Source organism: Scardinius erythrophthalmus (genome assembly GCF_964197995.2).
Source record: "Scardinius erythrophthalmus genome assembly, chromosome: 23".
Taxonomy (NCBI): Eukaryota; Metazoa; Chordata; class Actinopteri; order Cypriniformes; family Leuciscidae; genus Scardinius; species Scardinius erythrophthalmus.
The window spans coordinates 25,440,637-25,493,719 of record NC_138243.1 but is presented as its reverse complement, the minus strand read 5'-3'; the positions used below and the strand labels follow the sequence as shown (position 1 = coordinate 25,493,719).

The 53,083-nt window shown below is 38.4% G+C and overlaps 4 protein-coding genes and 1 pseudogene across 5 annotated transcripts; all 5 read left to right on the top strand.

The window, feature by feature from the left end:
• Positions 1 to 10,513: 10,513 nt before the first annotated feature.
• LOC308683478 (trace amine-associated receptor 13c-like) lies at positions 10,514 to 11,557 on the top strand (the record flags this gene model as incomplete). The annotated part of the gene is made up of 1 exon (XM_081353939.1): positions 10,514 to 11,557. One exon carries the CDS (start codon positions 10,514 to 10,516, stop codon positions 11,555 to 11,557), a length of 1,044 nt encoding a protein of 347 aa, XP_081210065.1.
• Positions 11,558 to 18,274: 6,717 nt separating this feature from the next.
• LOC308683327 (trace amine-associated receptor 13c-like) lies at positions 18,275 to 19,249 on the top strand (the record flags this gene model as incomplete). The annotated part of the gene is made up of 1 exon (XM_081353750.1): positions 18,275 to 19,249. One exon carries the CDS (start codon positions 18,275 to 18,277, stop codon positions 19,247 to 19,249), a length of 975 nt encoding a protein of 324 aa, XP_081209876.1.
• A 6,112-nt stretch (positions 19,250 to 25,361) lies between these two features.
• LOC308683477 (trace amine-associated receptor 13c-like) lies at positions 25,362 to 28,786 on the top strand (the record flags this gene model as incomplete). Its single annotated transcript, XM_081353938.1, has 2 exons — positions 25,362 to 25,426; positions 27,820 to 28,786. The coding sequence occupies 2 exons, from the start codon at positions 25,362 to 25,364 to the stop codon at positions 28,784 to 28,786; spliced, it is 1,032 nt and encodes a 343-aa protein (XP_081210064.1).
• A 5,253-nt stretch (positions 28,787 to 34,039) lies between these two features.
• On the top strand, positions 34,040 to 35,048 carry LOC308683476 (trace amine-associated receptor 13c-like; annotated as a pseudogene). Its single transcript has one exon. The product of its transcript is annotated as a trace amine-associated receptor 13c-like (transcript).
• Positions 35,049 to 46,105: 11,057 nt separating this feature from the next.
• Positions 46,106 to 47,098, top strand: LOC308684059 (trace amine-associated receptor 13c-like; the record flags this gene model as incomplete). Its single annotated transcript, XM_081355088.1, has 1 exon — positions 46,106 to 47,098. One exon carries the CDS (start codon positions 46,106 to 46,108, stop codon positions 47,096 to 47,098), a length of 993 nt encoding a protein of 330 aa, XP_081211214.1.
• Between the last annotated feature and the right edge of the window lie 5,985 nt (positions 47,099 to 53,083).

Here is a 53,083-nt window from a genome sequence, read left to right as displayed (position 1 = left end):
TTCGGAAGTGCGGATGAAGAAGCCTGAGCAGGCTTGATAATTCGTCTGACCTTTGCTGTTCCAAACGTCCAAAATCTGAGATCGGACATGCACCCTTCGTCTAGCTGTATCGGGTCACTTAATAGGGCACTGAGTGAGCCGGCATTAACAGACGAGAGGTAAATGCCCTGCCTTGAAGAAAGATGCTCACATTGAAATTAAGGTGATCGAGCAGAGAAGCATATGCCGTTTTAAATACATAAAAAAATTATAATAAATAATTATTAATATTATTATACATAACCACTAAATATTGATCTTATAAATTCTTAGCACAATACTTACCTGAAGTAAGTTGACGGCAAGTGATTCATGCTTTCACATACTGTAGATCACTTGGCTTTATTTACAATTACAATTAGTTCGATTAACTTTCTGAAACGCTCATTTGGTTCCTCTGCTGGCTGGAATTTAGAACAGAGCCGGAACAAAATGTAAAAAATGTAGCTAAACATGCAATAAAAATGTTTTACTACAATTTTGTCTTATGTATTCTTGACTTAAAGCAACATCAAATATTATTTTGTACCTTAAAATAATGTTTCCAAAATCGTTTCAGGGTGACCGGCACTTCTGCATTCGCTTTGCGACCCACTATCGGCTATGACCGCACTATGCAAATTTGCTAGATCGGGTAGCGGATCTGTAGTTCGAATGAGACATAAGAAACTACAAATTTGACTTGCTTTACGGCAAACGCAATAGTAAAAAAATAGCAAGCAATGTTTGATATATATACGACCCTGTCTTTCTATTCTCTACCTGGCAGTATATCATTCAACTGACATCACTGTTATTTGGATCATTTATGGGTGGATAGTATAAATGTTTGGACTGATCTACCCAACATTATTTCCTCTGGTCGAATGTAGTTCGCCAGAGAAGTCGTTTGCTCCAATTTGATCTCTTTTAACCCTTTCACACATAGTGGTCACTGCAGTGGACAGCTATTAAAAAATTTTTCCCCCTCCAAACTAAGATGGCCAAGGGTCAGTCAGACATGCCAATTTGCTCCAGAATATCCACCCATTCCTTCTAATCTAGGAGACTCTTGTAGGTAAAAAAAAATATTGCAGCATCAAGCAATATCTAATGAGTCATATCACAGTAAAATTTTCCAAGTTTTGATTTTAGATTGAGAGAAAACTCTGATTAATCACATGTCCACTGTAGTGGACGTCATGCATCAACTGCTATATTTCAGCTACAATTCATAATTATAATGTGAATATTGTTTTTGAAATTTAAAACTTAAAAACTTAATCTGCAGTGACTTTTTTTACTGTAAATAAATGTACTTGTATTATTAGAAAGTAATTTTCATTGACATTGAAAAAAGTCATGTGATTACATATGTATGACACTTGTAATGCATGTTACTTTATTTGTTAGATCAAAAAGTAATCTGATTTCATAATGCACGTTATTGTAATGTGTTTTTTTACTCATAACATCAAAAAGTAATCTGATTACGTAATGCATGTTACTTGTAATGTGTTTCTTTACTCATAACATCAAAAAGTAATCTGATTACATAATGCATGTTACTTGTAATGCGTTTCCTTACTCATAACATCAAAAAGTAATCTGATTATGTAATACGCATTATTGTAATGCGTTTCTTTACTCATAACATCACAAAGTAATCTGATTACGTAATGCATGTTACTTGTAATGCGTTTCTTTACTTGTTACATAAAAAAGTAATTGATTAGGTAATGCACATTACTTGTAGTTAATTACCTGTTAGATCAAAAAGTAATCTGATTAGGTAATGCATGTTACTTGTAACGCATTACTTTACTTGTAACATCAAAAAAGTTATCTGAATGCGTTATGCATGTTAGTTGTAGTGCGTTACCCTCAACACTGATCATTTCAAAAGAGATTGAAAAAACGTATCGCTAGGTTTTCTCAGAGGAGGGATATGATAGAAATGTGCATGTCCATCTTGAACATAATCAGAATTATCAGCTAATAAGGGTAAATCTCCATACTCTGGTGCATTGGAGGGAGCATCTGAGTGGTTTCCACAGTTGTACCTTGACAGACTGTAGAAAAATCTGATGGAATCACGTCCTCATGTTCTGATATCAAAGATACGCGAAGTGCAACTTGTATGAAGCTGTATGAAGCCTTTGCAATATTTTGCATTTAGATTTTTTGTATATATTTTATAGTTTTCACATGATTTGATATAATTGTATTGATTAGTTCGTTAAATTCACATACTTTATGTGTTTGATTATTGTCTTATATTAAATCTAGTATATCTTAAGTTTAAACCAAACGCATGCTGTCCACTCAAGTGGACATCTGAAGATCTCTTTGAAAAATTTGTAAAAAAATAAAATAAAAATCAATTCTTGTTTTTCATGCCCTAAGAGCAATAAAAACACATAGGAAAAAAATCCTGACTGAGTATATCATAATTCATGCATGAAAGGGTTAATTTGTCTTTTATTTACCAACATTCATTGCCCTATTGGACTATTATTTTCTTTAGTTTATTTAAATCCCTAGACATTGCGTCATATTTCTGTAACAGATAATTTTTCCCTTAATAAATAAGCTTGCAATGCAAACCGTTCGTTTGTATGTGTAATCCTCTTTATGTTACAGTCGGGAACGAGCTAGCCGTGACATACACACACATATATATATATATATATATATATATATATATATATATATATATATATATATATATACACACACACACACACACACACACACACACACACACACACACACAGATATTTGAGAGTGTCTGAGTCAGCTTTCTATTATGGGTCTTAGCGTCAAATCCTTTAATGATGGTTTAAAGTTTACAGGATGCATTGATACACATCAGTTCATCAACACTAATGCTGCGTTTCAAACTTTCTATTTTATTTTTTATTAACATTACAATTAAGAAAACAATGTTTAATTTATTTTCTTTTCATTCCACAGGTGCACAGTTAAAAATTCTCACTCCCATGAAGAAATAATAAATGCTAAAATTAATGTATGAAGACATTCAGTTTGTGGTATAGCTCAGAGATTTCGTTTTGTTAGGATGTTTAACTTCATTTGACATCCATTTGGATAGATACATTATGGTATTAAAATCAGTTAATCAGAAGAAAACAGTAGGTCACTGACCCATGACTCATCAAAAAAGCAGAAGCTGTTGCATCAGTCTGTTATGTGTTGTGTTTTTCACACCTTTAATTAATGGTTCAGTTAAGGATCATCTCAGTATTCAGCAAATATTTTAACAGCACCCTCCAGGGCACATTTCATAAATAACAAGCCACAACCATAACTGGTCTTCAGAGTGTACTATTATTGATTTACTCAGATGCTCATATCATCTAATCATGAGGGGTCACTGCCTAATGGTCAAGGCTTTGATCTGCTAACTGAAAGGCTCTTTAATTAATGAAGAGCAACTGGAATCATATAGCATCTCTGGCCTTATATATCCAGTGGTTCACAATCAATTAATGCCAAGCCCAACATGAGGGCACTTACAAACATTCTTACACATCTCATATCAGGAAAATAATACAACATGTCCACAGTGCTTTGCTTAATGTGATGAATCTTACACAACCAGAATCAACAAAATTACACATTTATCAATGACATCTACTACAACACTTCACAGATTGATTCACCAGAGTTCACAATAAAAAAAAAATATGCAACAAACTTGTTAGTGACCAGTGAGCTTTGGCTGTTGAATTTGTGTCATTTAAGGAAGGTATAGTTTGATTAAAATCTCCTAAATCTCAAATATCCACTTGAGTGTAACGCCTTCACACATTTTATAAGCTCTTCACAAGTTCTCAGCTGATAGAAATGCTATCATATGTACGCACATACATGAGCGCATTAAGCCTAGCACACACAGCATTGTTTTGGATGTCCGGTAAATTCAGTTGCAAAATATACGTCACAAAAGCCATTATATATATAGTGTCACGGTTCATGAATTCACTGTCTCTCTCTCGTCTAACGTGCTGTTGTGTGTGTGTGTGTGTCTGTGGGCGTGGTCACTGATCATCAGTGATCAGTAGCGCCAGCTGGTTTCAATTGTATGTCTCTATATAAGCTCAGCAACTGGTGTCTCATGTTGTCAGATCGTTGTGGTTTCCCGGTGTGTTTCCCGTGCCTGTTCCTGTGTTCCCTGTGCCGTTTTGGATCTTCCTGTCTTCGTCGTGTCTTCCTGGATTACCTGCACTCTTCTCAAGATCATCGAGCACTTCACTAGGGATCACCACAGGATTACTGCACCAGCACCAGTTGTCCACCGAGGTCCCTGCGTCACTATTCCACCAGCGTTTGTGTCCGTCCACCTGTCCCGCTGTGTTGGCGTTCATCTGTGTGCTGTGTTTCTGACCATCTGTGTGTTTTCAATAAAGAGCGTTGTTGCATATACATCTTGTCTGTCATCCGTTACAGAACGATCTGACCATCTATGGATGTAGCAGGCGCCACGAGTTGGGACGAGTTTGCGACTCGAAGCATTGCGAGAATGGACACCCAGGAAGAGAGCATCGCCAACACAGGTCGGGCGGTGCAAGCGCTTGTGACGCAGGTGTCCGAGCTTACCCAACAACTCCAACAGCTAAGAGTTCCCACTGCGCCGCCCACACTGCCCGTTCAGCCCAATCCACCAGAGCCGCCCCAGCAGCGCGAACCGAGACTACCGACACCAGAGGGATATTCAGGTGAACCGGAGTTTTGCAGAGCATTTTTGACCCGATGTTCTATGCACTTTTCATTACAGCCGCTGACGTTCAGTCAAGAACAGTCGAAGGTGGCATTCGTGCTGACGCTGTTGTCTGGCAAGGCGGCTCTCTGGGGAACGGCAGTGTGGGAGAATCAAGATCCGTGCTGCGCCTCGTTCCAGGCACTCTCCGAGGAGATGAAGAGGGTTTTCGATCGTGCGGTGGCAGGTAGGGAGGCGGCCAGACTACTCGCCGATCTCCGCCAAGGTAACGGCTCGGTGTCGGAATATTCCATCCGGTTCCGCACCCTGGCTGCAGAGTGCCGATGGAACGAGGAGGCGCAGTGGGATCGATTCCTGCATGGGTAGGCTGACCGTGTCCAGAGGGAGATTTACATGCTGGACCTTCCACGCAGTCTGAATGGACTTATTGAGTTGGCGCTGCGAGTGGATGCTCGGCTGAGCAGAATGGGTCGCTTCCAACAGAACCTTCCGTTTCACGGGATGGAGAACCCGCGCTCTGAGAACCTGGACACGGTCAGTCCCGTTTGTGATCCCGAGCCCATGCAGGTGGGTAGAGCTCGGCTTTCCCGGGAGGAGAGAGAACGGCGGAGGTCCCAAGGACTGTGTCTATACTGCGGGAGGGAGGGTCACTTCATCCACTCGTGCCCGTTAAAAGATCAAGCCCGGTAGTAACAATGAGGCTACTATCGGGTGGGATCTCCGCCGAGAAGACCTCATCATCACCATCATCAGCTACTCTCCTTCCGGTAAGACTAAGGTGGGCAACCCACACGCACAACACCAAGGGTTTACTGGATTCGGGGGCAGAAGGTAATTTTATGGACTCAGAACTGGCTCATCATCTTCACATCCCGGTTTCCCCTCTCCCGTACAAGATCTCTGTCAAGGCTCTCAATGGACAACTACTTCCTGACATTTCACACTCCACTGAACCTATCACTCTCATCACTTCTGGCAACCACACAGAGACTATATCATTCCTCCTCATGAACTCACCTCTTGCACCCATCGTACTCGGACATCCCTGGCTCACTTTACATAATCCCAGAGTCGATTGGGGTCACAATTCTGTTTCTATGTGGAGTAATACGTGTCATGAGTCATGTCTTGTGTCTGTGTGTTCGTCTGTACCTGTGTCTGTATTCCAGGAGGAGGCGGTGAATTTGTCTAACGTGCCCGGGGAGTACCAGGACCTGAGAGAAGTGTTCAGTAAGTCTCGTGCTGCTTCTCTCCCTCCACATCGTCCCTATGACTGTGCCATAGACTTAGTGCCAGGTGAGTCTCCGCCTAAAGGCAAGTTATATTCACTTTCTGTTCCAGAAAGGGAGGCTATGGAGAAATATATTTCTGATTCTCTAGCATCCAAATTCATTAGACCTTCCTCATCTCCAGCGGGGGCGGGGTTCTTTTTTGTGGGGAAAAAGGATGGATCTCTGCGACCGTGCATTGATTACCGAGGGTTGAACAACATCACGGTAAAGAATACTTATCCTTTGCCGCTGATGTCTTCAGCCTTCGAGCGGTTACAGGGAGCATCCATCTTCACAAAATTGGATTTACGTAACGCTTATCATTTGGTTCGCATAAGGAAGGGCAATGAATGGAAGACCGCGTTCAATACCCCCAGGGGGCACTTTGAATACTTGGTCATGCCCTTCGGGCTGTCCAACTCCCCAGCGGTCTTCCAGGCACTCGTCAATGACGTGCTGAGAGATATGGTTGACCAGTTCATATATGTCTACCTGGATGCCATATTGATTTTTTCGTCTTCTCTCCAGGAACACGTTCAGCACGTCAGACGAGTGCTTCAGAGGTTGCTAGAGAATGGGCTTTTTGTCAAGGCGGAGAAATGCGTTTTTCATGCACAGTCTGTTCCTTTTCTAGGGTACATCGTCTCGTCTGAGGGAGTGCGTATGGATCCTGACAAGGTTAAGGCTGTGATAGATTGGCCAAGTCCAGATTCCCGTAAGGCCCTACAGAGGTTTCTGGGGTTTGCCAATTTTTATCGGCGTTTTATTCGTAATTTCAGCCAACTAGCCGCGCCTCTGACTGCCTTGACCTCCCCCAGAACGACGTTCAGGTGGTCCGATACAGCGGAAGCTGTATTCGCCAAACTGAAAAGCTGCTTCGTTTCGGCTCCCATCCTCGTTGCCCCTGATCCATCACGTCAGTTCGTGGTGGAGGTCGACGCGTCAGAGGTGGGGGTAGGAGCAGTTCTTTCCCAATGTTCTTCCACAGACGACAAGATGCATCCTTGCGCGTTTTTGTCTCATCGTTTATCACCTGCCGAACGTAACTATGACATTGGTAATAGAGAATTGTTGGCAGTCAAGTTAGCGCTGGAAGAGTGGCGTCACTGGTTAGAAGGGTCAGGGGTACCTTTTATCGTATGGACCGATCATAAGAACCTAGAATATATCAGAACCGCCAAAAGACTCAACTCTAGGCAGGCTCGGTGGGCACTTTTTTTCGGACGTTTTGATTTTTCTCTTTCGTACCGCCCGGGTTCCAAAAACATCAAACCCGATTCCTTATCTCGTATTTTTGACCAATCCGAACGCCCGTCTACTCCCGAGTGTATTTCACCCGAGACATTAGTGGTCTCCACTCTCAGATGGGAGGTCGAATCGAAGGTCATGAAGGCCTTAGAAGGGGTAACGCCTCCGCCCGATTGCCCACCGAATCGTTTGTTTGTGCCAGAGGGGTGTCGGTCCGACGTCATTCAGTGGGGTCATTGTTCCAGCATAGCATGTCATCCAGGGGTAAATCGCACCAGTTTTTTGGTTAGGCAACGATTCTGGTGGCCATTAATGGCTCGCGACATCCGCAGTTTTGTTTTGGCTTGCTCAGTTTGTGCCACTGGTAAGACTTCCAATCGACCCCCGGATGGGTTACTCCAACCGCTGTCTGTCCCTTCGAGACCCTGGTCCCACATTGCGCTAGATTTTATCACCGCCCTCCCAGGGCAAGACGGTCGTTTTGACTGTCGTGGACCGGTTCTCGAAGGCGGCTCATTTTATTCCCTTGCCCAAATTACCCTCAGCCAAGGAAACAGCGGTAACTGTCATAGATCACGTCTTTCGCTTACATGGCCTCCCGATGGACGTGGTTTCCGACAGGGGTCCCCAATTTGTGTCCAAATTTTGGCAAGAATTTTGTAAGTTACTGGGGGCGACTGTCAGTCTCTCTTCTGGGTTTCATCCTCAGAGCAATGGTCAAACGGAGAGAGCCAACCAAGATCTGGAGAGAGTGTTGCGATGTTTGGTTTCCAAGAATCCTTCCTCCTGGAGCCAACAACTCTCTATGGTGGAGTACGCCCACAATTCATTACCAGTGTCATCCACGGGCCTTACTCCGTTTGAATGTAGTTTAGGTTCGCAGCCACCAGTTTTTGCTAGTACGGAATCCGAAGTCGCGGTCCCCTCCGCTCACGCCTTCGTCCAGAGGTGTCGCCACACTTGGACTAGAGCCCGTGAGACTCTTCTCCAAGTGGGGGCGCGCACCAAGGCTAAGGCCGATCGCCACCGGTCGAAGCCTCCCGTATACGTCGTTGGTCAAAAAGTGTGGCTTTCAACCAAGAACATTCCTCTCCGCTCCGTTTCTAATAAACTTGCTCCCAAATTCATCGGCCCGTTTCCTGTCACCAAGATCATTAGTCCGGTGGCAGTCCGTCTCAAACTTCCTCCTGCGTACAGGAGAATTCATCCCGCCTTTCATGTGTCAAAGATTAAACCTGTGTTTTGGGCACGCATTAATCCGCCAGTCCCGGTTCCCCCCCCGCCGCGTCTCGTAGATGGGGAACCAACTTATTCGGTTAACCGTATTCTGGACTCGAGAAGGAGGGGACGCGGATTTCAGTACCTGGTGGACTGGGAAGGTTACGGTCCGGAGGAGAGAAGTTGGGTTCCTGCTAGAGACATTCTGGATCACTCCCTTATCGATGATTACAATCGACAGGTAAGTCCGTCGGGGAACGCCAGGAGGCGTTCCTAGGGGAGGGGGTACTGTCACGGTTCATGAATTCACTGTCTCTCTCTCGTCTAACGTGCTGTTGTGTGTGTGTGTGTGTCTGTGGGCGTGGTCACTGATCATCAGTGATCAGTAGCGCCAGCTGGTTTCAATTGTATGTCTCTATATAAGCTCAGTAACTGGTGTCTCATGTTGTCAGATCGTTGTGGTTTCCCGGTGTTTCCCGTGCCTGTTCCTGTGTTCCCTGTGCCGTTTTGGATCTTCCTGTCTTCGTCGTGTCTTCCTGGATTACCTGCACTCTTCTCAAGATCATCGAGCACTTCACTAGGGATCACCACAGGATTACTGCACCAGCACCAGTTGCCCACCGAGGTCCCTGCGTCACTATTCCACCAGCGTTTGTGTCCGTCCACCTGTCCCGCTGTGTTGGCGTTCATCTGTGTGCTGTGTTTCTGACCATCTGTGTGTTTTCAATAAAGAGCGTTGTTGCATATACATCCTGTCTGTCATCCGTTACATATAGTGTATGTTTTTAGGTTTGGTCTATCTAGTGTCATTAAAAATGACAGTGTGCATGCTATGTGAACCAGGATTAAATGTATAAGTTTCTTTTTTGGGCCAGACAAAAAGAACCAGACTTCAGACTTCACACAGTTATTCAGCCTCGTGTCATTCCAAAACTGTATGACTTTCTTTCTTCTGTGGAAGGGTGGCCATACGTCCGGATTTTGGCCGGACAGTCCGGATTTTAAGCCCCCTGTCTGGCGTTGTTTGTCCTCTTTTTTGGAGTAGCGCTGAATCGGCCTAATAAAACCCCGCTCTTTATTGGGATGCAGCAGCATAGCGTCTAATGTCGTAAGATCTCTGGTCAAATAAATGATTGGCTGAAAGCGGTGTGAAATAAATATCTGATATATCATTGGTTAAAAACGTAAACAAGCCTCTACGACTTGAAGTCCACGTGCTGGCTACATCATATCATAACGTTAACATGCCTGATCTGCATGTTAACATATCATTTTCGCCTGAGCTGCTGCAGAGGGTGAACTTCTTTATTATGAACTGAAATGTGTATTTATTTATTTTTTGCATTCATTATTTGTTTATTTATGAATTCCAGAAATGTTATGTTTTTCTGGCACTGTGCCAGATTATTTGTTTATTTATGTATTTCTTTTATTTACAGAAGTCCAGAATTGTTATGTTTTCAGGCACTGTGCACTTTGCAAGACATGTTCATCTCAGAGGTCAGTTGTTGAAACAGACAACACAATGTCTTGAATAAATACAAATACTGTGAACAAACATTTTTTTGCCTCTCCTGATACACATAGGTCTACATCAATATACATCATAGATCAAATTGTCTGGCAATGAATAGTGTAGGCTATTTCAGAATCACTGTATCATGATACCATCGATATGATGGACAAAATTGTATTGTAGTTCTGAGTACACCAGAGTGAAATACCTCTTTAAGATATGAATATGAATGTCTAATATTTGGGCAGATTCTAGCCCACATTTTAGGTGACAGATTATTTTCTTTTACAAAGTAACAATCGATAAATAGATGGACCCCACCATGATCAAAAGCTTGTCCATCTTAATATCTGTATAAAAAGAAAAGAAAGAAAGAAAGAAAGAAAGAAAGAAAGAAAGAAAGAAAGAAAGAAAGAATTTTTTTTTTTTTTTTTAAGTTGCAGCATCAGTGTGAGCGGTGGATCATGGGTTGGTCAGGCTGATCCAGACACTGTATAAATGAAAGGAGAGCAGAACAAACTCCTAACAGGAGGAGACTCACTCATGGCCTATGAGACAGAGGATCATGAGACTCAATACTGCTTTCCTGCCATCAACTCATCGTGTATCAAGGGGAAACGCTCCACACATGAATACAATATCATGTATGTGTTTTTTTCATTGCTGTCAGCATGGACTGTGTTTCTGAACCTGCTGGTGATCATCTCCATCTCTCACTTCAAGAAGCTTCACACTCCAACTAACCTGATTATTCTCTCTCTGGCTGTGGCCGACCTGCTTACTGGACTTATTGTGATACCCATAGAGGCCATCAAGTTGATTGAGAAATGTTGGTACTTTGGAGACACTTTCTGTAAACTGTTTATGATAATCATGGGACTGCTTATCTCAACATCTCTCAGTAATTTAGTTTTAATTGCCGTTGACCGTTATATGGCTGTGTGTCACCCTTTACAGTACCCACAGAAAATAACCATGACTAGAATGATAATTATTATCTGTTTTTGCTGGCTTTTTTCTTCAACTTATAATATTGCAATTGCAGTAATTATCCCACCCATAACAGATGCTTGTTATGGCGAATGCAATATTATGCTTACATTTGAATGCAGAGTAATTGATTTCATATATTCCTTCCTATTTCCTTGTACCCTGATCATAACTTTACATTTGAGGATATTTTATGTTGCACGAAAACAAGTGAAAGTTATAAACTCTCTGATGAAGGGTGGTAAATGTGTAATGGAAGGTTCAATGAAGAGGAAATCTGAGAGTAAAGCAGCTCTCACATTAGGAATCATTGTGGCAAAACATCTGGTTTGCTGGATCCCATACTATATCTTGACTCTAGCTGAAAACACAGCAATCCCACCCACTGTACTGTATTGTCTAATATGGGTCTTGTACATTAACTCTTGTCTGAATCCTCTTATCTATGCATTTTTTTACCCCTGGTTTAGAAAATCTGTTAAACACATCTTAACTCTTAGAATATTTCAGCAAGCATCCTCTCGGCTTATTTTTCCAAATCATCATTCATGATATTTTTACCATAATTTGTGCTTCAAACTGGTGAAGCAATTCTATATTAAGCACACCATATATTGTAATTTTTAGAATTAATAGAGCTTATATATCTCAATATTAATAACAGTCCGGTTAATTTTGAGTCTTGAACTATAAACTCTCAAGGGTTGGCTTTCTAAATGTATGTGTGTTATGTTTCTATTCAGAATTACTTATGAGCAGTAACCTTTTTATTTTGGGCATTTCATGTATGCAGCACTTGCCAAAATTGGGGGTGATGACACCGCTTGCACCAATATTTTAGACGAAGTGGCCCCCTTTAAAGCTAAACATCTAATTTATAATAAGAAATTAATAGTTATAACATTTCGGTTTCAGCCCATAATTTTCATTTCGGTGCATCCCTAATCACCACATTGCATCTGCACAACACTGTAAAAAAAAAAAAAGTACATTTACAGGAAACGGTCTGTATTTTTAACAGAATTTTGCCATTTTGTAATTATACAGTGAATACCTGTTATTTTACAGATATTTGTTGTAATTTAAAGGTCCACTTCAAAGAGTTTTCTTTGAAGCAGCGTGCATCTCCACCCTCCTGTATGGCTGCGAAAGCTGGATCATCAACCAGAAAATGCAAAACTCACTCAACAGCTTCGCCACCAGTTGCTACAGAATCATGCTCGGCATCAGGAAAATGGATCGAATAAATAACCAAGCTGTATACGAAGCAGTCGAAAAGAACCAGCTTATCCTTAAAATCCAACAAAGACAGCTACGCTTCATCGGCCACTCACTTAGAAGAGACCCAAACGACCAAATTAACAAATATGTGTTATATGCGCCTGAAGAACGACATGGCAAACGAAGCCGAGGAAAGCCACGCACATTATATCACACATACATCGGCAAACTAATCAACAACGACATGCCACCAACTGCTGACGAGATACGAAGAGCTGCTAGTAATCGAACAGAATGGAGAAAACTTGTGACCGACTGCAAACCCGTTTTGTTTTCAGCCGATTGATGATGATGAATGAAAGGTCCACTATTACATTTACAGGTAATTGCTTTTATTACATTAATTTTACGTTTTTTTAAGGAAATTCTGTTTAGAAATTTAGAAATTCTAAATTCTTATGTGTAATTTTACATAAAAAATTAAGTAATATTTTACAGATTATTTCTGTGGAATTAGAAAATAAAGAAAATAAGGTATAACTGCAGAAATCAACAGTCACTTAACATGTTTTCCTTAAAGATTATTAAGCATGTGGGGGTTATAGAAGTGAGTTTTAAGATTTGTACACACATTAGGCAGGCCTATTGAATTATTTATAGTCTTTTAATTTGGTCTTGCAAATAGATGTTCATTTTGATCATCATTTGTATTTGCCCCTAAATTTCATTTAGGCCTATATTATTTTATGTCTTTTATGAATATTTTTCCACATCTGCGTTGCTGCACATTGCATGGCTTTGTGTGCGTTTGAATGTATGTGTGTGTGCCCGCGCGCGCAGATTCAAATTATCCGCCATTACGTTTCCGTTGCTTAGTACCGCCCACAACGGTTAGCTGGTCAGATCGTCAAGGCAGAGAATAGCCGTTTCTCAATACCAAGTACGCAAAGTTCGGACTTGATTCCTTGGTAGTTCAGACTTGACAAGTTCGACTCAGGAGAACGAACTCCCGAGGACGGGAAGACATAAGTCCGATAATCCTGAAATGGAACAGCGGCGTACTTATGTCACTCGAGCTCGCTCTGGCTACTCCGGTTATTTAATTTTATTATGTACATACAGTGAAGAGAATATAGGCAACATGTAGGCTATAATAAAATATTTTTTGTTTTAAATATAAAAAAATAAAATGACATAACCTTTTTTGTTAAATGTCAGTTTTAATGATCAATAATAGCCATTCTAAAAGTATAAGCAGCCTAAAAGGTATACAATAATAAAGCCAACGATTCAGTCAAACATAAGTCAGCTCTCTAGGCTACAACGTTAAAGTTAGACTAACGTTAAATAAAGCTATGAAACTTCACTTTGCCCTCAGCTAAAACGTTTTGCCAGGGAACAAATTATAGATTAATGAGACAAATAAAATAAATAAATCGTCCGTTAGATATGCACAAGACGAATGTTAAACCACTAGACTAGAGATATCTGAGCCAGCGGCAAGTCAGCAGCACTAGCCGAGGAAAGGCTGTTTTTGGCGGGGTGCGAGCGCCGAGCGTCCGATTGCCTGGTTCTCACAACTCCGAAAACGTCAGATCAAATTTTAAAATAGGCGCTATCTTTATATATAAACCAAAGATTTGAGCTTTAAACAACTACGTTCTCGCCTGAAATACTATTAAAGGTGAACTAAGTAACTTTTTTTACCTTAACTGAACAGCTTCGGAGTCATTGGAATGGTTATATTATTTATTTCGGGATGAATGGTGGTCGTTTCGCACCCCCCTGGTGCCCGTGAGCAGAAAATACGCACTTGCAACTTTGAGCCGGCGGGCCGCCGGCCGCCGCGTCAGGAAGTCTCGCGTGATATCAGGTCTCGCGATGTAAACAATTGCTTTACAGCCAAAAGAAATCTGCTAAAATGCTGTCATTATTGCGCTCCCTCACGCTGTCCGAACCCGAATGAAGAAGACGTTTTAAAGAATGTCCCATCTGCTTTGATGTCGTTGATCTATAGCCTCTGGTGTCTGAGAATCATCAACAAGTTTTTACAACAGTGTTGTCAAATATCTATTCTGAATCAGTGGGGGGAGCTCTAGAGAGAAACCTGCGAGCAAAAAGCGAGAATACAGCGAAGAAATCCCGAAGCTACTGAGTGCTGCTTTAAAACTACATTTCGTGACACAATTATAGCAGTATTTTTAAATTACGTGGGATTTCTCCTCTGCTATTGACGCTTGCTGGTTGGTGTGAGATGCATTCTGGGATACCTGGCTGTCTCAAGTTCGCACAAGTCACCTCTCGATGCATCCTCGGTAAAATGGGCGGATCAAGAACACATCCAGGGATTTGAACTGGACTTGGCTAGATGTGAACTTTGAATTGGAACAGTACTAGGTCAGCAACTGATGACGTTTCACAAGTCCACAAGAACACAAGTACAGACAAGAACGCATATTGAGAAACGGCTAATGTCTAATATGGCGAGAAGTTTCACTCTCAGTACACTTCCGGCTTCTGAAGTGGTTGCAGTTCCTCTCTGATTCCATATGAGGGCGCTCACAGGACGAGTGCAGAATGAATGGAGGTCTATGGCGCTATACACATCAAAATCCACTTTTCTCAGGATATAAATTTTTGTCTAGTAATTTGAATGTTGTATTCGAAAGGAGATGCAAATAAATTACACATTGCTGGGGGTTAGATTTTTTTGAGTCACTTATTTGCTTTAAAAAGTCTTTTAAAGTGTCAATGACGTCATATACATGTACGACCAGAGATACTGCTTCACGGCAATCCTTCAGTCACTTTGGTCCGTTCGCGTTCTGCACTTTCTTTTCACTCGAGGCATCGACAACACAGCTGACACAGGTAAACACACTTGCTAGAAGAGTTTGTTTGTTTCTGGTCCCGCTGCGGATGACACGATGCCATCAAGCGGTATTTCTGGTCGTAATCAGTCCTTCACTGACCAATCAGCATTCATTAGCAGAATGCTAGCGTGTTATGGGCAACAACAACTCAACCTGTAAGAAATCGAAAGGACATAAGTACTCGTTCATTCAACTTTCGACCTAATACCCATGTTGAACTTGCAAAATCTACAATCAGATTTGAGATTTATCAACGGCAATCAGGTGAAAGAGATACATTTAGCTGTCTAGCCCATTAGACTCCCATTCATTTTGCACTCATGGCGATCGCCCCCAGTGGAACTCTGGTGGTACTACAACCAAAATTCGGTACAATAGAGCTTAATAGTGAGTGGGCAGGCTCTCCGTAGACGGGCTCTGGTCAAGGGCAAGCGGGAGATTTGAATTCAGTCTACGCTCGTGAAGTGGTCGTGGATTGTGATCACAGTGGTTCAAAGCTATAATCGTATTCGACAGAAGCAGCCGTGAGCAGGAGCGCTTAACACATATTAGTTATAGTCCGGGTGTCAGTCAGTCCGGAAATAACGCGCCCTTTTTCAGTGAGCCTGGTTCGTCACAGCAGACCTCATCCCGACGATCAACGGCTGAGGTAAGAGTCTCATACTACATGTGAACGATATTTTATAATACATTTGTGTTAAAGGAGGACTCCGGTCTATTTTATGTGAAAGGTGTTAATAAAAATGATGTTATTTCAGCCAGCGCACATACCTGTATTTTCTTCCTGTTTTCGGTCGAAGCCCATAGTAATCGATTGTCAAGTTCACACGCATAGGTTTAGTTACCTATGATCACGCACGTGAACTCGACAACCGATTACTATGACCAAAAACAGGAAGAAAATACAGGTATGTGTGCTGGCTGAAATAACATCATTTTTATTAATATCTTTCACATCTACTGCAGTCAGATTCACCCGTGATCACTCTGAAGGAATCACTCACATTAGCTGGGCACTTGTAATGACACATCAAGGATGTTAAGAGGCTAAAAGCTGGTTTAAAACTTGCCCCATTGAAGTCAACAGGGTGCAAATTTTAAAAGGAGGATAACACGGTGTAGGCAACACCGATTTTTGTCATTGTTCTCTGTACTGACAGCACTCCAAACTTACAAAAAAATGAGCTCAGTGTTAAAATTGACCAGAGCTGGAAAGGATCTCCAAGGAGGAATGGCAGAGGATACCCAAATCCAGGTGTGAAAAACTTTTTGCATCTTTCCCAAAAAGACTCATGGCTGTATTAGATCAAAAGGGTGCTTCTACTAAATACTGAGCAAAGGGTCTGAATACTTAGGACCATGTGACATTTCAGTTTTTCTTTTTTAATAAATGTGCAAAAATGTCAACAATTATGTGTTTTTCTATCAATATGGGGTGTTGTGTGTACAATAATGAGGAAAAAAAAAATTAACTTAAATGATTTTAGCAAATGGCTGCAATATAAAAAAGAGTGAAAAATTTAAGGGGGTCTGAATACTTTCCGTACCCACTGTATGTTATTTAAAGACATATTAAAATAAAATTGGAGAAAGTACAATTTTTATTCTTGTGTATAAAACAAATGTCAAATTGTATACATGACCTGCATACTTTCAATTAAAGGAGGCCTACAATTTTAATAACAAAAAAATTATTCGTAAACTAGTTCTAGATTAACTGATTACAGTATCAATGAAAGAAAGTCTGCACAGTAATTCTAGTTAGACACTGGACTCTATATCTCCTATATACTGTGTGTAAGTTAAATACAGTACAGGCACTACAGGGAAAATAGGAAAAATGAAATGCATAATAACTGTCCATATCATCACTCGAACTATCCTTAGCCATTTTATCCCGTTTCTATCTCATTTGTCTTGATCCTCATGTATTACAAACATGTAATGCATTATTTCTATTGGCCGGGCCAGTATAGGTTAATTAACTCAAAACGCAACCTATATGAGATTTATCAGATATTTATACAACATAAACATAATATTACAAAGTGAACTTGAACTAAGTTACATGCTAGTCAGAACATGCAATTCCTGTTTTTGATGGACACTTTGCGTAACAACGTGCTGAAACGTAACAACTTAACCCAACGAATTCACAATGTTTTATTACAATAGTGTTCTCATTGTAACGTTATGTAATGTAAAAGTCCCAATAATAGTTATCAATTTGTGCATTGCTGTTTGAGCTGCATGTGCTGAAGCAATGATCACCGGTGCGCTGTTCTACCATGTTAATTCTTAAACAAATGCATCCTATATGAGATAAATCAGATACATACAGTATATAGGCTACACAAAATAAACATATTACAACTTACAATTTCACAAAACAAAAAGCTGCAAACAAGCACAACTTATTGTCATGAAGGTGTAACTTGTTATGGATGCGCTCTAACAACTTGCTAAAATGGGCGTAAAAAGAATTCTCATCATTCTTTTACTGCACTTAATTGTATTTTTCTTTTCAAAGTGATTCCAATCATGTTTCAAGCAATTTGAAATCAACATGCCGAGTGCGCATCTGAAGTGTCTCAGCTGAAGGACATAATCCATTACTTATCGGCTTGAATATATCCGCAATTTTTATTATTGGGTAGACATTGATAACATTAAAAATGAACATGTATCGGCTGATACCGATATGGTGGCCGAAATATTGTGCATCTCTACTTGGTAGACTGATCCACAGTTTGGGACAAAAAAAAAGGCTGATCACCCCTAGTCTTCAGTCAAGACATTGGGACCAATAAAAGTCTTTGATCTTTGACAGGTGTTTTTATATCCAGAAGGTCAAAAAGATTAGAATGTGGGAGCCCATTTAAAGCTTTACACATTCACAATATTATACACATCATCCAATTCCTCATTGCATGCTTTGAATATTAAAATAGGAGGTGGGTTTAATGCAGTATAATCAAGCCTCGCATTTCATTGGATGTCTCTGTTTTTGTACATTTAAATCAGAGTTTAGTCAGTAAAGGAAGGCAGAAAGTCGAACTGACAGCTTGCACATTATACCACAGCTTCAAAGTGGACTTTTGATGCAGAACTGGGTACACAGTGCCAGGCTACATATAAGGATATTTTTATTGGGGAAATGTTTGACACAATGCTCATGGAGGACAACAGCCAAAAAATACTGTATTGCTTTCCAGACAACAATTTGTCATGTTTCAAAGATATCAAACCTGAAGTGGAGTATGTTGTTTTGTGTATTTTCATTTCTTTATTGTCAGTATTCACTGTGTTTCTGAACCTGCTGGTGATCATCTCCATCTCTCACTTCAAGAAGCTTCACACTCCAACCAACCTGCTCATTCTCTCTCTGGCTGTGGCTGACCTGATTGTGGGACTGGTTGTTATACCTTTTATGGGCATCAGATTTATAGAATCATGCTGGTACTTTGGAGAGACATTTTGTTCTTTATTTTTATTCATTATTTTTATGGTTGTTACGGCATCTTTTGGTAATTTAGTCTTTATATCTGTAGATCGTTACATTGCTGTGAGTGACCCTTTGAGATACACAGTAAGGGTCACAACTGATAAAGTTGTTTTTTGCATTATTATAAACTGGCTGTGTTGTGGCATATATTCTATCATTATATTACACAATACTATGTTTTTTCCAGAGACACATAACAGGTGTTATGGAGACTGTTCAGTTTCTTTTAATTTTGAACATTTTGTCACAGATCTCATAGTCACTTTTGTTGCCCCTTCTTCTGTAATCATGTCTATATATGTGAAAATCTTCTGTGTTGCAAAGCATCAGGCCAAGGTTGTAAATTCTGTCACAGGTGTCAGCAGGTCACAAAGAAAGGCAAGAAAAACTCTGGGGATTGTTGTCACAGTTTTCTTTATGTGTTGGATACCATACTATATTGTCATCCTTATTGAAAGAAATGAGTCTACAGAATCAGTTGAACTTAATGTAACATGCTGGATTGTGTACATGAATTCCTGTATGAATCCACTTATTTATGCGTTGTTTTATAAATGGTTTAGAATATCAGCTAAACACATTCTTACTCTAAAAATCTTGAATCCATCATCAGAGCACTTCAGTCTTTTCCCAGACGATAAATGATCGATTTATAATTTTTTAAAGAGTTTTGCTTGGAGAGTTACGGATCTCATATATTCCTTTATGTTTCCTTGTACAGTGATTATTACTTTGTATTTTAGGATATTTTATGTTGTACAAAAGTGAAAGTTATAAACTCTGATGAAGGGTGGTAAATGTGTAATAGAAGGTTCGGTAAGGAAAAAAGAGCAAATCAGCTCTGAAATTAGGAATAATTGGGACAGTTTTTCTGCTTTTTACAGTTTTCTCATCCACCTTATAAAAATGTCTAACTTGGACCTTGTACATTGACATCATATCTGAACATTTTCTACGCTTTATTTTACTGCTGCTTTAAAATATCAGTTAAAAACATCATGATTCCTTATTAATATTTACTCCTACACATATACTCCTTATTAATACTGATTAATCACGCCTAACAAAGGGTTTTTTTTGTATTTTTTTATTGTAATAAATTTACATTGGAGATTCAAAGACAGTTTATTTTAAATATGTTTAAAGGCATCTTCTTACTAAGTATGAAGGCCATCATCACCTATACGATACCAATACTGATGTATATATTAAATGGATTTCCCCCCTCAGTTTTAGCCATTAATTATAACCATTCAAATTTACACTGTATTTGAAAGCCATAACTGTTACATTTAATAGGCTTTAAAAAATAAAATAACTTTTACATGCAAGTGAATTAAAAAAAAAAAAAACAATCTTCACATAAACCAATAATAATAAATATTACATTTTTCTGTACCTTTAATATAGCAGTGCTCAATGAAAGGATTTTTTCAAAAAATCAAAGGATTTCTTTTTCTACTGGCTGCTTCATAATTTTTACTTGCCCTGCACAAAAAAAAAAACAAAAAAAAAAACAATACGTAAATTCTACTTAATTATTTATTTGGCAAGTTTCTGCACGCATATTTTTTTTTAAGTAAATTTCGCTTATGGAATTAAGTAAACTCTACTTAACTAAGTTTAGTGAAAGTAGCAAAGAAAATAAGTAATTTTAACTTGGCTAGTACAAGACCGCAATACTTGGTAGACAATACTTGGTAGACAATACACAATGACGGTAACATTTGATGTATTGTTTTTGTGTTTGAATGTGTCATTTTGAGTAGAAAATTAACTCCAAATGTCACAAAATGTCAAGTTACTAATTCTAACAACAAAAGCAATGGTAAAACAGTAGAAATACAGCTGGAAAACAGTGAAAAATCAACCTCATTAATTATTCAAGGCCCAGTGCATGATGGGAATAATTTTAATTAATTTTATGACGTTTACATTTTCATTTCTACATGCTTGAATTGAGTACTAATATAGAATTTACTTTTTTTTTTTTAATTATTGCCTGAACTAACTTTTTCCTGTAAATTACGTTGTTTTGTGTCTCAAAAAAGTAATTGTTTTCATCGTTTTTGTAATGTATTTATAAAGGATTAATCATTGTTAAAGCTACAAAAGTTATTCAGTCAAGAGCAGTGGGTGATTTTGTCTTTGTCTTTTATTAATTGATTATCATTAATAATAGACAGCAGGTTAATTAGGCTGCTGTCACTTTAATGCATTCCATTTACCTCGGAAGAGGGATGTTGAGCTGGGAATGACGTCACACTTATTGACCACGTTCCAGTAAACAGGTCAGAAAACTAAGATAGAGGAGTCCAGGCAAACCTTTGATGTGCTTGCTCTTTCAGAATTCAAACACATAAAAAAGCGGTATTTTGCACAGATAATGCTGAAGTATCATGTCCACAAATAGAGGTTGGATAGTACTGTGTCCAACGCTGAACTGGAGACGCAGTAAAACAGAAGTGCTAATAAATAAATAAATATATTACTACTGTTTCATAGGGCTGTGTATCGGCAATAATCTGGTGATACAAAATGTATTGTGGTACAGGGGTTATGACACGATATTGTCACATCTGCTGTGTAGATGATCAACACGAACAAGATGATGAAGAGAAAAGTCTCTTTAAATCCAAAAGGCATAAATCCAAAACAGAGAGAGAGCTACTCACACACACGTAACGTAGACAATACCCGACAATGAACACCAACAGAACTGAACTTGTACATGTGATAATGAAGTAGATAATGAGTGCACAGCTGAACATAATGAGTGACCAAGACAACAAACGACTAACTCAGGCAGGAGGTGGTGAAACACAAAAAGTCCTATCAGAACCATGACAGAAACCCCCTCCCGGGAGGCGCATCCTCACGCCGTAGAGAGAAGGAGGCGAGAAGGATAAGGAGATGGTGAAACAGGCCGAGGATACAGGTGGCAGTTCTGGAGGTGGACGGATAACCGGGAGGAGGCAGAACAGAAGAGTCCAGGGTGGTGATGACGGTGGAAGGATCCATGGGATGGCCTTGAGCAGGGGCAGGTAGATGATGCCCCAGTGCAAAACTTCTGTGGCGAAGTTGGTGCGAAGTCCGACCCAGGTGGAGCCGACGCACCGAGGGAGCCCGGTGAGGCCGAATGTCCAATGGTCACTGCAGACATTGAGGGTAGAAGGAGCGCAGGCGTGGGAGTCAGGGCGTCAGGTCGAGTGCAGCGCACAGAGGCTGGAGGCGGAGCCATGGGCTCCCCACGCCCAGGATGAGATGACTCCCAGTCCCAGCAGTCCGGCGGTGAAACCGCGCCACTGAGAGGAGGCTGAGGTGGAACAGAGGAGCTGATGGGAGACAGCGATGATTGGGTGGCAGAAATGGTTGGGAACTGGGAAGGAGCTTGAAAGGCCAGACAAATATCACCCAAAAATAAAACAGTATTTTGGAGAGGTCGTGGAGAGGGGGGTTGGGTGGTGTTGTGGCAAAAATATTCATTAAACAATCAATCACTGTGTAAGAGACATTTCTGAGTCAAATTGTCTTTTCAAAAAGTATTTATTCTTGCAAAAAGGCCCAGTTGCCACACAGAAGTCAAAGTACAGTCTGTGGAACAAGTGCGACGAGGAAGGGAGGGCAGAGCAGCTTTTATACCTTCTCTCAAGGTTTCCTGCTTACAAGCTCTTATCTAAAAAAGGGAAGGTTTCTCTGCTAGTGATCTAATCCTGCTGAGTTTATTCTTACAAACTCACAAGTTCTAAATCGGACGGCCTCTGACCCTAGAGCTCAGAGGTCCCCTTTCAATCTGTCTCCTCCTGACGTCTCAGCTGCTTCCCAGTGTTTAAAACAAAACACACACACATCAGTCATCTAAAGTTGGCAGACCACGGACAGTCCAGCAAAGGGTCATTTCAATGTCTTACTAAGAATAAATGAAAATCAACACTGTAAATCAATGAAAATCAAAATTTTCCATTACAGGTGGGAACAGAGAATTTGGGACATGCCAGGCAGTTTCAGATGATAATGGGGCAAACAAGTCAAATTCTCCAAAATAATGAAAGTTTTCCCATGATGGAACCAAAAACTCAATCTCAGTGGCTCCTTGCCCTCGAATTCCACAAGAACTAACTCGACGATGGATGGTGCAGCCGGCTCGCACACCGGGTCAGACACACGTTGCTCAGGCTCCATGGCGAAGTTCAGCTCGGTCGCTCCTGTGGGCGCTGACTCAAACTTCGCGGTGGAGTCTCTCACGTTGTCTGCGGTGAGCTCTTGCTGTCGATCCTCGCAGTCTTGGTGGTCTTGGTTGTGCACTGGGTTGCGAGTGGGGCTGGCGTCATCGTCAACAGATCCGACAGTAAGTGGTGATCCGCATGATGCCAGCAACCACTCCACAAAATCCTCGAAGCTCCCCTGAGGTCCCTCCCCAGACAACTGCTCCTTAGTGGTGGTGTTCAGGCCTCCATACAGGAAGGTGCAGAGGCAGTTACCCGGGAAAACAGATATGGTCCTCTAAATGTCTCTCGAGGGAGCGATTTCCCTGCTCAAGGCAAATTAACAAAACATTGGGATTGTCAATGATGATGAGGAAAAAACAAAAAGGTAAAAGCCCAAAAACACGATGACACAGACACTAACGCACCGCAATAATCACTTTTGGTCGGGTATTCTGTCACATCTGCTGTGTAGATGATCGACACAAACAAGATAATGAAGAGAAAAGTCTATCTTTAATTAATCCACAGGCATAAATCCAAATCAGAGTGAGAGCTACTCACACACACGCATAGGCGTAATTTGCGGGTGGGACGGGTGGGACATGTCCCCACCACTTTTTGCCAGGGTCGATTTTGTCCCCACCACTTTTTAAAACATCTCGCGGCACGAATGTACCAATTCTACAAATAAATAAAACATCTCCAGTTAACTGGCAGAGCATTCATTTCGTTCGTTTTTTAAATAAGAGACGATCTTGCGCTGAAATGTGTTTTTTTAAATTAAGTGATCAAAGTGCTCGTTGCCGCTGCGATCAGAGGCGCGGATACAGTGTTTTCTAGTGTGGCTCGCGCACACGCCGCACAGTCTTCACTCAGACGCACGCTTCAATCCGTTGCGGATACTCTCTATTCGTTCTGGTGAAATCACGAAACATAATGCACACAATCGTGTCCCTGCTTGATATACAACCACTGATGAACATAATCGGTTTTGATGAAAAAAAAATAAAATTCGGGTGTGAATTAGAACCCACAAGCTCTGACACGGAAGGCGTAAGTTCTACCACTGGACCATTAAAATATACGTTGTTCAATGAGGCGGAACTTTGTAGGCTATTTATTCACACGAAAATTCTCGGCACTGACAATATCTCATTATACTATATACAGTACATTATAGTTCATCTCATTAAACGACAAATTAAACCCCATGTAGCCTACTATTTAAATCGATTTCTGGACGTGGTAATGTTATTGTACATATATCTGATTTAGCATTTTATTAGCAACCCCCACCCCACCTGTCCCACCCACTTTTTAAAACAAAGTTACGCCACTGAACACATGTAACATAGATAATACCCGACAATGAACACCAACAAAACTGAACGTACACTTGATAACGAGGTAGATAATGAGTGACCAAGACAACAAACGACTAACTCTAGCAGGAGGTGATGATAACTATCAGAACTATGACAAAAAAAAAAGTGTGAATCATAAAAAAAAAAAAAGAATCATGACAGATATATTATGATATATTGTAATACTGTTAGCAAGGTGAAACCTTATGATATATTGGCAACACATAGGCATATGCATAAAATCTGTGCATAAAAGGTTTAATCTAATTTAATAGAGTGCTGATAGAGTGCTGACCAGCTGTTTGGGACCACTTTTAGGGCCACACAGCGACGTCTGTTGCCCCTCTGGACTCATCCCTCCGCCAGTTGTTTCTTCTCCTGTCTATGTGGTTCTCCCTCAACACAGAAAAATCTCTGGCCACAGCTGGCCCTAGGGCCCCCGCAGAAATGCGTTCCCCAGTGAGCCTTCTTGCACTACGGAGCTAAAATCAGGAAGAGATGGAGCAGGTCCTGATAGTTGCCCCTTTATTGGCCCAACCAACCTCTCCTCTCTACCGCCTTCCTGACTCATTCCTCTGAGTACGTTCTCAGGGATGGGGCATTACGGCACCCGCGTCTAGACTTCGGAGAGTTCCAGGTCTGGTTCTAAAAAGACGGGACGCAGAGGTTCTGGTTACTACCGCAAGATTTTTTTTATGGCATAGAGCCCATCATTTCTGCGAGAGCACCTCTTAAAAAAGAGGCTCGCTCCCCCTTAGAAGTGGAATCTATTCATTGAATTGAGTCTTCTCTCCATGAAGAGATCCCGAAGGTGTTCGATCACTTCAGTGCTTCCTTCCTGATAACGGTTGGAGTGAGGGCTGTCTCCTCCAACTCAAAATGTTGTGGCCTCTGTATTGACGCACATCATGATGCAGTAGATACAAATCCGTGGGAAGTACAACTTGATCGTCAGGTTCCTGAGGGGAGCAAGGAGAAAAGAAATAACCTCTTTACCCTCTTAGGACTTATCTCTGGTGCTACTGCACTGCAGAGACCTCCCTTGAGCCCTACAGGCAGTGAGTTAAAAATTGTTTTTTTTAAAGAAACAGTTCTCCTGCTTGTTTGGTCTCTATCTAGAGGGTAGGGACTTGCCCGCATTTTCAGTCAACGAATCATGCCTGGAGTTCAGGCCGGCTAACTCTCATGACACTTGAGACCCCGTCCTGGATATGTGCCCAAGGTTCCTACCTATCCTACGGGACCAGGAGGTGAGCTGCCCCGGAGGAGGCAGATGCAGCCCTGGCTTTTTCTCTGTCCGTCCGCTCCAATGCGGTTATACGTGATCAGAATGCAAAGCCTTGACCTTTCTGCTGTTTCCAAGCAGAGGTGTGCCCACTACATGTGGTTGCCTTCATCTCTGTGAGAAAGTTTCCCAAGATGCACATGCCCACCTGGTGCTTTATATATATATATATATATATATATATATATATATATATATATATATATATATATATATATATTAAATATATATTCTGTTTATATAACAAGCTCTATGACCTCATAAATTAACAGGAGTGATGTCAAACCTCACAGCTGTCCAAATGTGGTTGTAATAGGTGCAGAACAGACATTTCTGTGGTGTTCACGTTACTGCATCCAAGGCCTCAAAGATGTGTTTTATTTCTAAACCAGTTGTAATTGTCTAATAGAATAATAAACAAATGTATTCATTAAAAAATGGAAACATAATCATAATTACAATGCCTTACCTTGTATCATTATGCCATCACACCCAAGTTTTCACAGAAAAAATATTTTGTTGGAAAAAAATCTGACAGTATTCTGAAAAAAGAAAAAAAAAATCAGTAAATAAGAGGAATAAAATAATACGCTTTGCATTTTAATTTTTACTTTTTTTATTTATTTTTTTACAAATTTTGATTTTGCTTTAGATTAAAGCTCCAATATGTAAAAAAAAATTCACCACAAGAGGGCGCAGTTTCCAACAATAATAAAGGCGAAGCTTGATGACGCTATGAAGGAGGAGACGATGGGAGATGTCGTTTTTAATGCGTTTTCACCATCTAGCGATGTATCTAAATGGAATTAATGAATCATGATCACGGATGAGGTAATGTATTTGTTTTTGTATTACCTGTATGTCTGATCGTATTATTTTATGTCATCATAATTAATGAACAGCAAGGAACGTGAAATGTTATGCTATATTATTACAGGCATGTGGTGTAATTTATATCTATAAAATCATCTTTACTGTAACTATTACGTTACTTGTACAATAAAAAAAAAAATGATTTGCTTACCTGCCTATCAATACACTCGCGAGAGCAGAGTCTCTGTCAAGCCCAAGATTGTCGCACAGCTCTCTCCATCTCGAAAACGCCTGGCCGATATTTATCCGGGTTTTATTCCTCCGTTTGTCACACAGTCTGCGTGTATCCGAATATGGACGCTTTCGTTTTGTTGGCACTTCAATACTCGCCATAACCATACAGTCTATGGCTATAACGCTATAACCACCACTTCCGCATTTGACCATGTGATATTACGCCGGTGTGGTGGAATATCACATGGTCCACACCAGAAAAAAAGGATAGTGCGGACATTGCGTCACTGAGAGACAACATTTCTTTTCCGGGACGGACAGTTATTTAAAATCGGAATTTCTCTGACATAAAAAATCTTTTGAGATATTGTAAGTACACAACTGGAGGAAATATATCACACTGTGCAAGTTATTTTTGGAAATTTTATTACAAAATTGTTACATATTGGAGCTTTAAAATCCCATTTTATATACAGTTATCTTATGTTATTATCTTATAATGATTATTGTGTATTTATAAATATACATTAAAAGCATCCCTGAAGAGACTTCTAGAAATACTAACAGAAATGAAAGACTTTGCCTTTAGATTAACTTTATATTTTCTTACTTAGCTGATACTTTTTACTTTTAGCTCTTTTTTGCCACCTTCTTTGCACGCCGTCTTCATCCAATATGTTGGAAATCGTCACATCTGGGTTTTTTTAATAGCAAAAAAAAAAACCCTTTACATCAGTTTAACAATTGATAATTAAGTATAGTGGAAAATTATACAGGTTAAGATAATTAAATGCAATACAATAGTTTTTTGGTGGTAAAAGAAATAAATGTATAATGTTACTTTAACAAAGAAAATTGGGTGAAAAGAACAGTGCCACAAAACCATTTATTTGAGTGTAATATATAATTGTATATTTTAAAACGAAATTAAAATGATTGTGATACTGCATTATTGTTGGCCCTTGTTCAACAGGGTGCTTTCAAGAGAATGCAGCCATGCTGCAGGACTGACTTTTAGTATCTCACATTTAAACTGTTACTTTTTTTTTTACACACTCAGAACTGTTACATTACATATAATTAAATAATTGCTGAATGCTTTGAATATTTAAATAGTAGGTGGGTTCAATGGAGTATAATCAAACCTCATGTTTAATGGGATGTCCCTTTTTTCTGTACATATAAATTAGTTTAAATCAGTGAAGGAAGGCAAAAAGCTGAACGCTGTAGCTTCAAAGAGGCTTTTGATGAGTTAACAACAGGGCCAGGCTACATATGAGGATATAATCAATTCTGGAAAATATTTGACAGGAGCATCATGGAGGAAAACAGTCAACAAATCCAGTATTGCTTTCCAAACAACAGTTTGTCATGTTTCAAAGAAGTCAAACATGAAGCGGAATATGTAATTTTGTACATATTCATTTCATTATTATCCGTGTTTACTGTGTTTCTGAACCTGCTGGTGATCATCTCCATCTCTCACTTCAAGCAGCTTCACACTCCAACCAACCTGCTCATCCTCTCTCTGGCTGTTGCTGACCTGATTGTGGGACTAGTTGTTATACCTTTAATGGGCATCACATTCATAGAATCATGCTGGTACTTTGGAGAGACATTTTGTTCTTTATTTTTATTCATTGCTTTTATGGTTGTTTCAGCTTCTCTTGGTAACTTAGTCTTTATATCTGTAGATCGTTACATTGCTGTGAGTGACCCTTTGAGATACACAGTAAGGGTCACAACTGATAAAATTGTTTGTTGCATTATTATAAACTGGCTGTGTTCAAGCATATATTCTATCATTATCTTATATAACACTATGTTTAACCCAGAGACACATAACAGGTGTTATGGAGACTGTTCAGTTTCTTTTAAACTTGAACATGTTGTCACGGACCTCATAGTCACTTTTGTTGCCCCTTCTTCTGTAATCATGTCTATATATGTGAGAATCTTCTGTGTTGCGAAGCATCAGGCCAAGGTTGTAAATTCTGTCGCAGGTGTCAGCAGGTCACAAAGAAAGGCAGCAAAAACTTTGGGTATTGTTGTAATGGTTTACTTTATGTGTTGGATACCATACTATATTGTCACTCTTATTGAAGGAAATGAGTCCTCGGTTGAATTTAACGTAACATGCTGGATTTTGTACATGAATTCCTGTATGAATCCACTTATTTATGCACTGTTTTATAAATGGTTTAGAATATCAGCTAAACACATTGTGACTCTAAAAATATTAAAACCCTCATCAGAATACTTCAGTCTTAATTTATAATTTTTTAAAAGACTTTATAAGAGTTTTCCTTGGAGAGTCACTGATCTGATATATTCCTTTTTGTTTTCTTGTACAGTATTCATTACTTTGTGTTTGAGGATACGTCATGTTGTACATCACATCACATGCAGGTGAAAGTTGTGAAGTCCCTAATGAAGGTTGGTTAATTCATAACATTCATAGAACCACTGCAAACACAAGTTGTTTCTTTTTACATCAAAATTTTAAATGAAAATATATTTACTTATATGAAGGAAAATGTGTATGGTGTGCATTTCTTTTCTTTTTTTAACCTCTTTGCAGTTCACTTACTCCTAAAAGGTGCCAAAATTGTGCCAAAATTGTGACAGTTATTGTAGTATTAGTATTATTGTACTATATGTAGTGTCTCAATATGAAGTCATGGAACCTGCCTGTGCAATGATCGTACAAGAATTAGAAAAATGCCGTTTAAAATAGCTTTAGAAGTAGTATAGCATGTGACAGTGTTTGAAATGTCAACTACCAACATGATTGTGTACAAATGTTTTTCTTAGTTCAACGTCAATGTAATCAAACAGAGGGCCAGACTTGTTAAAAAGTAGAAAACATGAGTATGAAAAAATGTAAGTACACATCACATTAAATCATTTAAATTGGGTCAATACATAGAAGCACAACACCTCAAATGTATATCAAGTAAATATATTAAATAAATATAAATTGAAGTAATAACTTTACACACAGACCTGGCAGAGTGTTTCTGTCCAGAAATCTTTGCACAATATTTTGTCTTAACGCTGGCAGAGTGTCTGATATTCTAAAGAAAAGATTTAAGTAAAGGTTTAAGCTAAGTACTGTAGCATCTGTTTCATTTATTAGTTCTTATTCTTCTGTTTCGTCTGGTTTTCAGTCTTTAGAAGCCCACAGAGAATCCAAACATTCATAGCACACGTTTTGACACTCAAATCAAAACTACTCAGTTTCTTAACAGCATCTGTTTTTTCAAACTCGTGTAATACAACAATATGAGAAGCCTATGCCACATCAGTCAAAACTCACATTTCTATGGTGTTCATGTTGCAATAATGAAGGCCCCAAAGATGGTGGCATAAAGATTTGTATTTCAAAACAAGTTAAATTATTTAAATGATATGTCATCATCACATCCATGTTTTTTTTTTTTATACTTTTTAGTTTTTAATTAAAAACTTGCTCTCAATTGCTCATGGATTGCCTTGCCTCTCAATTGCTTGACAGGATTACTCCTGTCTGCCTTGCTGCTGGTTTGCGTCTGTAAGCTCCGTATAGCTTTCTGTTATGAATATTACTATCATTCGTTGTTTTTTATATTGCTAAATATAACTTAGTCATCAACATATATTAGATATTTTCTTATATTGTCTATAATATGACATCACTAGATTTTAACTAAATTGTTATCGCTAGCACAACACGCTAGTATCTTTTGTCTCGCACGTTTTCACGCCTTTTACGAGTCAATCAAACAACTCTGGTGAGTAGGATCAGTCAAACGCGGTAAGTAATGTCTTCTCCTGTTATTGCCACTTGCACTTCGTGTCACATGTATAGTATAGCATTCTCTGTCAGCACTGAGGGCTTTACATGTGATAAACGCAGGGAGATGGTCAGGCTGACGGAGAAGATTTCAGAACTAGAGACATACATCCAAACTTTAATCAAGGATAGTAAGAATGCAAGGGCTTTAGATACTCCTTTGGATGCGACTAGCTTAATGAACTCTGTACATTGTTCGGTTCTGGCTGTAGAGCCCACGCAGCAGGGAAACTGGGTGACTGTGAGACGCTAGTCACGGGACAAAACACCGTTCTTCTGCTCTGATTACCATAACAAATAGATACTCCCCACTCAGTGAAACACCCACTGTGAATTCTGTTGAATGTGCCCTAGTTATTGGCGATTCTATTAGACGGAACATGAAAATAGAGACACCAGCCACAGAGACAAGTCAGAATAAGGGACCGTATGCAAAGTGCAAATCCCAAAACCCTTCTGCACATTTTATTAAACATATTCATATTCATAGCTTCACTGTGACACACTGTACTTTCCTATTATCAATGTAAAGCCGCTTTGGAAAAATCTACATTGTTAAAAGCGCTACATAATGAAATGACTTGACTTGTACTGTCAACAAGTTCAGTTCACACATCACTACTCTCCTGCTGGTCTTAGTTTGATAAAAAAATACATAGTGTAAAGAGGCCTACTTATTTTTTATGTGCAATTGCTTCCCAAACTAAGTGTTGTATAACCAACATTAGAGCAGTGATGTGTGAACTAAATTTGGTGCGTTACAGTGAAGTTATTGAATATTTTTCATAATATAAAATGTGCAAAAGCAGTGTACTATGACCAGTGGGACACCATTGATGTGTAAACTGAATTGGTTGGCACTACAGTTTGTAACATTGAAGTAATTTCTGTAGTCACGTCTTTTGGATTATGAACTTTGCAGACGGTCCCTTGCGCCTGCTCATAGAGATCCATTTAGCCTATATTACAAAGCTCGTTTTGAGGGAAATTTGGTTGTAGATCTACGTCACTGTGGTTGTAAATAAGTATAATTTGTGTTTTAACAACATTTAGCTCACGAGTTATTGATCCGAGAAGTTCGAATCTTTCAATTTATATAACTGCACCTTGAGTTAAGCACTGACCGCATTCCTTTATATTTGAGTCCAAGTTCAAACACTATGAAACACTGCATTAACGTACGGAGCTCGGAAGCACTGCCATCGGGACATTAAACAGGAAGTAGCCTATCTGTCCGAGCTCACAACAGGGTTTGCGTGGGAACGCAATATTTTTGCGAGGGAATGCAAAAGTTTTGCGAGGAAATGCAAAAGTTTTGCGAGGGAACGCAATTATCTTTGCAAGGGAAAGCAAAGTTTCTCGGGGTAATGCAAAAGTTTAAATAATAATAATAATAATAATAATAATAATAAAAAATCTCCCATCTCAATTTTTTTCCACCACTAGGCTACGCCCCATATGGGCTCCGTAGTATTTAATAGGAGTGGTCGTGATTCAGTGTGTTTTCCACCCAGTTCGTCGTCAGTTGTTAACCCTCGTGCTCTTCATTTGGGTGCAACAAGTGTTATCTTCCCGGTCAGAAGTGACCGGACACCTAAAAAGGAAACTTCCTCCACCCCAGTAAAACCAATGCAATTTATTTTTGTTCAATAATATTTTTTATTTTTTATTTTGAGAGGATTTGATGGTACTTATTAATATTTATGTAATATTTATGGTTAATTTTTGCCATTGAAAATAATACACAATTTCTTTTTCTAATTTTTTAAAAATATTTCTTCAATTATTACAGTATTTCAGATTAATATACAGGGTGGGCCATTTATATGGATACAGGTTGGGATACACCGTAATAACATGGGAATGGTTGGTGATATTAAAGTCCTGTTTGTGGCACATTAGTATATGTGAAGGGGCAAACTCCTCAAGATGGGTGGTGACCACGACATATACTAATGTGCCACAAACAGGACTTTAATATCACCAACCATTCCCATGTTATTACGGTGTATCCATATAAATGGCCCACCCTGTAGAGTCAGATTAGCGCCATCTGTTGATTGAAAATTAAATATAACATGTTATTGCATGGGTTTACCACTAGATGCCTGTATAGCTCTCTATGGCGAGGCTTGTGAATTCTCTAGTTGTTTTCGGACCAAATTACTTACTTTTATGATGTGGATTTAAATGTATTTTTTAGAAATTCTCAAATAAAACTTTTTGCCATGGTTTATAATTTTTTTTTAAATAAGTTTGATGTGAAGTGTACACGTTTTGCATTATTACTAAACCTGAATACAGAGAAAGCATTTTGTTACAGGTAACATTACAATTAAAAAAAAAAAAAAAAAAATGTTTTTGCCAGTTTAACTTTTTAATAACACAGTAATAACACAATAGCATCATCACAGTATAAAACTTAAGAACACTAAAAAGAGAAAGGAAAATCTTCTCAGCTTTGCTGACTTTGTAAACATACAGTATGTAGAATAGCCAACACACACTACACATTTGAAAGTGCAAACTTTTCTTCAGTAAACAGAATAGCAAAATAAACAAAAATCTCAAAATAATCCAGACATGTTTTTCCCAAATTCAATGTCACTTTGAATAAATAACATTTATTAGACAAAATATTCAAGCAAAGAATCTTATACCGGGAAAAATTATAAACATTTAAAACTGAAAGGATGGCAGCCAAGGAGTTCTCCCCCTTTATTCCTTATTTATCAACTATTTGATAAATCTAATCTAATGTAATATAAAATCATAATAGAATGAGGTGCAATAATGCACACAATTCAACAGTAATGTTTGCTTTATATCATTCATAATGACATTTTATATTTTTTTATATATATATTTTTAACAGGAATGTTAGCCTACCATGTGCACTGACTGCTAATGTTAACTGTTAGCCTACTGAGAAAGTATTAACCACCGGTACTTTCTAGACTAACGCATTTAAATGATCTTGTCCCCCCTTTTTTGTTACATATACAAGGCTAGAATGTGCCTAATAATATTTCTATAGGCTAGTGAAATAATATCGGCATTATCATTTTTTTTTCATTAGGCTATTTTTGGTGCCCCCTCAGCACTTGGTGCCCTACGCACAGCGCGTGGTTGGAGCGGCGGCGCTGCACGAGGTGGCGCTCGTTCATGTACATGTAAGTTTAGCTTTCAGACGGCCCGTCCACTCTTGACAGAAAAATGGAAATATTTGCTTGATTTTCAGTTTTAACTTGAGACAGTTTTAAGAACAGATAATGCAAAGTGCTGTTGTAAACTTCTCTTAGCGCACAGTTATCTGCAATGTCTGTCAGTGCAGCGCGATATCTCACTCGAAATGCAATGTAAGTCGCTTTGGATAAACGTGTCTGCCAAATGCATAAATGTAAATGACTGCTGATACACTTACAGCAGATGTGACAAAGTAAATGTTACTTTATACTGACACCTATTGTTTGGTTACAGCATTGTGTAAAAACAATTTCATGTCTCTCTTTTGTCTCATATGAATAGCAGTTTCAATGCTAAATTTGAGATTATTAAAAGAAAATAATTATGTCATTATGCAACGTCAGTGTGGCCTGTAGAGGGTAAGTCGGTCGGATCCAGACACTTTATAAATGAAAGGACAGTAAGGAGAGCAGAACAAACTCCTAAAAGGAGGAGACTCACTCATGGCCAATGAGACAGAGGATCATGAGACTCAATACTGCTTTCCTGCCATCAACTCATCATGTATCAAGGGGAAGCGCTCTAAATATGAATACAATATCATGTATGTGTTTTTTTTCATTGCTGTCAGCATGGACTGTGTTTCTGAACCTGCTGGTGATCATCTCCATCTCTCACTTTAAGCAGCTTCACACTCCAACCAACCTGATTATTCTCTCTCTAGCTGTGGCTGACCTGCTTACTGGACTTATTGTTATGCCTGTGGATGCCATAAAGCTGATTGAGACGTGTTGGTACTTGGGAGACACTTTTTGTGATCTGTTTATGATAATCATGGGACTGCTTATCTCAAAATCCATGTGTAATTTAGTTTTAATTGCTGTTGATCGTTATGTGGCTGTGTGTCACCCTTTACAGTATACCACAGAAAATCACCACAACTAAAACTTTAATAAGCATCTGTGTCTGCTGGTTTTCCTCCTCTACCTACAATATTGGCTATTTAATTAGTGGCAGATATTTTGAAAGTTCCCAGAGACCAGATGTGTGCTATGGAAAGTGTTATTTAGTAATCAGTTTTTCATTGACATACACAGACCTGTTGTTTTCATTATTGTTTCCTTGTGCCCTTATTATAATTTTATATTTAAGGATATTTTATGTTGCACATCAGCAAGTGAAACTTATAAACTCTCTGATAAAGGGTGGTAAATGTGTAATGGAAGGTTCAGTGAGGAGGAAATCTGAGAGAAAGGCTGCAATGACATTAGGAATTATTGTGACAGTTTATCTGCTTTGCTATATTCCATACTATATATTATATGTAACAGGGACTACAGTAATCTCTTCTGCCACAGTAACATTTCTAATATGGATTTTGTATGTTAACTCAAGCCTGAATCCTCTTATCTATGCTTTATTTTACCGCTGGTTTAAAATATCAGTTAAACACATCTTAAATCTTAAAATATTGGAACATTCTTCATCTCTTATGGACCTTTATACAGATTATGAATAATTTAAAGACCAACTGTACTGTACTTAATTTTAAGCCATTTATTTAAATTTCCCCACTGTAGTATGTGTATTTTGTTTGTGACTGCTGATACACTTACAGACGATGTGACAGTAAATATTATTTTACTTTATACTGACATCTATTGGTGTGGAAATAGCATTGTGCAAAAACAATTTCATGTCTCTCATTTGTCTCTAAAGAACAGCAATTTCACTGCCAAAGTTGAGATTATAAAAAGAAAATAATTGTCATTAAGCAGCATCAGAGTGGCCGGTAGAGGATTAGTCGGTCTGATCCAGACACTGTATAAATGAAAGAATAGTAAGGAGAGCAGAACAAACTAGGATATATAGCGCACTGGATGGCACAGCAGAACAGTGGCTGAAGGCGGAGTCCTGCAATGCAGGTGGCTTGTTCCGCTGAAGGCTTTTCGGCGGCAGCTTCTTTTCCAGAGATCAGCGAAGTGGTGAGTTCGCTGAAGGAGATAAAATATGAGGTCCTAGGTGGAGAATGAGCACTTTTATAGTCGTAGGCCATGCCCATTCTGGCGGGCTCTGACGTGCCGGTGGCGCGAAGTGCCCTGATTGGTTCTTGCGTCTGAGCCGCCTCGCCATAGGTTCGTGCAGTTGCCGCAGCACAGCCAATGACCGCTCTCGCCGTTCATCTGTGTATGCTATGCAGCTGCACAGCGTTTTAATGATTTGGCTTCAATATTCTCGAGAAAAGGAGTTTTCCCATAGCGTAAGCTAACTTATGTAATACGAGATACGTCTCGAAAGGGAACCTGATTATTCTCTCTCTGGCTGTGGCCGACCTACTTGTCGGACTTATTGTTATGCCCAGGGACGTGCACAGGAATTTTGAGGGGCAGTTGCTCTTGTAAGAACTGATTTTCCTGCTAAAACATAACTCACCCTGCAATAACGCCATAAAATGCACCCTGGAGAGCAGATAACAAAGACAGAGCACAGAACCTTGTCCTGCCCAAACTCATCTCATTGTCCCCTTGTTTGACTTCAACTCATCCCCCCCTCTCCCTCCTCAAGGCACTGAAAGTTCATTAAGAATGTCTATTTAACACATATGGTGTATCTTGTGAATATGTTGTTTTTCCATTTCATGTTTGGTGTCATTTTAAAGGGCACAGTGCGATTGGTAAAATGGTCTTAATTTAATTGCAGTCATTGGTTTAATGAGAAAGATTGAGAACTTAGGAGAATCCTGTATCTCTCTGGCTGATATCTCTTTATGATATCTCAAGAAACCAGGTGCTACCCCCCTGTGGTACATGGATTGGCCCAAACAACTCCAAACAACATTTGTATAACCCCTGTTGTTCTGGTCTGATACTTAAGGCGAGGTGACAGAGCAGTCTTTGGGACTCTTTTACCAGGATCATCCCCCATACAGTAATGCATGTCAGTATTTTCCTGTTGGAAAGCCCTGACACATTACTGTGTGTCTTTGTCAGGAAAACATTACTTACTTTTAGAGTCATCTTTGAGTAAATGATTTCATGTATTTTTGAATTGGCTTTTAATAATTTACTTCTGTAATTGGCATGATACATTTTTACCTGACAAATAAATGTTAACCTTGATTTATTCTGCATTCTTCTGAAATCATTATTTCCAGTAGATTAATGTGTAGTCTGGTGTTTCCGCAAATCTCTGTCCAGAATAGATCAAACTGAAGGCACTTTGAATGGACCATGGGGCACATCTTAGGAAGACCTTCTGATTTCTGACTATTCCCTGACTTAGCATGTTGTATGCTGCAAATATGATATAAATTACACCTATGGGTCTGTAGTGAGCGGCCGCATCGGGTAAAATATTTGTACTGCACCCTCTGACTATTTCAGGACTGGCTAGTTTGTGATCGTGAGTGCGCAGTCGCGACGTGACGTCTCAAAGCAACACTAGGTCCGTAATGAACGAATAATTGAAAGTATGGGATAATCAGAGTAATCAAAGATCTAAATCAATTCATAATCAATATTTATGATTATTTTCTAAACAGAAATACGATCTAAATTTGATTATCATTTGAAATTGGAGTCAGATTAAGCGTAGAGCTAAAGTAATACTAAAACTAAATTCCAATAAATTAAGTGAACTTCACTGGAGCTAAGAAAAGACTTAGCGCTTCACTGGAGCGCTAAGGACACCCCAATGGGTGGTCCTTACACTGACCTGAAAAAAGCCCCCCCCCCCCTTAATAAAGGGTCTTTATTAAAATATATATACACAAATAGATAAAACACTGAAATACAGCACTCAATCACCTTAACTACTACTAATAATAACACAGAGAAAAACATGACTTGCGTCATAAAAATCCCTACATCAATATCCCTATCAATATCCTATCAAGACAAGTCACTGATAGGTTTCAAAAATGTATTAACAATATGTTACATGTCACCAAAATACACATGAGAAAAAGAGTTCCTCATATTATTGTATATTATTTTTTTTTATTATGTTTTGTTGTTTTAAAGAAAAATAAATAATCTGGATTCATTCATTCATTCATTCATTCATTTCTCTTTTATTCCTTTCATGAAAATGCATTATTTGTCCAAGGCACATACAATTCATATGAATTTTTCCTTTACATTTCCATGATCAGAAAGGAGCAGATGGAAGAATAATATTCTTATATTTATCTGCCCCCTTTATAAACATAAATAGTAGATGGCATTAGCATTGTTCCCTCCACCACCACCCAAAATTTATTAACATAAATAATAGATGACATTAGCATCACCCAAAATGTATTAACATAAATAGTAGATAACATTAGCATTATTCCCTCCACCATCACCCACACTCCAACATATCTGATATTTATTTAAACGTTTTACAATGATCACATACAAACAAAATCAAAATTCAGTTTGATATAATTCAAGTTGTTTCTTTTTATAACTCCTTTTAAATTCCAAAATATTTTTGCAGCTTTTTAAATCTTTCCTTAAAGAATTCCATGCTTTTACTCCAGCAACAGACAAACACATTTGTTTCAAATTTGTTCTTGCTATTTGATGTTTAAAGTCATACGGCCGTCTGTGATTTTCATCTTCAGAAGTAAAAACAAATAACTTTTGTAAGTCATTTGGAAGAGCTTTGCTTCTAGCTTTAAACATCACTAATAGAGTTTGTAATTCTATAATGTCTTTCATTTTTAATAATCCTGACCTAATAAAGAATTGATTTGTATGGTCTCTATATCCTGCTTTAAAAATAATGCGAATGGCTCTTTTCTGTAAAATAAATAAAGGCATAATGTTGCTATGATATGTATTTCCCCATATTTCTACACAATAGTTTAAATAAGGCAAAATCATTGAACAATATAACATTTTCATTGTATTATATGGTTAACTGTATTTAACCTTATTCAAGATAAATAAGCTTTTTCCCATTTTATTTTTTACATGCAATATATGACTTTTCCACGTCAATTTCTCATCTAAGGTGACTCCTAGAAATCTGATTTCAGACACCTTCTCAATGTTTACATTGTTTATAGATAAGCTGACTTCCTCCTTTCTTTTATTGCTGAATATCATAAACTTTGTCTTATTCAAATTTAAAGATAATTTATTTACATCAAACCACAATTTTAGTTTAATCATTTCATCTTCAATATTATTAGCTAAGGTTTTCAAGTCATTTCCTGAACTGTATAAATTTGTATCGTCTGCAAATAATACATAGTGTAACATGTTTGAAACCTCACAAATCTCATTTATATATAAAATAAAAAGTTTGCGTCCTAAAATTGAGCCTTGTGGTAGTCCACATTCTATATTCATACATTCTGACCTATAACCGTCAAACTCAACATATTGTTGTCGTTGTTGTAAATAGCTGGTTAACCAGTCCAGTGCAACTCCTCTAATTCCATAAGTATATAATTTAGAAATGAGAATTTGATGATCTATAGTGTCAAATGCCTTCTTTAAATCAATGATTGAATTAACAGATAGGGAAAAACTCGATTCTAATAAAATAAAAAATAAAAAACGCTTAAATTTCGGGAAAAATACAATATTTTTTTAACCTTTTGGCTTCCCGTACATTCAGTTGTGCTTCTTGCTTGTATTCAGTTCTGATGGTACGTATGGTAACTGTGCAACTATGCATAATTTGTAGTATGATTGCGTAAAGGGAACAGGAATTCCGGTAGGGAACAGAATCGTCTGCTACACCGGTCGCGTGCAGCGCTGCAGCCATAGATATCATATAAAGGCTAGATGTCTTAAGGCGGAGTCACTTCCGGCATCACCGGCGGCCATCTTACCACAGGGCTCTGTGAATTAAGGTGAGTGATCAGCACGCACACAAATCCTCTTATCTCGCTGAAATCTTGACGGATTTACAAACGGTTTGGTCTCTTACAAACGTCATTAACGTGGATATAATTCTTTAATATGGAAGTCCATTGTTATAATTTTTCATATGCATGCAGTGTCATAACTACAACTCTTACATTTATAACAAACCAAACCGTTTGAAAATCGGTAGAAAATTGAGCAAGTTATGGTTATTTAAAAGTATATGCACCATGTTACGAGTGAGCGAGCACAGTAGGTAAGATGGCCGCCGTGTGCGGACATCGACCTCCATTGGCCAGCAGCGCGGACGAGACATCTAGCCTTTATATGATATCTATGGCTGCAGCCACGTGAGCAGAGTTTGCCCTTACTTTCACTTCCGGTGCCCGAATGGAAGTGAATGAGACTTAACTAGAGACTGAGACTTAAATGGAAGTGAACTAGGCCTACGTGAAATTCTGCATCCATTGTACGATTTTCTTTTTTTTTTTTCTCGGAAGGGCAACATGAGCCGAGAAGGGCATATGGGCAGTTGCCCAAGCAACCTGAGCAACCCCCCTGTGCACGTCCCAGGTTATGCCTGTGGATGCCATAAAGCTGATTGAGACGTGTTGGCACTTTGGAGACACTTTTGTGATCTGTTTATGATAATCATGGGACTGCTTATCTCAACATCTATTTGTAATTTAGTGTTGATAAAAATATAGTTTCTTTTAAAAAACAAAATATAGCTTTAATGGTAAGGAATCTTCATTCTTTTGTATTTATTTGTATGACTTTTTTAATTTAATTCAAAGATATAAATAAAGCTACCTTGTGTTGTGAAACCTCTTGAGCAACAATATTACCCCATTGTAAATTGTAAAAACACAAATATAATGAGTCAGCAAACATTTAGGTGAGATAATTGTAATTAAATGTATATATATATTCGTGCAGCCCTACTCACATCACATTAAAGAAACACCCAGGGCTCTCAAGTTTTACCAAAAGCTTGGAGTGAGATCACATGCGGTTAGGGGAGGAGCCCTAATGGAGCCATGCCCCCATATGTCCCCGCCCCCCAATTTTACCAATTGTTCATAATTAACCAGCCCAATATGAAATTATAACAATTGGTAAATCTGATAAATGACAGAGCAATTCATCACATCAAATATACTCTTTAATGTTATATTTCAAAATTACAAATAAGTTATAAAAAAATTACAAAAATATAACAAATTGCTCCAAACAGTTTGGAAAAACAAATCTTTTTGCACTTTGAATGTGTCTAGTCAAAATGGTATAATTATTTATTGTGTAGTGCATGGGACATTGTGAACAAATGACATATTAGAGTATTATTAAGGTAGGTGTGTGTGTGTGTGTGTGTGTGTGTGTGTGTGTGTGTGTGTGTGTGTGTGTGTGTGTGTGTGTGTACACACAAGAGTACACACTCCAGCTTATGAAATGTGTTTTGTGTTTGAAAAATACAAATGCAATGGCAATGATTAATGTATGTTTTGACAGGATATAAAATATTACCAAGAGCACTCTGCTTTAATACACGTAGCCTTAATGTAACTAGAAAGACTACACTGTAAAATGTAATTAGTTGACCTTACTTAAAAAAAGTATGCAAACTCGTTGCCTCAAAAAAATTAAGCAAAGTAAGCTTAAGATTAGTGAGTTAGAAAAGCTTGTTTATTTTAAGTGTGCAGTACTAAATCAAGTAGTACCACTAGCACGTTTTTTTTATGTTCATGTAACTTAATAGTCATGATTAGTGTTAACTTAGTTTTTTCATTTTGTGTGGATTGCTTGATATAAATTTTACCCCACTTAGAATTACTAAATTCCTACAACTTAACACTAGTTCTGCTCACTCATTTTTCAAGTTCACTTAAATTAAAGAAACCAATTTCTGAGTTAGGTTTACTTTATTAATTATAGCACTGTTCTTGTATAGCATAATATTTAGAGTTTCTTAAAAGTTTCCATTATAAAAAAAAATATATATTTTTTTTGTTTAATTTAGTTTTTAGACACATTGACATCAAGAATCAGCCTGTGAATCTCAACAATGGTGACAATTATAAAGCATGTTGCAGTGCATTCTGGGTGCAACCAATCAAAACTCATTCATGGCTCCCATCATGCATTGCTGCATGAATAAATAATGAGCTTATGATCAGGGGGTGATCTGTTTGTCACCATTGTTGAGATTCATACGCTAATTCTTGATGTCTGAGTGTGCCTACATTAAAAAAAAAAAAAAAATTGACGTTTTTTTATTATTTATTTGATTATTTGGATTTCATTGAAATGGCTAAAAATATTATCCTGTACCAGGACAGTGCTGTTATAATTAATAAAGTAAATCTAACTCAGAAATTAACTCTGAACTATATGAGTTCAGTGAATCAGGTCAAATGATTGTGAAATAACGATTATGTTAAAACACAACCATCACCATCAGATCACCTTTTCTGTTTGTTCATCTGGCTGTTATAACTCAGGTACAGCAGCCAAACAAAAGGTTAAATTAATGATATAACGGTCAAGAGCCCAACTAAAACAAACACTAATCGCCACAATGGTGGCTTAAAATTACGGTTTTCACCTTCAGCCAATAGTGGCTATTGAAGGGCGAGTCTTGGCGTGGCCATATATTGCCGTCTAGCGTAGAGAGGACTGATCTGCGCATGCCCACAGGTCATAAACTTACTTTTTCTAAATGAATCCAGCTCAAGTAGACTGAGCTGGTACGATTTTTCAACCTCAAAGTACAAGTAACTTACTAAAAGTGAGTGTTAATAGCAGGTTGAAAAAAATGATGAAAAAATGAGGTCAATTTACTATTTTTAATTAAATACAATGTTTGCATTTACAGTGTATTAATACAGTATAATATATAATTTAAAATAAAATAAAATAAACAAATTTAAATGTATTTAAAATAAAATGAAGAAATACATCTTCATTCCTTCCCATACCCACTAACATTCCCTTAGTTTAAGAAAACGTAAGCTAGCCAAACTGAGCCAAAGCTTCTGGCCTGGTTGCAAAGTAGCCTAGTTGTAGAGTTTTTGACTGCATCAATAATAATGTAAACGATGGGCTATATATTAAATGTTCTAGCCTAAAAATGTTAGACAAGCTTTCTTCCAACTTACCTTCTCCATCACGACGTGTTCACGCAATGTTGTTGGTTACCTAGTAACGAACGTACGGTGGCCGAGAATGTTCCGTCAACTTCTGTGTGTTTGCGCATCTGTGTTGCCTTGTAATGAACGCAATCTGGGCGAGATACGTGCTGGCGGCAGGAAACTTCACTTTGTGTGCCTGCGCCTCGTAGCCTATACAACGTTATATATAAAGCTCGCAGGACAACTTGGTTGGCATTGCCTTTTCAGCATGAGAAATACACGGTGTGGCGTGTGAGCGTGTGAACTGGTTGAATTGCGTGTGTCTCACGCCCAATGCGTGAGACTTGAGAGCCCTGAACACCTGCATATAGCATGTTGCATTAAAGCTGGGGTAGGTAAGAATGGTCTAAAAAACTTATTTTTCAAATTTGTTTAAACTTTATGTATATATCAATACATAATTAAAATGTTAGTATTCTGAAAAAGAAAGTATAAAAATCGAGTGTATGTAGACCTCTAACGACTGTTTTAAAGACAGCTCATTATTTCCATTCAGTCCACCCTCTCCCTTCTGGGGTCCTTCCAAAGCCACGCCCCCAAAACACATGAACGCGCGACTCCGACAGCTGAGCTGGAAGATGCATTATTTACCTGAGACAAGCGGAGATGAAGGAGCGCAGTGCATGTAGCATCATGTCAGAATCACATGTAATAAAAAAATCTAACTTTATCATTATGAATATAAACAAATAAGATGTATTTAGTAGCCTACTCACTATCAAGCTATCATATCGATATTGGTAAAGTTTAAAATATATATTTTTTGATTCGCTAACGAGCTAGTTGTAACTATAAGGCAAAGCTAAAAACAGGTTGCATTGATACACGTTTTTCCATTTCCATTAGTTGCACTGAGATGAAGATGAATTTCGTGCAAGATTCATAACATATAACGTTAGGCCTACTAGCTGTAAAACATGTATTTTGTTATGTAAAGTTCCCCCCACAGCGGAGCCTGCCGTGAATGTGCAGGCTAGTAAACATGCAGGGTCACCGATGACGACGGATAAACAGTTATGACACATTCACAGGTAGGGACAAAATGCTTTACATTGACTGGCCTGCCCATACTTTGACTACAATCTCAGTCCTCAAATCATTAGGTATTATGCAATACATGTAATGTAACTTTATAACGTTGCACTCTTTCTATGAGTTATAAATAGCTAGTAAGATAATATAATGGTAACACGTTGCAGTAGGCTATGTAAATAATTATTCTAGCGATGTGTAATGCTAAATAAGGTTTGCTAGTACATTATTTTAGCAACATGACAAGCCAGTGAATTATCAGGTTTCAATTGTTGCTTTGCACAGTGCGTGACATTTTATCTGTATGTTATGCGGCTAGAGTTTTAACACTGAGTCAATGGGCTCCGACGGGCTTGTTTATCGTCATCGGTCTTTTTCCGTTTACCTGTCTTTGTTGTATGAGCAGGTTTCACTCGAGAAATTGGTAGTTTTGGTTGTTTGTCCGCCATTAGCACAGCTGCTCGGCACACCGGCAATCTTGATTTTGAATGACGGTACGCGCTATCAGAGGGGCGATCAGCGCGTACGCGAACTTGATTGACACTGCTAAGACACTCCTCCTGGCTCTGAAGGCATCTGATTGGTTCTTTACACTCGGACCGAGTAGCAGTGATTGGTCATAGTTTTTACTGTCCTGCAGCTGCTACAGAGGTCTGATTGTTTTCATTCCTTTTTCGGAACACATAATGTATTGACTACTCTCAGGATGGAGGACCATTTCACCCAGTATAAAAAAAAGTGTTTCTGAACAGGATTACCTGCCCTAGCTTTAATTCTGCATTAAATTTCCCAAGATGGTTTTTAAGAAATGGACAGAGTATGGCCGGGACAGTATAAATAATCTTTGGTGTTGAGACCTGAGAAGTCTTTCACTTAAATGAAAAATTATCTGTGAAATGACACTACTTGAGCATGACAAAAAAATATTTTCTCTTAACTTCCATCCTTTACCAGCAAAGCGACTTTTCCCCATCACACCACATCACAGTTTTTGCATATTAAAGCAAACCAAATCACTCTCTAAAAAAAAGTCCCTGAAGACTACAAGTTAACATTATGATTAATCAAAATTCTCATCATGGCTTTGAAAATGCATGGATGCATAGAATTACTTGCTAAAAGTACTATTACTTTATCAGTAATAAAAGTGCTAGTTATTATTAATAATGCATCAATGTTTTTGAAAAGAAACATCTAAAATTACTGTTTCAAATAACAGCAATGCTGTTTGAGCTGAACTGAAGCACTTTAAGGGTTATTTAACTCAAAACGCAACCTATGAAATTTATCAGATATTTATACAACATAAGCATAATATTACAAAGTGAACTTGAACTAAGTTACGTGCTACGTGCTAGTCAGAACATGTAATTCCTGTTTTTGATGGACTCTTTGTGTAACAATGTGCTTAAACGTGACAACTAAACCCAACAAATTCACAACGTTTTATTATAGTGTTCTCATTGTAACGTTATGTAATGTGAAAGTCCCAATAATAGTTATCAATTTGTGCATTGCTGTTTGAGCTGCATCTGCTGAAGCAATGATCACCGGTGCGCTGTTCTACCATGTTAATTCTTAACCAAACGCATCCTATATGAGATAAATCAGTTACATATATATATATATATATATATATATATATATATATATACACACAAAATAAACATATTACAACTTACAATTGCACAAAACAAAAAGCTGCAAACAAGCACAACTTATTGTCATGAAGGTTTAACTTCATTGTGGACGCGCTCTAACAACTTGGTAAAATGGGCGTAAAAAGAATTCTTATCATTCTTTTACTGCACTTAATTGTATTTTCTTTTTCAAAGTGATTCCAATCATATTTCAAGCCATTTGAAATCATCATGCCGAGTGCGCATCTGAAGTGTCTCAGCTGAAGGACATAATCCATTACTTGAATTGGCTTGAATTTATCCGCAAATTTTATTATTGGGTCGACAATGATAACATTTAAAATGAACGTATCGGCTGATACCGATATGGTGGCCGAAATATTGTGCATCTCTACTTGGTAGACTGATCCACAGTTTGGGACAAAAAAAAAAAAAAAGCTGATCACCCCTAGTCTTCAGTCAAGACATTGGGACCAATAAAAGTCTTTGATCCAAAGACCTTAGATGTTTGACAGGTGTTTTTATATCCAGAAGGTCAAAAAGATAAGAATGTGGGAGCCCATTTAAAGCTTTACACATTCACTATTTTGCACATTCACAATATTATACACATCATCCAATTCCTCATTGCATGCTTTGAATATTTAAATAGTAGGTGGGTTTAATCAAACCTCACATTTCATTGGATGTCTCTGTTTTTTGTACATTTAAATCAGAGTTTAGTCAGTAAAGGAAGGCAGAAAGTCGAACTGAGAGTTTGAACATTGTACCACAGCTTCAAAGTGGACTTTTGATGCAGAACTGGGTACACAGTGCCAGGCTACATATAAGGATATTTTAATTGTGGAAATGTTTGACACAATAATCATGGAGGACAACAGCCAAAAAATACAGTATTGCTTTCCAGACAACAATTTGTCATGTTTCAAAAATATCAAACCTGAAGTGGAGTATGTTGTTTTGTATGTTTTCATTTCTTTATTGTCAGTATTCACTGTGTTTCTGAACCTGCTGGTGATCATCTCCATCTCTCACTTCAAGAAGCTTCACACTCCAACCAACCTGCTCATTCTCTCTCTGGCTGTGGCCGACCTGATTGTGGGACTATTTGTTATACCTTTAATGGGCATCCGATTTATAGAATCATGCTGGTACTTTGGAGAGACATTTTGTTCTTTATTTTCATTTATTATATTTATGGTTGTTACGGCATCTCTTGGTAATTTATTTTTTATATCTGTAGATCGTTACATTGCTGTGAGTGACCCTTTGAGATACACAGTAAGGGTCACAACTGATAAAGTTATTTTTTGCATTATTATAAACTGGCTGTGTTGTGGCATATATTCTGTCATTATATTACACAATACTATGTTTTATCCAGAGACACATAACAGGTGTTATGGAGACTGTTCAGTTTCTTTTAATTTTGAACATTTTATCACAGATCTCATAGTCACTTTTGTTGCCCCTTCTTCTGTAATCATGTCTATATATGTGAAAATCTTCTGTGTTGCAAAGCATCAGGCCAAGGTTGTAAATTCTGTCACAGGTGTTAGCAGGTCACAAAGAAAGGCAGCAAAAACTCTGGGGATTGTTGTCGCAGTTTTCTTTATGTGTTGGATACCATACTATATTGCCACTCTTATTGAAGGAAATGAGTTTACAGACTCAGTTGAACTTAATGTAACATGCTGGATTATGTACATGAATTCCTGTATGAATCCACTTATTTATGCATTGTTTTATAAATGGTTTAGAATATCAGCTAAACACATTGTTACTCTAAAAATCTTGAATCCATCATCAGAGCACTTCAGTCTTTTCCCAGACAATAAATAGTTTTGCTTGGAGTGTTACGGATCTCATTCCCTTATGTTTCCTTGTACAGTGATTATTACTTTGTATTTTAGGATATTTTATGTTGCACATCAGCAAGTGAAAGTTATAAACTCTGATGAAGGGTGGTAAATGTGTAATAGAAGTTCTGTAAAGAAAAAAGAGCAAATCAGCTCTGACATTAGGAATAATTGGAGACAGTTTTTCTGCTTTTTTACAGTTATCTCATCCACCATATAAAAATGTCTAACTTGGACTTTGACATTGACATCATATATGAATATTTTATATGCTTTATTTTACTGCTGCTTTAATATATCAGTTAAAAACATCATAAATCCTTATTAATATTTACTCACATATATTCCTTATTAATACTGATTAATCACGCCTAACATAATTGTAGATTATTACACGCATTGTAGATTCAAAGACAGTTTATTTTAAATAGGTGTTTAATGGCATCATTTTACTAAGTATGAAGGCCATCATCACCACTACGATACCAATACTAATGTCTATATTAGATGGATTTCCCCCCCTCATTTTTAGCCATTAATTATAACCATTCAAAATTACACTGTATTTGAAAGCCATAAAGCCATTAAATGTATGTTACATTTAATAGGCTTTAAAAAAAATATAATAACTTTTACATGTAAGTGAACTTAAGTGAGTTAAGTGAAAGTAACAAAGAAAATGAGTAAAAGGCTAAAAGATTGAGTAATATCTATTTAATTTAAAAATCCTTTGCAATACATTTCACTTAAACAATATAACATTGAATTAAACCACACTTTTAAAGTATATGCTTTACTTAGAAACATCTATAATACAATACATATTGTGTGAAACACCATATTTACATAATAAATATTTTGATTACAGTGAACGCAGAGACCGCAATACTTGGTAGACAATACACAATGACGGTATTGATCGTTTTTGTGTTTGAATGTGTCATTTTGAGTAGAAAATGAACTCCAAATGTCACAAAATGTCAAGTTACTAATCCTAACAACAAAAGCAATGATAAAACAGCAATACAGCTGGAAAACAGGGAAAAATCATCCAAATTAATTATTCAAGGCCCAGTGCATGATGGGAACACCAGTATCAGAAAAGTTGAGTAATTTTACTTAATTTTATAATGTTGATATTTACACTTTCATTTCTACGTGCTTGAATTGTGTACTAATATAGAATTACGTTTTTTTAATTATTGCCTGAAATAAATTTTCATGTAAATTACATTGTTTTTTCTGTAGTATTTACTACACCACAAAATAAGTTTTATCAGTGTGTCTCAAAAAAGTAATTGTTTTCATCGTTTTGTAATGTATTTATCAAGGATTAATCATTATTAAAGCTACAAAAGTTATTCAGTCAAGAGCAGTGAGTGATTTTGTCTTTTACTATTTGATTATCATTAATAATAGACAGCAGGTTTATTAGGCTGCTGTCACTTTAATGCTGCATTCCATTTACCTCAGAAGAGGGATGTTAAGCTGGGAATGACGTCACACCGGAGTTGACCACGTTCCAGTAAACAGGTCAGAAGACTAAGATGGAGGAGTCCAGGCAAACCTTTGATGTGCTTGCTCTTTCAGAATTCAAACATATAAAAAAGTGGTAGTTTGCACAGATAACGCCGAAGTATCATGTCCACAAATAGAGGTTGGATAGTACTGTGTCCAACACTGAGTTTGAGACGCAGTATAAAACAGAAGTGCTAATAAACAATATATTACTACTGTTTCATAGGGATGTGTATCGGCAATAATCTGGCCATACAAAATGTATTTTGGTACAGGGGTTATGACACGATATTGTCTCATCTGCTCTGTGTAGATGATCAACAAAAACAAGATGAAGACAAAAGTCTCTTTAATTAATCCACAAGCATAAATCCAAAACAGAGAGAGAGCTACTCACACACACGTTACACGTTATAGACAATACCCGACAATAAACACCAACAGAACTGAACTTGTACACGTGATAACTAGGTAAATAATGAGGTAGATAAAGAGTGCAAAGCTAAACATAATGAGTGACCAAGACAACAAATGACTAACTCAGGCAGGAGGTGGTGAAACACAAAAAGTCCAAACTATCAGAACCATGACAGAAACTCCTCCTCCCGGAAGGTGCGTCCTCACGCCGTAAAGAGAAGGAGGTGTGGAGGATAAGGAGATGATGAAACAGGCCGAGGATACAGGAAGCAGTTTTGGAGGTGGATGGATAACCGGGAGGAGGCAGAACAGAAGAGTCCTGGTGGTGATGACAGTGGAAAGATCCATGGGATGGCCTTGAGCAGAGGCAGGTAGATGATGCCCCAGTGCAAAACCAGGGCTGCGCTCCACGGCTGCGTAGCTGGAGGGAGGAGCCATGGAGGAAGACAGCCGGGTGACATCATGATGACGACAGCTAATAGCTAATTAGTAAGAGGGTCACTTTCATCATAGTGAGAAACGGTGAACCTGTAAGGTACTATGTGAAGACGTGTATCATGCATTTACGCATTTTTATATTCCTGCTGCTGTATATACACATTTAAACATTTATCCATTGCTGACAGTTTCATCCAAAGCGACTATTACATTTCAAGACACACTTTACATCTTATCATTTCTTGCTTCCCCAGAGAATGAACCCATGACCTTAGCGTTATGATCTCCAATGCTCTATTGTTTGAGCTACGTTAAACGAGTTGAAGGGAAGCAAGGCGCTGGAGAATAGTGAATATAAAACTGAGAATGAGGCTAGCTTAGTTACATAAAGACAGGCCATTGGAAACACAAGCCGTGATAGACCACACAGAGCAAGGCCACGATGGACCACACGGAACAAAGCCATAACAGACCACACACAGACAAGGCCGCGATGGACCACACAGAACCGGGCCATTATAGACCACACAGAGACAAGGCCGCGATGGACCACACAGAGCCAAGGCCACTACGGACAATACGGAACAAGGCCATAACAGACCACACACAGACAAGGCCGCGATGGACCACACAGAGCCGGCCACTATATACCACACAGAGACAAGGCCGCGATGGACCACATGGAGACAAGGCCACTATGGACAATACGGAACAAAGCCATAACAGACCACACACAGACAAGGCCGCGATGGACCACACAGAGCCAAGGCCACTACGGACAATACGGAACAAGGCCATAACAGACCACACACAGACAAGGCCGCGATGGACCACACAGAGCCGGCCACTATATACCACACACAGACAAGGCCGCAATGGACCACACAGAGCCCGCCACTATAGACCACACAGATACAAGGCCGCGATGGACCACATGGAGACAAGATCGTGATGGACCACACAGAGCCGGCCACTATATACCACACAGAGATAAGGCCGCGATGGACCACACAGAGCCGGCCACTATATACCACACAGAAACAAGGCCACAATAGACCACACAGAGCCAGGCCACCTTGGGCCACACAGAACCAGGCCACGCTGGGCCACACAGAACCAGGCCAAAGTAGCCGCACAGAGCAATGACAAGCTGGGCCACATGGCCTTGCTAGACCACAGAGACAAGGCCACAAACAGCCACATGGCCGTAGTAGACCACAGAGACAAGGCTGGCAATCAGCCACCACGGTCTCTAATGCCACACAGAAGACAAAGTAAGACTGGACATGGTCGCAAGGCCACACGAAACCAAGGCCGCAAGGACCACGAGACCAGCATGGCCATTTTTTAGCAAGGCAACAATGCCTCAAGGCCACTTAGCCACACAGACAACGGCCACTAGGCCACATAGAACCAATGCCGCTAAGGGCCACGAGAGCACTGGCCATTTTTTACATACAGGACAAGGCAATGTTATACCACAAGGCCACATAGAACAAACCACACAGAACATCGGCCACTAGGCCACATAGAACCAATTCCGCTAAGTGCCACAAGAGCACTGGCCATTTTTTTCATACAGGACAAGGGAATGATATGCCACAAGGCAGGGTTCCAGACTGCGACCAAAATGGTCGCATATGCGACCATTTTTTGAGAATGTGCGAGTTAAAATTTTATGTGGTCGCATTTGTGGGAGTGCATGGTCATGTACTACTCAGTTAAATTCACGCATGCGCAACAGAACGCCGTTGTATCAGCAGCTGCTGCAGTCCGTAACTTATGTTCAAAATGAACGAGTACATCATGAATCCATTTTCCAAACCGTGTTTTTGACTTATCCTGAATCACTACGGTACGCCTATAATAAGTGTTTGTATTCTGACTATTTTATCCCGAGGTCGGCTCGGCTGCGGAGTTGCCCAGTGCCTGCGTGACTCGCCATAGACATTAACGGAGAGAAGTAGCTCTGACTACAATGTTCTTCCGCAAGACACTTGTAGTTTATTTATTAACGAACGTACACGTCACGCGCATTGCACACTGATGGTGAAACGCGCCAATTAGGAATTCAGGAATTACAAGCCAACGAGCCAGCATACAGCCTTAGACACAACTGATGACGAGAGCACAGGTGCGGACAGGGAGGAACCAAGTGAGCAAAGGAATATAACAAATACATATTATGTTTATGTTTGATTATACAAAAATTAGGGCTGTCAAAATGAACACGTTAACGCATGCAATACATTTTTTCAGAAATGTATTTCAAAAATATTTAACGCAATTAATGCAGCATCAGATTTTTTCTTTCTACAACTGGATGCTCTATATTTTTTTATCACACTATCATTCATTCAAGTGCTAATAAACAATTCAAGCGCGATAAAACACAAAAATAAGAACTTAAATCTGTACTGGCGGCGCACTGTCTGTAAATCTCCTCTTTGTGTGATACACACAACACACACACACACACACACAGACACAGGACTCATTCGCACAGAATGCCGCTTCAGACAGCGCGCAGCCGCATTGAGTTCTCTTTCACACTTGAACGGACAAAAACACACAAAAGTATGCCAAAATGTTCACTTTGTCGAGTATCCTCGTAAGCACAGTATTAAATTAGTTAAAAAGTGTTAAATGAACGCAAAGAGTTGTGACAACATCGGATGCTTGTCAGATCCAGATCCGCATTGTATGCATCAGATCTTAAAGCGACAGCAGCCTCATAAACCCGCTTCTGTGATACATTAATGTAAAAAAATAAAATCAAAGAAAAAAGTTAGAGAAAATTACAGTGAAGACTGATAGGTGTTTGGTAACTTTATTCAATTTATGTATATTTCCTACCTAATAGATCAAATATTTAAAATATACTTTATGTTGTTTCTACATTAATTTGGAGATTAAATTTGAATTTATTACAATATAAAAATATATTAAAAACTTTAATGTTAAGTGTGATTAATCACAAATAGGCTAGTTAATTGTTTTAATCGATTGACAGTACTAAATAAAATACAATCAAACATTAAAAAACATACGTGGTGGTTTTTTTATAGTTATTTTTAATGGTTTTCATTTAAAAGATTAAAACATTCCATTTATTTAGAAATCTATGAGTTCCAAATAAATATTTGACACTCAATGAGATGTAAAAGTATAATTAAACAAAAAATTATTTTAGGATAAAATACACAAGTTACAAATACAATTACATTCACACAAAAGGAAAATAATACTGATATCATAAAGTAGTCACCTGTAAAATCGGATCTTGAACAGTCAATATCAATTTCCCATGGGATGAGTCAACATTTGGGAAAGAGAAAGAAAAAAATTAAAACAGAAGGATCCACGTAAATTAAATTCAAACAACCTCAATTCACACCGTCATGCAAATTTATAACCAAAAATCACAATCCACACAGTAAAAAAAAAAATATATATAAATGGATAAAGTAAATCCTCCCAATCCCAGCAGCTAATAGCCCATGGTGGCTATAAAGGAATTGACAGTAGATGGTGGTGGCAATAACCACCCACAGTACTCAAGAACACAATTAACAAGCCACAAAATAAAAAATAT